Consider the following 52,444-nt stretch of genomic DNA (forward strand, 5'->3'; position numbering starts at 1 on the left):
TGGGTAGACGGTTCAACTCAACCCTGTATTGTCCGTTTTGGTTTTATTGTCAGGTTGCTACAGATGTCGCATCTCGGGGTCTGGATGTTACAGGAGTTGCTCATGTAGTTAATCTGGACCTTCCAAAGGTATATCTTACTATAAAGATATAGATCAAGTCTCTAACTTAATTGTTGGGTGTGTATTTGTGGAAGTGATTGATGGGATGATGAATAACCGAATAATCAGTTAATCAGCTGTTATGACATGAACTGCAAAAGATTTTGTTTCGATATGCTTTTTCTGCTTTAAGCTGTGATAATCATATTATCTTTTGTTTAGGTTTTAGACATTTGTGAGGAAGTAAAAGTTCAATTGTAAAAACTGATCATTACTACTCGAAGTCACATAAAGTAGCTTATTAGTTCCAAAACACAAATTCACGCATGACACTCTTTTAATGATGTTGAATTACAGAACACTGGCATATCTATGTGCTATAGATACCTCTTTTCAAGATATACAGTCAATAGTATTAAAACGATCCGTACTTGGTATCTGATTTTTTTTTAACTTAATCTCAGACAATGGAGGACTACGTTCACCGAATTGGAAGGACAGGTCGTGCAGGATCAACGGGCCGAGCTACTTCATTTTATACAGATCGTGATATGGTGCCCCTTTTCTTAACCTTTCCTCCCCTTAATTTTTACTTATTACTCCCTGACCCATGTAAACTGCAACATCTGACCAGCCAAAAATCTCTAAGTCAAATTGTTATTAACCAAAAAGAAATGCACAATTATGTTAAATCATATTGCTTTTTATTAAGAATAAGTGATGTCAAATTGTTCTGACTGATTTACATATGCATGGGTAGACGCGGGCCATAAAATCGTCTATTTGAGTTGATTTAAGCACATAATTTTCACAAATTGCCACTTTTAGTAAATGAATGAAATTAAAAGCTTGTAGTTTTCCTGTAGTCTTCTCTTATATGATAATATTTGCGCATACCATTGTACATAATTTCCTTTATAGTCAATTGCTTGATGCTAATTGTTTCATATTTTACTTCTCTTTCAGTTCCTAGTATCACAAATAAGAAAAGCAATAGCAGATGTTCAATCTGGGAACACCGTGGCTTTTGCCACCGGCAAGGTAATCTTTCTATCTGATCAGTCATTACAGATATTATTATTGTATAGAGTTAGTAGCTTCAACCCTTTACCTATAAATGGGTCAGGTTTAGCTAGGTCTTAAAAATATATTTGTATGATCATGATCTCCTCAATTTCCTTTTATGATCCATATATGGTTTTTTGTAATTATATATAGCGCATCAGTTATTTTGCAGAAGTAATAAATTGGATAAACAGTGTTTACAGCCCCAACCCAACCCACTTGTTTTGACCCATCACCAAACACGCCCATTTTATAAAACTCGCTATAGTGCATATCATAATCTTCTATGTTCTTCCAACTTTATTAGTTGCATAATCTTATGGTCATTATAAAGTATAGATTGTGAAATATAGAGTTGCCGATTTTGGCCTGTTTATATACAAATGACCAAAATGGATCAGATAGTGTTTATGCTTTATGTATAATGGGTTGTGTGGGTCACACATGTTGAAAGTCATTTTTAATACGTTTCCTTTTCAATGGTTTCAATCCAAAGAAGTTTATATTATTACTGGAATAGCATAGTTGTGATTGTTCTCTACATATTAATCATATTCAGAACTTAAAAAGAATAATAATCTGAAAATGTTTGTGTTGCCCCAATCCAACTTGTTTTGACTTGTTACTCACCCGCTCACTTTGCTACCCCTATGTGGATATCAATACGCTCATCAGCTCATGTAATATACAGGTTGCTAGGAGGAAAGAGCGGGAAGCAGCTATTGCTCAAAAAGAAGCAAGGATTTCCCAATCGAAGCTTTCACCCACATCCATTAATGTAGAAGACAAGTACAAGTACATGATTGCCCCTGCAATGATCAAGAAAGAGGGTTCTGCAGATGATGCTTGGGACGATTAATACTACAAAAATTGACTTTCCACGTTCCCGATCCTTCTCCTGTTAAAGTCCTACCACTAGTCTTTAAAAAGAAAAGGAAATCTTTTTGGCCTTACTATTCAAACGTGACAACAATAAGGTATAGAATCAGAGGTTGGTAGATAGTGTAGGCTGTGTATAATTTGCATTTTGAACTCGTATCTTAGGGTATAGACATGGTTGAGAAAAAACTTCATATTATTACGAAACCTTCTTTAGTCTTGTCACGTGTATCACTGTCCTTGATGCTTTGTCGCTTCCATTTAGGATTTTTGGAGTTTGACATTTATTATCCTTTATAAAGGGGGCCATATCACTATACGTGTAGGTGTTATAAAAAGGGACCTAACTGGAATATTGGAACCAAGAACCGGATTACCTGTTTGGTGCCAAACAGGTTTTAGACCCTTTTCAAACTTTGGGCTTGTGATTCAAACCTGAATTTTGGTGGGGAAAAACGCCTCTTCAATAAAGTAAAAGAGGTGAAAACTGTTTTTTTTGTCCAGACCGAGTTTTGTATTTGATATCGGCAACCCGACTAGTTATGCTTGTTCGGGTTTGGTGTTATGGTTATTGCCCTGAGTTTGCACACTCCTAGAGTCCTAGTAGCAAGCAAGGCGTACAGGCTTTATGGACCTTACCAGTATAGGCGATGGCTGTATGGTTAGGTTGACGCTCTGAAAGGCTAGGGCTACTTTTGTTCTGAAATGTTATTATCTGTCGTAAAGCCTTCATTTGTATGGATGAAGATTTCCGTTTCTCCTTTGGTATTCCCTAATCTTACCAGCAAAAGATGGAGGATTGCAGCATGCAAAATCTGGTTTATCATGAGTTGGATTAGCCAATAACCCAACAACTTATAGTGGGTGATATTTCACTTAATGACTTACAGGAAGTGGTAGTCCATGCCTAAAAAGTAATTTATCTTGTATTAATGTACTTATATGTACCCATAATCCCATACATACTGTAAAAGGTTTTTATACCCATGCTTTTGTATAGTGTGCCTGTACTTGATTGGTGGATGCATGGGCTTTTATCTTAGATGAATTACAATAGTTCATTTATCAAGTCCGTTCGACTAAAGTTAATTCTGTAATATGAAATTCCAAGTTTGTATTAATCTGCCGAGTACATTCAATCAATTAATTTCAGCAGTAGTGTAAACATTGATTAAATAGCTCGACAAGTGGTTTTTGCTAGATATTATCTACAAAACATAACAAAACAAAGCAGAAATGATTTAAACTTATGGTAAGTGATTTTTGATAGAATTTATATGGAAAATCGTCTGTCACATGAACTTTTCACAAAATTGAGTTTTGGTTGATGGATATTAGGATAATATATATGTATAAAGATATAACTCAGCTTACCAATTTATTATGCCGGAGTTTGTTTCTGGTTTCTTGTTCGGTATCTGGTCATGTGATCTAATAATATATCCTCTGAATCAGAAATAGCTTGTGTGACTTCATTAAACACAAAAATAGTACAAACGATTAAAGCTTTCATGACCATCTTGGTTTTATTTTCATGGGGAAATTTATACTTCAAACATAAAAATAGACATCAGGTTTCAAGATGAAATCTTATAAATTCGACATTCCCTTGTTTCTAGCTTCCCGTTTGTATTAAGACCTGATAAGATTTTACTGACGTACTTGAAAAGTGTTCAATTCTCACAGCACCAGTCGAGCACATAAAAGTATAAAACCAACAAAAATCATCAACACTCAACTGCCATATACATGCATACAAGAAGCACTAACGAAAATACTGCAATATAAGGCTCCAGGTCCTATTCCATCTTTTTATCATTCTTTGTTTCTTTCTTACACCAAAGATGAGCAGAACTGGAAAAACACATCAGTATAAATGCTTACAAAATAAAGGGATAAACTGAAGATGGTAGCATGACAAAACACAGGCTTTTATCAAGATACATCAACATTCAGACCTTTACTTACACACTCGAAAAGAAACCAAAAAAGAGCAAAAGAAAACAAGAACTCAAAAGAACGCCCCTAGATGATTAACTTATGACGATGTGTTCGATATCCATTTCCTACGGGTGTCCGTTAATATGACCCGGGAAACTCATTTGAACCATTTGATGTCCATTTCTTATGATGCCATGACAGTGTGTCGTTTATTATGACCCATGAAAGCTTGTTTCAGCATTTGATATCCATCTCTATAGTGGTCGAGTGAAAAACATAGTTGTCTTATTACCTCTCGTTTCTCCTCTGCTCCTTCGTCTATCATTTCCTGTTGCCTCTCGACTTGCCTTTTCAAGTCTTCACCTCTAGATGTCAACTCATCTATCGACTTATTTGACTTTTCAATTTTGTCTACCAACTCAACATGTTCTAAATGTAATTGATCTAAATGCTGACTCAATTGGTTAATCTCAGCATCTTTCAAAGACAACTCTCGGTTGAATTCATCGACTTTCACCTCAAGAAGATTGTTTTCAAACTTTAACTTCTCGATCTCACCTTCCATTTCTATTTTAACAACCTTCATTCTCCTAAGTTCCTCATCTGAACATTGACAACGAAGATCCCATTCTTTTATGGTATCATCCAAAAGTGCCCGCTCTTTCAATAACTTCGTGACTTGTTCTTGAAGTTGCAGATTCTCTTCAGACAAAGTTTTGTTTGCATTTGACAACGTTTCTCTCATAGCCCGGATTTCTCGATCACGTTCTGATAGATTCTCTTTGTACCTTGTAACTCGTCCCTGCACTTTCATTACTTCTCTTTTTTCTTTATCCAGTTTTGATTTCCAACTTGAAATTTCCTTCTGGGCTGAAACGAGCTTTTCCTGTAGGTGATTATTCGAGGATCCATTGTTCTCGAGTTCATGTCTTAATCTCTTCACTTCTTCCTCTGAATCATTAAGCTTTTCTCTCATTACTTTCAAATCAAATTCAAGGGCCCGGATTTTTCGTTCTTGCTCCATGAATTTCGCTTCCAAACCTTCATCTATGCTAAACGTTTTCATCTCATCAAGGTCAACATTTTGAGGCATCATTGATTCATACTTTTGGAGTTCAATCTTTAACTTTTCATTTTCAACACGCAAATCTTCTTCAACATTATCATTCTTCAAGAGATTTTCATCTTGCTGCTTATGAAACTTCTGAAGCTCACTTTCCAATTCAGCAATTCTCTTACGCAACCCTCTATGATCACTGTTTGCCGATGTACTTGAGTAATTATTCACAGAGGAATCATCAGATTCTGATTCAGAATCCAACGTCGATGTCTCATCTCCTTCTTTTGTCCCTAAATCTGAGCTACTCCCGCCACTTTTAAGAAAGAAATCAAAACCTGCAGCCCGAGCCCCAGGCCGAGCTCGTGGTTTAGATGACGTTATCACTGTCGGTGGTTCGGAGCCCGCATCAGATATCCCAGACCCTTGAGATTGGAGATCTGATGGGATGTTTTTTCTTAACTCACCAGTGACATTATCATATCGTTCAGCTAACGACCTATACATTCTATAGAACTCTTCAACGTGTGATACGAGTTCTGGCCGCTTTTGGTAATACATCTCGGCTTTCTTGGCGAATGAATCTCCGTCTTCTTCTATTAGCTTTAACATTCGTTTTACACTTTGGTCCATTTCTGCAATCAAGAACTCTTTTGTAACTCTATGCTTTGAAACTTTAGCCATTTTAATTCAAAATTATGTGCAAGTCACATTAATGTTATTTAAAATAAAGGCATATTTAGAGGGACCCAGATTGATTTATAAATCACTAGGAAGTGTGAAGATTTAAAAGAACTAACTATGACAGCCACTAAGGAACCAAAAGTAGGGACATGTATAATCAACTCCATAAGTTTGAAATAACTTTAACTTGCAAAAAGTACTAATTGCGAGTAGTATTTGACTATATATTATGTGGTAATACCTAGAATTTTATGGTACAAATCAAGCTTTTTTTTCTTAAAGAAAATTCAAATTGATATAAAGGCTTTTTAATAATTTATTTAGAGATTGCGTACAAGAATTGAAATATAGGAACATGAGCTCCTTTTCATGAGGGAGTTTTTGTTATTCTTTTATCCCAGAAAACATGGCTTGATTGACTTAAAACATCGTTTTAAAACTCAAATCGATATCATTAATTTACTTCAAAAGATGGTAATACTTAAACATCTACTTCAAACCAAAAATATATCCCAGAAATGAGATGACTCGATCTATATTGGACATGTGGTAAAAAAAAATAATATTTATTAGTCAAAAGATGCGGGAAATGTGACCACTAGTCGTCTTGAATAGCTAGGAATATTGACTTAAAATACAAATCCATGTACAACACTTATGCTGATTGGCATTTAAATTCGAAGTAACTTCAGAATGGAAGGGTTCAATTATATTCGTACCATACTACCATGTCGTGCGTAGGACTCTAATTTGATCGAGCATTACGACTCACAAAGGACAAGCCTAAATAAGGTATTTTACTAATAATCAGGGGTGGACCCAAAGTGTGCATACCCAAATTTTATAACTATAGTGAATTTCTTCTATAGAAAACTTTGGTCTGCCACTATATGCTATCATTAGATTTTCATGGCAGACATTAGGTTATGTAGAAACATCTGTTTTCATATTTGTGGATAAAAATATCTCTTTCAAGATTCATCTAGACACAAGTTTATGGGTTTCTGGGATCCTTAGTTATACAAAGAGAATGAAGATGACTCTGGATTCAATATACTTGATGTAAAAAGAAGCAATAAGACCTAAAGAACAGATAACTCAAGAAAGTGGTATGCATAATTGAATCTTAGTTGCTTAAATGCTTACCTTCGAGATTTTCTGCCAGCCATTTGGAGTTTTTGGGACTAATATGGCTATCCCACCACCAGGAATGTTTATTTCTAGATTCCATCCTCCTATAACCTTTATTCGACTTAGCCTACAAACATAACAAATTCATTCAAACATCATATACCTAACAAGCAAAAAGATTTTTTCATAATAACATTAAAACCAGCATGATTATATGGCAACAATCCTGTTTAAGCTATAAAAAAGAGGAAAATGATTAATGAACCTGACAAATCAACCAAATAATCAACCTAACAACATGATGATGACATTTGGCATAATAAAAGGAAGAGATTTGGAGAGAGAATGAGCGAATTACACTTGTCAAGTGATAGGTTGATTATTAGGTTGATTTGATAGGTTGATATATCATTAAAAAAAAAAAAAAATCTATTTAGACCATGAACTTAACAAGTGAGTCAGCTTACCAGAGATGATGCCATTTTGCTTACTCCGTGCTAATATGATGATCTGCAGTTCAAGAAAATAATCAACTCACGATCAAAATTCTTAATCCATAAGTATTGTGTTCACATGATATCTCAAGCCATGTTACTTACAATTATTAGCCATGTTTAATTTAGGGACAAAACAGAATTAGGTAATACTAATAACGTTAGTTTATGTGCATTACATAATACGAAAACAAAGAAACAAGAAAGTCTTACAAGCTTAACAAGTCAAAAGTTTTGCCCTTTCACTTAATTGATCATGTGAATATGAACCAGGTTAGCTTTTAAAAATTAGAAAAATACATGTCCAAGAAAAATATATAGGTAATATTGGTCAACTTCTATCACTTGTATTTTTTATTACAAAACAACAATTAGTCCATCAAAGAATATATATTTGACTCTTAAAAATTTTAAAAACAAAGAACTGACCTTTTCAACCCTAAATTAGCATGAAATATTTTGGAAAACATTGACAGATATACAAAACTACAACCGGAACAAATAGGTAATTAATTAATAAAAAATTCAACTTTATTTATTCATTTCTAAACCATTCAGGATTCCATTATGTATAGTTTCTTTAAAAAAAAAAAAAAACTCTTGTATACAAAATTAAATAATTAAATTCATAACTATCAGAGGTAAGTCTAATAGAATTAGTTTAAGTTCTCAAATGGAACAAAATCAAAAAAAATCCAAACAGAACAGGAATTTTAATACTTTAAAATTAGTCCAAGCTAGTGACGAATGACATGCAAGATGCAATATAAAAACGTAGGTCAGGAGTTCAAATCCCGTCCTCGTGTCCCTTTAATAGTATTGTTATCCATTTTATAGCCTTATGGGTATTAGCTAAAAGACTAATCTTTTATTAGCTGTCCATATATCCAAAATCTGGGATCATATATACAACAAAAATAAAGATAATTTACTACTCATAATTTTCTATATTTTTTATGAAAAAAAAAATGTAACTAGACAAGACATATCAAGTTTTGCAGTAGCAACAGGTCTCATAAAACGTGTCACCCGTACACGCAACACTAAATAACACCAACCCATTACTTATAAATGCGTGAACTTTACGCGTTCTGATCCGCGAGTGGCTTTTCAGAATTAATTAAATAAATTAAAATCCCCCAAAATATCAGGCGGGAGGGTCGTGCCTAAATTAATTTTGCCCAAATTAAAAAATTAGTAAGTGATTAAAACAACGCTGATTCCAGCTACGCGGTTCCCACATTCATAATACCAACGCATTATTTTATTAATTTCTTTATATTTAATTAATTTGTGATTAATAAGACAGCAAATAATATCTTACTTTTGAATAATATTAAATTTATTAAAAATGCTACTATTTTTTTTATTTTTTTGAAAGATATTAACTTTGGTGAGGCGGCAATGAAAATTTAAATAGATTTGAATTACATTTTGATGATTTGATTATAGAAGAACCAAAAAGACAATCTTAGAAAAAGCCAAAAAGGTAAAATAAAACTATTATATTATAATAATAAAACCAAAAAGAGACATAATCATGTGTAAATAATTCCAAATATATTTTTTGAACTAAATTATTAGTATTTAACATTTAAAAAAAATATACATATACATATATACTGTATATGAAAAGATAAAAGTAAAAAATATGTGATTCAGAAAGGAATCTGAAGATAGTAAAAACAAATTATTATTAACTCAAATAAGTAATTTCATAAAATTAAATTGTCAACACAAATCTGGAAATGATATAAACAATCAGAATTCTATAAAAATGCAAATTAAATACATAACATTCATCTACATTAGAACTATATATATATATGCAAACAAGCAAGCAGCCAATTATACATATACATATACATCTATGCAAGTAAGCAAGCACTAAAAGTAGGAAAATTACAGCTCAAAATATATATATATAGTAATAAATAAATTAATCTATATATTACCGGAAATTTAGTTGAATTGACGTTGAAATATCTTGTTGATGATGAAAAAATATATATACTAGCTAGCTCTTAACTTATCTATACGTATGCAATTATATATATATATGTGTATAGAATCTAGTTATTACCTGATTGATGAAGAAGAAGAAGAAGAAGAAGAAAATTAATTAATTAATTAAGAAGATACAGGCGGATAATATGAGATTCCGGCATGATGATGGAAAGAAAGAGGGGGAGAGAGAGAGAGAGAATTAATAAGACAAGTTGTTTTTATAGTATTCACTATTCAGTTTTGTTTTGTTTCTTGGGGGAAATAAAACAGAGACGCGTATATGTATATGTGTATAAACTGGTCACAAAATACCATCATATATGTCAGACAGTATATATCTATCATCATAAATGTATATTTACATTTTTCAACTATTCAGTCGATATTTTTTAAGGGACTAATCATATGCCCGTATGATGCGTCGGTGTGATGGTGGTGACGACGACAACGACGAGTGTGGTGGCGGCGACGGTGGAGATATAGCGGTGTAGTTATTAATGTAAAACTAATTGATGTAAAATGAGGTAGTGTAGTTTTTTTAAGGGTTGAAGCTAGGATGTATGTTATAAAAAATTTCATTAAAGGTATTATATGTATATTAGATGAAAATATTCAAATTAGTAAATAAAAAAGAGGTAGTTTAGGTAGATAAATTCTTTTTGTAAAAATAAAAGGGGTCAAATGCTTTATAAGGTAAAATATAAAGTTACAGATACACTACGTTTCAGAATTGTTCTTAAAAAAGAAATACGAGTAGTTACCAACACCCCATTAGTAAATTATCTACGAAAGACTAATCCTTTATGTCATGCCTAGTTATATATAGGGATAGCAATGGGCCGGGTATGGTCCGGGTTTACACGATCTCGGACCCGAACCTGATTAAAAAACCCCGTCTCAAATCCGGACCCAAACCCGACGGGTCCCCATTTACTTGGTAAACATCGGGTAAAGGGTTTCCCCACGGGTAATCGGGTATCCGTTATAAAAAAATCCTTTCATGTTTTTTTTAATGCAAAACTTTGTTTTATAATTAACTAAATTAACATTATTAAACTTCATGACTTTTCTCAGCATGTATGAAATTTATCTGTAACTAGTTGATTATGTACAAGTACAACCATATTGACTGAAACTATAAAACCCGTTAGTGTGGCTTACCAAATAATATTCATTACAGAAGCTTGAAATCCTTTCACTTATTATCATGTGTTAGTGTTAGGCAAGCTAGCATTTCATACGTTTTCAAATAACTAGAAATAAACATACTATTTTTATGATTATTATTATGTAGTTTAACATAAACGAGTCGGGTATACGGGTTTGGGGCGGGTTTCGGGTATACAGGTCGGGTAAATGGGTTTTAATCTAAAACCATCCCCGGACCCGAACCCGTAAAAAAATCAAAAATCATCCTCATACCCGGCCCTAGACCCATGTACCCGAACCCGGCCCAAAAATGTCGGGTTTTGGATTTTCCCGTCGGGTACAGGTTTATTTGTCATCCCTAGTTATATAATCCACCTTTTAAAATTTTTTTTAACATATCCACCTTTTAATTATTCTATGCTTTTAAATATATAAAATTAAAAAAACTTATAATTCACAAAATTAAGATGATTAAAAACCACACTTAATTAAAAATAATTCTAAAAAAAGGCAATACATTACTAAGAAACAATAGACATTTCTAAAAAAACAAGGTACAATCAAAATAGAATAAAAACGCAATACATTAACGACGGTATCGTATTGACATATTTCTAGGCCAAGGTGTTCATCATCGTTGACATACCAACGGTTAACTAGGGCCATATACCGAAGACTTCACTTCATAATCTTCACCGCAGTTTTGAAAGTATATGTCGACCCATGTTCATTGATCTCGTAACGTGTGTCTGAAAGCTCAAAGGTTTTCAATAGCGAGCTTCACCAAGTTGATCTTTTCCTGTAAATAGGTAAAATATTGGCTTTCAAGATTGGAAATCTTGCGTCTTGGTGCCTGTATTTCTTGTTGTGAGCACCATCGTTGTTTTTGTTGTAGTTGTTGCATCACCGTCAAGAATTTTGCTCGAAGGAAGGTGTCCTCTGCGATATCAAACATGATAAGTGTATTCTTCTCATCGGTGGTCCTACGGGGTTGGTGACATTATTTGATGACGAAGTCATTTGGACTAAAAATTTAGTTATATGGTAGTTAAACGGTTGTGAAATGGCTGTAAAATGGTATACATAATGAAGTTTATAGCCATTTAGGGACTAAAAATGTATTATTTTGAAATTTTTGATGAATTTTTGAATACTTGGGCGTTGTAGCCTTGCATAAACTGAAATGGTATAGTTTTTTAAAACTAATTAGTCGTTAGTAGTTTAAAAAAAATGACAAACAACAACTCGGAGAGGGGGGGGGGGGGACTTGGACGAACGAGGAACGAGTCCCACCTAATTGCGCAGGGACGGATGGAGACAGAGGCATAGTGAAGCTTCTAATGTTTGGCAATGAAAATTGGGTTTGCAAGACGTGCGATGTTGAAATTGTTTACAACTTTTTGCAAAGATATGTGGTTGGTAGCATGGTAGAGTAATAGGATGATGATGTTGGGTTCACAAACCGTCGACGTTGTATAAACTATAAAATAGATCATTTTTATATGATTGGTAGATATGTTTAAAAATAAAATAATTAATCTATTAATAGCTAAATAAATTATACGACTATATTTGAGTTTCATGTATATATTGCTAATTCAAAAGGAAAAAACACTTTGTATGAGTTATGTATAATTATATATTGTTTACGAGTAATAGATACATCGAAAATGATAAATAATATGGAGTATCTTATTTTGTTGATTTTATAACTATGTGTTGGAGTGTGATCATTTTATTATAAATCGCATGTCCAGGAATAATTTAAGCCTACGGGGTCACATGAAATGACACGGTAACTCGATAATATTAATTGATATATTAAAGTAATATATTAATTAGTTTGATCACGAAATAATTAATTAAACATAATTAAAAGGTTAATTATATTTAATTAGTTAAAAAGGAGGATTAAAAATGTGAAATATGGAAAATGGTTTTTGGGCCCTAATTCTATGGGGGCCGGTTTGGATTAAGGCTTGGAAAGCCTTAATTCTAACTTTTTTTCCAAGAATGTTTAACCTAATTATTCCCTATATATATAGGGCTTAATTCTAGGTTTTCATTGATTCTTTCACATTTTTTCACATAAGCTTTCCCTCCTTTTCTCTTTGAAGTGGCCGAAATTCCCTTTCATTAGGGTATTTCGACTTTGAAGTTTAAGGTTCAAGCAAAAGGTTTGTTTGGTTTGTGATTGGGTACTAGCATACGTTATTCGGGGTGTCTAGTGTGCGATCGTAGAGGGGTTTTGCTTTAACCCCTAAGCATTAATAATAATCTTATTATTATTATCTTTATTGGAGCTTGCATAAGGTACACGACTTAATTCTAGTCTTTGTTAATTAATTTGATTGCATATATGTTTCGATTTCTTCCGTTGCGCGTACTCGTGATTATGTATGTTTAGGTGTTCATATTCTAACAGTATGTTGATGAGTTTCTTGGTAAAGTCTCTACTCTATCGTATTTGTGAGGTTGGGTTATTAAAAGGTTTTTTTGAAAGTCCTAAGATTACATTATAGATATTTGTGTAATTTTGGAGTATGAGAATAATGGAATGATAAATTGTTAAAAGAAGAAAGGTATACCAACAGGTTAATAGCCCAACGGTAAGAAAGTCTTTGGGTGAGGGTTTGGATTTGGAGAGACCAGTTTCGACTATAAGGGGGCAAAGTTTTCTCCTAATATGTTGTCGTGCTTTTGGACGAGCTATCAAAGAGTTTTTCCTCAATACTTGGTATTGGTTGAGAAAGCTCTTTAACATGAACCCGATTAAAACAACATAATCTAGACTCTCTCTATTAAGATATTCGATTCGCACCTGTCAGGAAAATAAAAAATTATATATGTTGACAGATCGAGTAGTGTAAGTTAACTAGTGTAATTTTGTACATATTTATAAACAGGAAAGTGATATTAGCACCACTAATAATGATGTATTTACCACACTATACAACTTTTATAACATATTGTATAAGTCAGTAAAACTCATGTGTAGATATATCAATTGTTGTGGTACAAATATCACCTCTTTTATAAATATGTTGTTGTACCCTTATATTCTTTTCTTAAATTTTTTTGGGACGACATTAAAAATTTACTGTATTATTTAATAGTGCTAGTAAGAAACTAATTAATAAAAGGTACACAATCTAATCCCAAAAAACACAATGAAAGAAAATGAAAATTTTGGACGTGACTATAAGAGAAACAAACACACAAAATGACGATAACTATTAAATCTGGAAAAAAAAGTCCCAACGCAACACGAAATGAATGACCATTTATGGACGAGGTTGAACACCAGTTGCATGACACAAATGCAATATGGCCTATTAACATATGAATTCTTTAAACCTTTTGCTCGCTTCTTTTAAGACATTGTGTAAATAAATACTCTTTTTCCGTATTAGAGTTACTTCAAATCTTAAAAAAAACTTCTTTAAACCTTTTTGAGTTTGAAGATACTGGTGGTATCTTTTTATATATATACTAAAAGACAACTGATCTAATATCTTATTGATCAATAATAATACTTAATTTTATCAAATTAAATTTTGCTTATATTATCATTAATCTATTTACAATTAATTATCATTAAAACTTAGTTAAATTATCTCTTTACGTAGTACGAGATATATATGGACATAAGATTTATATTCAACAAATAATTAAATAAGTTAGAGTTATAAAATAATTAAAACTTAATTAAATTGTTTCTTTACGTAGTAAGAGATATTTATGGACAAAAGATTTATATTCAACATATTTAAATAAGGTAGAGTTTTAATCAATAATGAAATAAATTAATAATATCAATGTAATACGTAAGAAATATATATAAATAGTTAAATAGGTTAAGCTTATAATTAATTAATAACTATATAAACTAAGGAAAATGCTAAAGAATTACGGTTAACATGTAAAAATATTTTGACCTCTCGTTGTCGAATTACGATACGAAGTTTCCAGCGAAATTCACCTTTCAAAAAATTATATTTTTTCATATCGAAAGTCGGTCATTTAAATTTTATAATAAGTATACCACTATTTTATGCACCTTAATAATAACTAAATTAAGTATATTCAATTAAAAATAGTTAATGTATATCTTAATAGTACATTCTATCTTATAAATATAAAATTAACTAATTAAAAATAAATAAAATTTAATTAATGTAAATATATTAAGATTTGAGTTGTACTAATATTTATTATTTGAATTTTTTTATAATAATTTTCATGACACATATAAAAAAAATAAAGTATGTAAAATATAATCTCTATAGGATACACATATAACATTTTCATATTCTAATTAAATACTTAGGATATGTTAGTTTCATAAAAAATAAGATATATTTCTCAGAGTATAAATGTAATACACCACATGTAACAATAAAACAAATAAAATGATGGTGACCTATTATGATTTTTCAATATTTAAATATCGCTAAGTATATTACAAGCTACAACTTTGATGAACATGTCATGATTTTGTAATATTCAAATATCGCCAAGAATTTCACACTAAACAACTTTGACATTTTTTAAAAATTTTCAATTTTAATATATAAATCATATTTTTATTAATAAAAATAATACACAAAGTTTTAAACAATAATAAATTAATATCTAATATTGATAACTAACTAAAACTAGTGTATTGGGCACGAACCTAAAATCTAGTTAGCACTGTACCATATAGTCAATGTCAAAGCTAATAAGGACTCAATTATACATGGGGTGAAGTTTTGAGGTTTCGTTTGATATAAAAATATAGATTTGAATCATCATTGGTGTAAATTTGAATCATTGTAATTTATTGGGAGAATTTCATATTTATCCAAAAAATCACACTTTAATATCATGTTTATCCAACTTTTATTAAAAATTTCATATTTATCTAATTTTAATTCACATTTTATCAAATCTATCCAAATCATTTATAAAATAATTTATAACCAAATTTATATCAATAAATTCCCTATATGCCTTTAAAATTAAATAACTAAAATAATGCATCCGAATTTGACTTCTTATGCCAAGCAGAATGTTCACAACTGTGAATTATATAAGATTAAAAAAATATATCAATAAGCAATAAATAAATATGACTTTCAAATTTCATTTACTATAGAAGACCTTTATATATGTAACCTAAAATTTGATGATACAAGCCAATCATAAGACCCAACTAAAATGCATTATATCAAAGCAAATGTATTGATTTTTGTTTTAGAAAAACAACTACTTTAATCCATATTTTATTTAATTTAATATCATCAAAAGTCATGCAATATCATTGAGTAAGTAACATTACGTGAGTCGTGAGATAGAAAGTTCAGGTAAAAAACTATTATAAATGGTTTAGAAGCAAATACAAAGGCTATTCAGATACAAATTTTAATGGTCGTATGTCTATTGAGGGATCATTGAGATGAACAGTATTAATAATCTTTTCCACTGCCATGAAAGTATAAACGGTTCTGCTAATTAGCGATTTGGCGGGAGTGCTTTCTTTTTCCGATCATAGAAGGGTATATTAGTGATTATGTTATTAATGGATAGTATAAAATTATATATAGTTTTAAACATAAGATAATTTATGATTTGGGTGGATCTGATAGAATGTGAATTAAAATTAGGTAAATATGAAATTATTAATAAAAGTGGGGTAAATATGATATTAGGGTGTGATTTTTGGGTAAATATGGAATTATCCATTATCGGTAATTTATTTTGTTGATATACTTCTCATCGGGATTGGTGTAAATTTGAATCATTGTAATTTATTTTGTTGATATTTTGCCACCCGTTTAATTTTGGATGTGCAATACAAATTACCGTAAAAAACGAAAAATAATACCATCTAGTCAGCGACTAATTAAATTGTGAAGAGTGGCCGGAGAAGTTTGGCCGATTTAAATTAGTCTAATTTCATTAATGTATGTTTAATAACGTATTAGAAAAATGATGCGATTTGTCTATAAAGTATTTTTAAGTAGTGTTTGATAATGTTTTAATTAAAAAATCATAATTTAATCTTGATTGAAGTCAATCAAATATGTTTGTTATTGGCATCATATTTCTATTCAGTCACTTAATAAATAAATAAACAAACAAGCCCTTAAACTCAATGTAAGTTTCATTGTCCAAAAGGTAAGTATATTTAATTACTCGTAATAAATAATGTTTTGCAAGTAACACACGTTTTATGTTATAGTAGAGACTGGAAAGTACAAAAAAGCTTGTTAAAATAATTAAATAGATACTCCACTTAAACTTTTCGATTAAAAATCTTTAACTTTCAGATATTTGAAGTGAAAAACTCACCCAAACCTATAATAGTGGTATATCTAAATTGGACTCGAACCCGTTAAAGTATAACTATTGGAGTAATTTTCCTTATATAATTGCTTTTATCTATCACCTTCTAGTTGTACTATGCTTTATTCTTCTCTGTTTCTTGCTAGACTTATATTCTATATCTATATGTAAAAAGTTGATGCTGTATAAAAAATAAAAAGTTAAAAAAAAGAAAAATCAATCAAATAAGGATCGAATTCAAATCCCGTGGATTAGTCTATTGACTACGAACTACGTGCTTGCAAGGATGCCTTACCAATCTTCCATGGAGCGGGCTTGGCCATGTGTGAAATTAATTCTTACCTTTTTAGGCGTTAAATTTAATTAAGTAGGTGAGTTAATTGGCTTATTATCTTTTGGTGAGCAAGTCGGTGGTAATGTGTCTTTGGAGTAATAAATTACTGTTTGTATATACAACCTTGGTACTTCTAAACTTGTATCAAAATACCAAATCAATAAAATCTCTCATTTGGTTGTGCTACTTAGGCTGAACGAAGTGCGGCGTAAAGGTCGGTGAGACGGTGACCCATGCCCGGATCGATAATAAAATTACATCTACCACATTGCATAAACATCATGTTGATATATTCTAAACAACTTGATACAAATTTGTCAATTGTTTCAAAATATTTAATCATCACTTTTACTAATAAATAAAAATATATATAAGAAAAAGGTGAAATTTGAAATGAGATTATGAGAATTAAAAATGTGAGATTTGTTATTTCACCATTCCGTCTTTATCGAAGTATCGATTACAAATGAAGACGGCACTAACGCCAACATTGAATTTGTTTCCCTTACGCCTTTCGAAAATGGACCACAAGACCTTGTATCTCTCACCAGGTAGCTTTAAAATGTGTATAAAGTGTTATGCCTTTTCCAAACAACACAAATTTTTATGTACGTTTCCATTCCAGAGGTTATATCAACATATATAATTCTTTTAGGCAGTCCCATCCTGACCTCTCGATATCAAAATAAAAAACTTTGTGCTTTTTCAGAGAGTTGGACATTGATCCCTTTTCAATTTTGTCATAAAACTGAGCATGAGTCACTATTGTTTCCAACACATTTTTTGTGTAATAAGGCTTTAACTCAAACTCAAATATATTTAATTTCTTCTTTTGTGATCAATGGCAAATTTCAATTTGTATAAATCAAACTAAACTTCATCTCGAATTAGTTAGATACTAGCTAATTAGCCCGGGTTCAACCCGGGTATTCTAAATAAGTTTCGTAAATACATGTCTATTATCATAATGAAGCATGGAAAAACCTGTAAGGTAAAAATGTCTATATTTTTAATGGCAAGTTATCAATGTTGCTATAATAAAAAGAGAATATTCAACCTATATTACATCATAAAAAAATAGTTATTATACATTAGACTTATTTTACAATAGGCTTGATAGTTTGGAAAACTTTTAAATGATGGGACTAAAAAATAAAATTCATGTCATAATTAGTTAGACATAAAATAAATAATTAATACGAAAAATCATAATGATGTCAAATAAAATTTTCTTAAAAAATATTGATGTCATCACAATCTTATTTTATTTATATAAGAGATATTTTTTTTTTTGGGTTTGTCGCTCCATATTGAAGTGAAAAATCTCAATCTTATAGAATGTTTTTTTAATTTTTTTTTTTTTGTATTTTTGTTTTAAATCATCTTTAGACTTTAATAACTTATCATACAAGTTGAGATGCATGCACCAACCGTCTTTTGTTTTACTCAATTTACATTATGAAACACAAACACGTTCTAGAGGACCATAATTGACATAATCCATACTTCTATAGACACGACAAACTTTGGATCCATTTGTTTATTTTATCCTTTTTACTTTCTTGAATGATCATTAGAAGGACCTCTTCTTTTATCACATCTGTTTTAACTTTTAAGCGATTCTTATTGAAAGTGAACGGAAAAAAGAGTTAAAAACACTATACATAATTACATATGAATATATGATATATTGGTGTATGTGTATGTATTTTTTGTAGGTTGTTTATGTATTTGGTGTATCATGTTTGCTTTAAAAAATTATACGTATTGAAAGGGCTATAGCATTGTGTATATAAGTATAACAAAAAACTTAAAAAGTGCTATGTGTATATATAAACCAATTTGTTTACTGAATATACAAACTTACCAACTTCTTTTTTTGAAGTATTTCTAAAGGCAAAATCAAGTTTATACTAACTCGTGTAGATGTTTATGATCACCTGTCATGATATACTAACCAATTACAAAAGCAACTACTAAGATAATTGGGCCAAACTTTGACCTAGCTAGCTAGGTGAACCATGGATCAAGCTAACGAACCACGACGATCCTGAATCAACAATCACGACAAAATATACACGAGCCATACGAGTTGACGTCGTGACCTACGAACTTGAACCAAAAGACATAAATTGAGAATATAATTATGCAAAAGCAAACCCCGCATTATACACCTATATTATTAGAGAACGCATCATGAACAGTACCTTTGATGAACAGTGAACCTGGTTGGCAGGTAGCTGCATAGCTGCCTGTTCTTCTTTTTTTTTTTTTAAATTCGTCTTTTTACTTTTTGTCACATAATTTTAATTCTATTACTTTTGACATGAAAATTTTGTTTTATTTAGTTTTTAAAGTTTCATCGTTCTAACTTTTGTCACGAAAGTTTTATTCTCTTTACTTTTTATCACATAAATTTACTAAAGTTTCAACCTTTTTACTTTTTTGCCGCATTGCTTTCGTTTATTTTACTTTTCGCAAGAAAATTTTGTTTTATTTACTTTTTATACTTTTATTTTTCTAACTTTTATCACGAAAATTTGTTTTATTTAGTTTTTAAAATTTCATTTTTCTAACTTTTGACACGAAAGTTTCATTCTTTTTATTTTTTATCACATAAATTTACTAAAGTTTCCGCCTTTTACTTTTGCCACATCACTTTCGCTTTTACTTTTCGCACGGAAGTTTTGTTTTATTTACTTTTTATACTTTTATTTCTCTAATTTTTACCACGAAAATTTCATTATCTTACTTTTCACCATATAACTTTTGTTTTTTTAATTTTTGACAAGCTTTTTCCATTCCTGACACGAAACTTTTAACTTTTTGTCGTGTTACTTTATTTCTTTTACTTTTCGCTCGAAAGTTTTATTTTATTTAGTTTTAAAATTTTCATTTTCTTAACTTTTGCCAGGAAAGTTTTAGTCTTTTTACTATTTATCACATAAATTTCTTAATTACCATGAGTTAGTAAATTTCACGTGTCGTTATTTTTTTCAGGGCACGTCCAAAGACTGTGGGATGACCCGTTCTTTCGTTGTCTTCTTCTGTTTTTATCGCGTATCTATAATTATTGCAGCCCGCAACGCGGACGTTGAATTATACTAGTTAAACATATAATGTGCTCAAAAGCAAGAAATCTATATATGCCTAGATGGCTAGATAGTATACTTGAAATCATATTTTAAATTTTTTCTTGCATCCAGACAAAAGGGAATGTACTCTTTTGGATGACCAAATATAATAATTTCTCTTCAAACTTACAATATAATAACATGTTAATAAAATGATTTGAAGTTTTAAATAAACAGATGAGTTCATATGTGACACATCAACAACAATAAACGTTTTTTGGTAGGATGATAAGAAACAAACACATGTCGAGTCTCAATAAATAAACACATCAAATACCATCGTTGGTCATCAGAGTCTGACCGTCCAAAAATATAGTTGTGTGGGTTATGATGTCCATGTCAAATAACCGATTTTCTTGTAAATCTTACTATTAAACATTAAATATACTTACTATTATTACTCTTTATTTACTTTTATACTATTAAAACTAATACATAATGCAAAACAACTTAAATTTGTGTGAAAATATTTTTATAGCATATACAGCAGAATTAATAATCGTAAAAAAAAAAAAAAATAAAATAAAATTAGTATTCGGTACCACTGTCAATCGAAAAATCATAGGTTACAGTCTCGGACAGCCAGATGAACAAAGCTTTTGCCCTTTCGGCTCTATACAATCTCTATTTCTTTGATTTGATGCACAACACGCTCGGCTGCCCGTGTACGTTTGTAGGTATTAGCTTGATTAACAATCAATAAATATTCAAAATTTCTGTTTCTACACATTTGGAAAGTACAAACATGTTCTCCTACGACTATAGCCTACAGTTTTGTTTTAAAAAGATGAATAAATAAATCTCACAGGTTTTACCAAAAGAATCAGCAACCTATATAGCCTACAGGTTGAAAGGTCATCACATATACCACATGAATCGAAGCTCAAGGGTATATATGTGCACTAATAATTTAAGAGTATGATTTTTGACACTTGTGACTTTATATCAGAGGCAGTACCAGAATTTTTTTTCAAAGGGGGCAAAATGAAAAAATCCATAAAATTTAAATATAAAGGGGTCAAAATGTTAAAAACCTATAAGAAATTTTTAAAAATTGATGAAAAATTTAAAATTATATAACAAAATCTGAACTTGGAAGGGGGCATTTGCCCCCCATTTGGTACCGCCCTTGCTTTATATGTTGTAATGGCCATTTGCCAAAAGATATGAAGAGTGCACATCTTAGAGCACTAAAATCAAGAGATGAGAAAATCATTGGTAGACAAACAGAATTTTACACCAAAACTGCAGATGCGAACACAACCCAACATCATTTAGAGCCATGATAACTAACCTAGTTATAGAAAAGACATGCGACGGGTATTTGGCTATATCATGTTCTATATTCCAGCCTTTCTACGGCCAATGCGAGCCATGAAACCAGCCTTGATTTGAGCAGCAGACCTTCCAAAACCACACTACAAAATCAAAACACGAGTAATTATCATTGCTTTTATTTGAAGAATATAAGAAACATGGAAAAAAATATATATAACCCAAAAGTCACCAAATCTTCAGATGTAACTATCATTAAGCTTGAATAGAACTTGCTCGATAAGAGGCGACGGGTGGATTGGTCAGCTTGCATCATATCATTTCTCTAGCTGGTCAGAAAGGCAAAACATACAAAAAATATCTATAACGGGAACGGGTCAAAGGAATTTGAAATCGCCTCATCTAAAGTGTATTCGGAATGATTAAAAGTAGCCACATGGCTTGCCCATTCTATTACCTTAAATTTTATTCTACAGATGAAATGTTGCTGGAGCAAAAAGAGAAAGCAAATTTTCATCAATGACCTCTTGAAGATAGTAAAGAAGGTAATTTTGACAGAGTAACATAATATCAATATTTGCACATTCAAGATTCAACTATATAAATTAATAACGGCCTCAGAAATCTTAATTAAGTTCTCTTCATAGTAATCAATCAGACAATGTAGGCAAAACTTTTATTCATCATAGGCCACTACGAACATAAAGAACAGTAAAACAGTATATAGTGCAATGTGTATTCAAATAAAAATTAAAAAAAAATAAAAACTCAGTTCTCGCTTCATAATACATAACCATACAATATTATCAAAGCTTACTTACTATTTAACCAATATTTCATGAAAGGCCTCAGAAATCTTCATTATACTCTTCATAAGAATCAGACAATGTAGGCAAAACTTTTATTCATCATAGGCCATTACAAACAGATTATACAGCACAGTAAAATACATATAACAGATTACAGAAGAACTAAAGAACCAGGCGTCGGAACTCGGAAGAACACTTTTGTTATACCAAAAAGATATCTCAGAAAGAGCCTCAGAAACCTTGAGTTTTTTCTTCATGTCAAAGAATCAGACAATGTAGGCAAAACTTTGTTCATCATAGGCCACTATGAACTGACTGTACAGTATGCAAGTATGGCATATATATTCAAAGGACTCAAAATCAATACTTTATGGAATCATAGTTCACAATTAACAATGTAAGTAGATTTGAATTAATGCAAAAAGCGTTTAGTATTGGTTTATATCTAGTAAATGTAAATGATCAAAAAAGCCTCAGAAATCTCTAGGTTTCTCTTAATTGTAAACAATCAGACAATGTAGGCAAAACGTTTATCCATCACGGACCTTCTTTCCTTGTTACTTATATTCTTAAGCAATAAATATGGACTGAAAATCAATGTTTCCCTCTTCATGGTACACAATCAGACTATGTAAGTAGATTTCAGACTGACAAAAACGGTTTTGGTAGATAGTTGATACCTATTATGTGTAAATTTTTAAAAAGGCCTCAGAAATCTATACGTGTCTCTTCACTGTAAAGAATCAGACAATGTAGGCAAAACGTTTATCCATCACAGGCCTTCTTTACTTTTATATATTTATAACTTAAACTTATAATATAAAATGTGTATGAGCGTGCCAATATCTAGTATCTAGTATGCATATATGTTCAAAAAGACCTCAGAAATCTCTAGGTTTCTCTTCATTGTACACAATCAGACAATGTAGGCAATATGTTTATCCATCACAGGCCGTCTTTGCTTATAAGAAATTATTTAGTATATGCATATATGTGCCTATATGCATGTATGTATTTGATCATGTCCCAAGAGTTTATAGTTTTCCCTTTATAGTAATACATCAGACAATGTCTGCAAAACTTTTGCGAATGATACATAGGCATGAAAGGTTAAAATTCATAAGCCTAAACATGTCTAATCAACTCAATAATGACACATGGTCACATGGATTTCACTATCTCTTTCGTTGTCTTTGCCACATGTGTCTCGATTTTTGTTTTAGACACAATTAGGCGTCATAGCCTCTAGTCATATATTTGTGCAACCGAATGGGAAATAGAAACTACCAAAAGTGCCAAATGGCTCTTAAAAACCGCTAAAAATGGCCAAACAATTATTAAAACCAGCTAAAAAAAATGTAACGTTCTAGTCGTCATCGTTAATTTGCTTGGACACAATATTAATGCTAAAAAGTTTGGGCTACGTACGGACCAGTTCCGCCGCTAAAACAATAAACTTTAGAATATTAGGATTTGAGCTAAAAGATAAATTTGCAAAACATTATCATTTTGATGTAAATGCTTTATATAGATATCAAATAAACATATCTAAAATTAAAAGTATGTAAACAACTACTAAAATGTAATTATATGTAAAACTTGCTAAGAATTTTTTTATATATATAAAATAAACAAGTTTAAATTAATAACAATATCAAATGTGATATAAAAACAATTCCATTAAACTAGATAAATACAAAGAAAAACACATTAGAAGATAAAAATAAATTTATACTTACATCATTCAGCTCATTCTTCCTTTGTCTAAATTTGATTTTCTTCCTCAGCCATTTTGGTCAAATCTGGTCAGCTCAAAAACAAATATATATAATGAATATAAAACATAATATCCTACCTTTGAAATCTAAAAGCAAGGTTGTTTTGTTTGTCGTGATGATGAATGAAAGTGAAGTGGTTTAGATGTTTTTCTTAATTGCGGCTGTATGTGTCGGCGACTCGCGACTATATATAAAGAGTATGGATGCATATGGGTTTACTTTAGGGTTATTATTATAACCATGTTTGTTAACCTAGTTCGTTAACCCAAAATATAGCGGAGTACTTTATACTAAAAAAAAATGGGATGACATGTTGATGCTTTGGATTATACTTTATCTTATGTAATTACGGAGTATATATTTGAGTGTTTGTGGATTTTCCATTTTTGCTCTTACTAAGTATTGAGGGTGAAACTTTCTAGCGCGGACCTAGTTAGTAGCGGAACCAGAAATTCTCAAGATTGCCGAACAATATTCATGATAATAACAAATGTAAAATTAAACTACAAAATTAAATTATACCAGTTTGGGTTACCAATTACCTTTAAACTAAAAAAATCCATAAAAATAGTACTAGAAAAACAAAATTTTATAAAAATTGTGGGGTTGTCATGACCACACTTGATAACCATATATAGTTATGTCACACTGGACCCGATTAAGATAACGTAAGCTAGATCTACTGTTACGAGTAATGATCCACACCTTTAAAACAAAAAAACTTCTAAATCCTAAAAAATGTAAGCTGTCGGTTAACTCCTAAAAAATGCCTTATCTGATGACACGACACGTAAGATGTCATGTACGTTACATATAATAGACATTATGTTATAGTTAATTACATTTTATAGTACGTTACATATAATAGACATTATGTTATAGTTAATTACATTTTATAGACTTCTGATAGGATTCTAACTTTCAATCATCTTCTCGTGCGAATTTCCAATTAACTTCTGGCTACTCATTTATTCCGACAATAAAAAACTAATCCACGTTAAAGTCATCATCTCCATTATACTCATGTTCTTTAATCTTATTTTAAAACACAATCAACAACACATTCAAAATCCAAACTTCAGTACTTTTTATACAAACAATACAAATATGTGAGTGAAGAATACATGTTATATCTGTCGTATATTAAGAACAGGATGTAAGGAGATCTAAATACATATATGAAACCATGGGTTTTATATCAACATTTATAATATACAATACGATTAGATCTGCAAATGAACAATGAGCACATGATGACGAAATTCATAAGCCATAGACGATCAACTACTATTGCCGTGATATATAGTTCGGGTTTTATGTGTTAGCAATAATATAAAATCTTCCGGTTCTGGTTTCTCATATTTGCAATAGTAAATAGAACTAACAAATAGCTAAACTACAACTCAAACTTAACCCGAAGAAAAACTAAAATCAGGACAAATACCCGAGGCATCACATGCTTATGAACCAGGAAGCATGTAGTTCGCGTTTTACTTATGAACCAAAGAATAATTTCAGATAAAGTTGGTAAAATTGAATAAAGAAGAAGCTTAGTGGGCCTTTGGTTCGCAGAATGTTTTTGATGAAATTGAAATTTGTTAAATGAATTGGAATATGATGGATTTGGAATCTGAATGGATTGGAATTTGAATGGATTGAAATCCTTGGAATTCAATGGAATTGAAATTTGAATGAATTATAATCTATTTGTGTTTGGTTGATCAGAATGAAATGTAATTCATAATATTAATTATATAGTAATAGTAAATAAACATATATAATTTAAATAATGATAATATAAATGTTTTTACAAAATAAAAACATATATCATCCATATGCCGGGTGGTTCAAATCTGTATACATAATCACAAAATAAACCAAAAAACAATAGACCAGGTTAACGTCTTAACGACCAAACCAAGCTCTAGGGTTTCGACTCTCCGCCCCCATCGGTCATTAATAAGTCCAACACTACATTCAAGTCAACTGTCTCACAATTCTCGGTCAACTTTCTCACTGTACTTTAGAAAATTCGCCAAGGTTTTTGTTTATACTCTCCAAAAACAGTGTTACCAGGCTGAAACTGGAGGGGAGTGCTTCCGCTTAACACTTGTAAACAGTTTGAAGAATGTTCAATCCTTGCTCCCGAAAGATATCAATTTTCTATTGTAGTTCCTCATTCTCTGTTGGAGATATGTTAGAAATACGTACCTATTTGATCCCGCAAATGCCGTATACAAACTTGTTCAAATGACTCCCGTAATCCAATCATCAAAATAGATAAATAACTTGGATTGGAATCAGAATCGTGTAATCACTTTAGGACAAACTATTTGGAAATGTTTGAACGGATAAGACTGGTTTCCCATTCAAGAACTAGATTTTGATTCATTGATAAATCTTGTACCATGATACTATATTCGATGGTTTTATCTTGCGTATGGATTATAGAAAACGGATGATAAACGCCTAATTCGTACAACTTTAAGATATGAAAACCGACATGTTTTGTGAATGTTAATAGACGATTAGGGCATTTTTATGTTTATTTAAGTGTATCAGGTTTTAAGTTGTGATTTGGAGCTAAATGGATTATTAACAAGTCAAGCAAAGTCAAGAATAAAGTCAAGAAGCAAATCTGGAAAATTGCCATTTCTGAGCCACAGTGCAGGACGCCTAAAGTGACAGTGCGGGACGGCCTCACCTGAAGGGAATTCCGAAAATTTGGGATTTTATTATTGTTGAGTTTATATATTATTCAAACTCGAATATGGCAGTTATCTTTCACACTTTTCACATCCCTGGAGCAGTTTCTAACACACACAACACCCCAATTTCATCATCAATTCATATTTCCATGGAGATTCAAGCCTTAATTGAAGAATCAATGATGAAGATTATAGGCTAGGGTTTCTATTGATCATTCTCATGTGAACAATTATGTAAGACTTTTATGTTCAACCTTTCTTATATTCATGTTGGATTAGATGTTTAATTCTTAATTGTGTTTTGCATCTAATGTTGTTTGGATTTGAATGAATGATTACATGTTTATGACTTTGAATGAATTTCATCCATCTTTTGATTTCAAATTATTGTTTATCATGGATTATTGAAAGAATCTCTCATGAACTTGTAATTCTATGTTAATGAATTGAAAATCTAGTTGTGTCAATTCCCCGGTTTTTCGTTATCGTGAATCATCACAACCGATTATTTTAGTTCTTAAGTTCATTCAATCCAAACGTTATAACGAATCATGTCTATGTGATTTCCAACGAATATAGGTTAGGTTACATATAAGAAAGCATAATTTGAAGCATGAGAATGATCCCTTTGTTTAATTGAATTACCTTGTTAAGTTTATTATCAAGTTTAGCTTTTAATCAAACCAATCAATCAATCGATTTTGAGTTCATGTCTAGTTTAAGTAACTTTGTAAAATTGTTTAACACTTTCCTTTGATTCCATGTGGATATGATACTCGACTTACCCATACTAGTTATAGGTATTTAGTTTATATTTTTGATCGGTCCAACGACAACGATCAACGGACAAATTACCATACAAACTATTTGTTTTTATTTTTGTGTCTTGAAACAAAAGACCACACAAAATGACTTTTTTTGTATTCATCGTCCAAAACAAGAACGCCTCCATATATATATATATATAGGTTTTAGGTAAAATAAAACAAGTATTAAAGTAAAACAAATAAAACAATATGTTTCTCTTCATTGAAAATCATCGTGCATCATTAAAATCATTGTGTATCATTTATTTCGTGAATCTTCGTGCATCAATTTAGCCATGATCCAAGGGTCAAGATCTTGTCTTTTTTGTTTTATATTAATACTTGTTTTACAATACCCAACCCATATATATATATATATATATTTACTTTTTTTTTCAAAGATAGTAACTAACTTCTAACATATATATACTTACTAGTTCTCAGGACCGTACAATAGACGGGTAGTCTTAAAATATATTAATTAAAACTAAAAAATAGGAATTCAAGTATACTAAATAGATATCGAATAAAATTAAAATCCCTAAAAATTAAACATAAAACGATTCAAAATATATCAAATCTAGTTTGCTTTTTTTTTTTTAACTTTAGTTAAATAAAAAAATTTAATTTGTTATATTTAAACTTACAAACACAAAAAACAATTTTAGACTATAATTACGAAAACTAAAGAAGGAAACATATGAAAATTAACTCCATATAAATGTTGAATCTAGTTAACCCTATTTTTCCAAACTTAGTTAAATAAAAAATTTGTAGTTTGTTATATCTAAAATTAAGACATACACAAACAACAATTTTAGACTACATTTACAAAACTAAAAAATATATATAATTTGAAAAGTAAATACCAATTCATCAACAAAGACCATCTCGAATGTTTTGATTTTTTTTTAGTTGTTCCACTCTAAAACAATTCATACATCCACAAGACGAAGTCGTAGATGATGTTTAACATGTGTTGGCTTAAGATCTTCAAGGTGAACTAATGTGTTCTTATTTTTTGTTGTTGAAGTTGAAGTCATGATAAACCTATAATGGGCAACAAACTAAATTAATAGAGTATTGAATGTTAAATAATAATAATAATGATTAAATATGAACAAAGTTAATTGAAAAAACACCTCTTGGTACATAATTGTTATCAAGAACATTTACACGAGTATGCAACGGAAAGAATCATATGCAATATCATTAATTAACAAAGTAAAAGTGAATGTGTACCTTTTAGTTTAACTTCCAATAAACAAATATAATGATTATTATTATTATTTAGGATTTAAAGTAAATCCCTTCTACAATCACACACACGACACATCGAACAATACCTAAAAATTGCTAGATCTTGAATCACCAAAAGCCAACACTCCATAGTTTGCTTTTATTATTGATCGAATAGAACACACAAAAAAAACTAATTCTGTTCGTTGACTTCCAAAACCAAAGGAGGAGATATTAAAATCCTTTAATTGGTTTCTTAATGTAAACGAAAGATTTGGTTCCCCATGTTTTCATGAATAGTGGTGGAGATGTATATAATTAAAAGTTAAGGTTGATTTATAGATTTAATAATTAAAAATATTAAAAAAAATAAAGGATTAATGAGGAGGGAGTTTTAGGCAAGGAGGGGGTGTACTCAACCCACTCTTTTAGTTATATTATAGATAGATAATTATAATATTAAAGAAAACATTAATAGTGGCAAATAAACTTCTCCTAAAAGCACAAAATAAGGTCGATTTATAGATTTAATAATTAAAAATATTTAAAAAAAATAAAGGATTAATGAGGAGGGAGTTTTAGGCAAGGAGGGGGTGTACCCCCAACCCCGTCTTTTATTATATTATAGATAATTATAATTATAATATTAATGACTTAATATTAAAGTAAACCCATAATATTAATTTAATAACATTAAATCTTCAATACGCAACCATGTTAAGATACATAATCGAGTTCGTACTCTCGCATCACCTAACTCGATTAACTGAATATTAAGATCAAGCATTCGATAAGTTAATCCAATACCACTAGAAAGCATTGATATCTCTAAAATATCCAACATTCTCTATATCCAACTCCAAAAATAATCTAATCCTTTAGTGACTTTCTACCTCTCATACTTCTCCTCGGGAGCTGAAGGACCATTTATCATGTAGTAGGTGGCTCATGGCTCGAATATATTAAGGAAAATGATTAATCAACTTAAGTCATATGCCTAAAAATCAACCTAAAATCTTAAGAATCTGACATAGTGGATTCCACTAATTCTCTTTCCTAATCATGTCTCCTGATTTTTCCACATGGCATCATCTTCTTATTAGGCATATCTTTAGGCACACCAATTAGGTTGATTTATCATTATCCATATATTAATTCTGACAGACCTAGAGGACCACATCTGGGAGAAACAGGTGCTTGTATTGGAGGTATGAGATCAACGCAGTTCCTTTCTGTAACAACGAAAGCATGTGATTGGTTGCATGACTATCAACTACTCTAGCATCGACATTTTATTGGCCTTACATTCCACGAATTTATTTCACTATATTTGAACAATATAGTATGTTCAAGGTCTTCTCAGAGACTGTATCAACTAAACTGTAGGCTCTTCCCTAAAATTGTTGTACAAAAGAATGGAATAGTTTTGACAATTCCAAATCCAATGTAGAATACTTCTGGTTCAATGAAATCGGTAGATATAATACCTTTGTCGCCGCCACCAATCAATGATCAATTAAAGTAAGTCATCGGCTTGTTAGATGAGGTAACTATCATTCGTTCTCTTCTTTTCTGCAAAAAAGGGAATCAAGAAAACGTAATGAGTTAATTAGAGCCAAACAGATACTAGGTCGAAACAGGGCAGGTTCAAATTAAGAAGGTCATTTAAACTAACAAAACCTACTATAAATGGAAGACCATGTCTAGTTGACACTTGCTGAACAACATTTACTAGAATATATTTATTTAGCATACCTCCATGGATGCTCCGTTTTGTGATGGTGGGATAAATTCAACAATGTAGCCACATACCGATAATAAGCAAGTCATTTCCCTTTTCCACATCACTTTGTTATCACGATACAACGGTTGGTGTTGCCCATAGAAACTATAGTGTACAAAGGTTAAAAAACCTCATTGTTTACACGCAGTAGAAGTATGTACTAGTGTCATAAACAAATTAATTCTCAACTGTTTGGGATGAATGAATCTAAGTAAAATTCGTGTTTACATAGATACGTACTAGTGTCAAGTTCACTGGCTACATAAAAAAGCTCTCTTTCTTGATGTTTCGGTCGCTTGGGCATCGACATCTCTTATAGTGCAATCTGCTCATGGTATTAATCTAGCTGCTTTTGCTTTTACCCACGATCCAAACAATGCACCGGCAAGCCGTTGAACATCATGTGTGTATACCACCCATAAGTAACCGACTACCACAAACGAGCTTGCAAGAAGGTAATCTAAAGGGGCACTTTTTGGGATGCATTATTTACTTAAGGATATGTATCCACTACCACATCCCATTAGAAGTTGAGGATATGTATCCACTACTACATCCCATTAGAAGGGCATATGCACACCTCTTTGATTTTACAAATCTCTTCACCGGAAACATACATGTTCCCAAAATTGTCACACATAACAAAATAAGTATCGCAAACCTCATGAACATATGCATCCATAGGACAACAAAATTGATAGAGAGAAGATTTAAGGCCACATGATAAGAATGACCCATATATACATATAGCTCACACTCCGTCAAGACAGTTTTAAGCTTATCCAATGGAGGCACAGTGTTAGCATCACCCTGCATACAAGTTAAAGTCAAAGGTTTGATGATTTATGACAATATTGACTTATGAAAATTATCTAGCTACATATACTTGAGTCAAACTAACCGTAAATCCTAAAATACTTGACCATCTTTCAAAATTTGCTTGGATAATTCTACAAGACAGGTCACGTGATAGGTTTATCAAATAATAACGGTTAAACGAATTCATGGTTGGAAGCTAATTCGTTGAATCCCCATTGGAATTAATCTTTTAAACAATGAATGCAATTGACGTCTTCCTCTGGACCTCTTGTTTTTGTAGCACTGGTAAGCTTTCAAATGGAAGCATCTGCAAACCCATTTGCAAGTTGCAACACCCAGTTGCAACACGTTCATATAAAAGATATGTGAATTAAAAAATGTCATACCTAATTCACGTTCATGTTACAAAAAATATGTGAATTAAAAAAAGCCGAGCGGGAAACAAATTTGATCTAAAATGGAACTTATAACAGATTTCACACACTAAAGATAAAGATCCTACCTAAACGTTCAGATGCGGAACTATTATGACAGGCTCTCTGCATTGCTCTCTGCATTGATCATTCTTCGATTGCATTTTTCCAAGTGTATTTTTTAATATCTTGGAAATAAAATCTAGGCGATCTCTATCATGGGTTCTTCTTGATAGTCATGCACGACACCTGAAGGTTTAGATCCGGAATTATTATGACAGGCTCTCTCCATTGATCATTCTTGAGTTGCATTTTTCTAAGTGTATTTTTTTAAATCTTGGAAATAAAATCCAAGCGATCTCTATCATTTTTAGTGTGACAACCTAACTTGCCTATGAAGCATCCTTTAGTAATAAGATGTGTCATGGGTTCTTCTTGATAGCCATGCCTCACACCTTCAATCACAAGTTTAAGATACTTTTCATCTACATCCGTCATATGCCCATCTTGTTCCAAATCATCTTTTAGTCTATTTGTAATGTCATCAAGGTCCAAACAGTCAGGACATTGACCTAAGGGCCAAGGTATGACTCTTCCACTTCCCTGGGAAAAGAAAAAGACTAAATCTCGTTATATCAAATTAAGAAGATCGTATTTTCATATAGAGACTAGCAACACAAATAATGTATCAGACTTTGATTAAAAAAAATGCATTAGGACGTTTATGTCAAGCATAACTACCCTACATATGAGTTCACTACCTAATAAAAATGCAAGTTTTTATTCAAATACAAAGGGATGTTATAGACAGAACTCGATGCAACAAACAGATTGTAAGAATGAATACAAATTGGTAATTTAGCTTGAACGCTCTATACAATATCAACTCTTTGTACTACTGGTCCTATACTCAAACCACACTAGCACGAGACATCATTGCAATGAGTAACCATAGTGTGAAACAAACTGGAGTGCAAAGAATGCATTAGAACCACCAATGTGCAATTACCGAACATTAAAACGGAAAATATGAACCACAAACACAATCATCCGAACCACACAGCACTACTAATAAAAAGAATATGAACTACCGAATTGTAGGAAAACTAAGCTACAATCTACTGAATTGTTAACATTTACACTAAATTAAACCAATTTCAAATTATTGATTTGAAGATTGTGTGAAAGCAATCCTTTTTCACTCAGACAATTCATCAAATAGTTTTTGTGCAATTATTATATCAACTAAAATTATGAAGAATTAAGCCAAAATCCCAAAAGCAATCCTTTGAAGAATCACTTTACATGCTAAAACAAAGAAAAATAGCTCTCGGGTTTTGAAATAGGTTGGATCCTTGAATCATCTCATATATTTAGACTTGGGAGAATGGTTCTACCAACATTAATCCCATCAATTGAAACTCGAATTTACTTAATGAGAAAAACCAATACGCTGAAGCATGAAAGAAGCATAAACAAAACACTAATTCTTGTTCTCTTTTTAAATAAATGACAATATAAGCAACAAAATGTAACCAAATATTAAATAAATGAAATGATAAATGGATGAATATTCATTTAAGTGAAAAACAAACTGACACAAGGATTAAAATTGTAACTTACTTCATTAAACAGTGAAAGCATGGTCGAAAATTTGATAGATGGATCGATGATAAAGAAATCAGATGCCATCGATTATGTTCTGCTACTACTGATAATTTAGATTACCTTGGAGAAAAACCTATATTCTGTAACCAAAAAAAAAAAGATAGTGAGTTAGATTACAATGATATAAGAGCGGTGCTGGCAAACGTATTAAAAAGATCGAGATAGTTACCCATACATATTCTTAATATATTGTAAAGAAAAGTGATTGAGCCTAACACATAAATTAGAATACAATTTTTTTTCAAAAGCTTTTAGATCGAAAGGTAGAAACAACATGTATGTTATATATAGAAATATATTAAATAGGTCTTGAGATCAACCTTTGAATGGTCTGAAAGAAGATGTTTGAGGGGCAAAAACCTAGTGTGCAGATCACAGATAGCTAGATGATGGATTTTTAGGTGTTTTTGAGGCTGCTGGTTCTTCAAGAGGGAGAAAAAGTGAGCAATAATTTTTTTTTTTTTTTTTAGGTGTCTTGGAAGATGGGGTGTTATGATTTGTTGTGTGAACTTCATTTGGGTCGTGGGGAATATATGGGCGACAAATTTTAGTCTTCAAAAGTTTAGAACGAATTGCATTTTTGGTCCCTGTGTTATCACACATTTTGCAAATTTGATACAAACATTTGCAAAGTTGCGAAACGCATCCCTGTCATAGCACACCCGTTGCAATCTTGGTTCAAAGTTACCTTTCCGTCTAATTTTACCGTTAAAGACATCATGAACCCCTCACATGAGGGGTAATATTGTCTTTTCATATAAACGAAGACTATTTCTGCAACTAACCAAAAAATCTTATTCATCATCAATATGTTTGGTTCCAGTTTCATTCTTGTTTAAAGACCTCTCAATCTAAGATTTCCAAGATATCTCTTTTTATATGTATGGATTTCTTTCACATCTTTTACAATAATTAATTTACCCCACATATATATACAAGCACATACATCAACAAACATTCAGATCTGATAATATATATATATATGTGTGTGTGTGGTATATGTATGTATATATATATATACTTTCTTATTTCCTCCAAATCTGATGAGCATAAGACGCAGGGGTGGTGAGCGGTGGTGGAAGAGGAGCAGCCGCGGCGATGGTGAGGTCGCCAGCGGTGATGGTACCACCTCTGTCAACAACCAACGTCATCCACCGCCGACACTGGAATCTTGTCAGAATCCTTTGCCACCACCACTGATCTTCACGGATCTTGTTTTGCTGACCACCACCACCAATGATATTGACGGATTTATTGACAGTGGTGGTGGAAAAGGTGTTTGTGTCGATCGATCTGGCATGTTTTCTTGTCTACCGCCGTCGGAGCTTAATTAACCACGATTACCGCAAGCTGTTGATATTGGCTAAATGGGTTTGGCAGTGAAGTCATTTTATTAGATGGTGAGTTTTGCTAAATGGGTTTGGCAGTAAACCACCTATACCACCATAGCTTCGTTTTTGATTGAATCTTGGTGGGAACTAAGTGGGTTTTGACAATGAAATCATTGAATTAGATATGTATTATATATTTAAGTAGTAATGATAATAATATCTTTTAGGTGGATTGAGATAAAGGTTGTGATATACTGATATACGTAGTAATTTTCTGGTTGAGATAAAGGTTGTGATAACAAATTAGATTTTTTTGTTAGTTGCAGAGTCCTTGTTTATATAAAAAGATTGAATTACCCCTCACGTGAGGGGCACTTGATGTCTTTAACGGTTAAATTAGACAGAAAGTTAACTTTGGACCAAGATTGCAACGGGTGTGATATGACGGGGATACGTTTCGCGACGTTGCACATATTTGTATCAAACCTGCAAAAGGTGTGATAACAAAGGGACCAAAAATGCAATTCATTCAAAAGTTTAAAATTCAAAATCCATATGTTTTGTTATTTGTAAAATTTAAAACTTATATTTTGTTATGAAATACCTATTTTATATTATTTTTGAATGGATTGTACTTGTATTTTGACTATTTTCGTTAAATTGTAACAAGTTTTGTAGAATGTTTATAAAAATAAAAATACAAAAATTAAATTACTGTGTCGGTACGTACCAGCTGGTATACCGGTAATACCAGTACCGGGTATCTGACCGGTACGACCAAAATACCGGTATTTAAAACATTGTTTTTTCTAAACTTGTCCGCATGCATGCTAACTTATATATTTATGTTTATCGTTAGTTTTCATCCTTATTTATTAAGTAAATAATATATTATTAGAATTGGAATTTATAAGTTTTATATTATAATTGTAAAAGAATAGATGTATTTTGTTAAATATGTTTAACAAGTATAAAATCTTTTTTTATCTGATTAATTTATTTTTATTTATAATGATAATTTACTTTTTTGAAATATACAAATATTTTTAATTTTTAAAATAATTTCTAAATAAACAAACATTAGTTATATAACATTATTAATTATTTAAAAAATAGTTTTGTTAGGTTGCTGATGGGAGTGTAAAAGTTTGATTTAGTTGGGTTGGGTAAATGTAATAGAGAGAAATTAATTTTTTTAATGAATAATATTGTTGGGTTGGCTTGGGTTGTGAATGAGGATGGTCTAAGTTTGGGGCAGTTGCCTCGAATTTTTCATTTTAAACTATTTTTTTTAAAGGCATAAGTGTATATATATCTATACTACTATATAAAAATTATACCACTATGTTGAAAAGTTTATAATTTTTGAGACATGCGAAATTACCATTTTACCCTTAATTAATTAACTTACACAATCATTCCATAATCGTTTAAAAGATATTCACTATTCCTAAAAATCAAATATCTTTGAATCAATTACCTAGACCACTTGACGCCGACACCATCACCATCCGTCCACGCCACCACATCACAATTAATGTAATCACCTCCGCATTAATTGTGCGGGTACCATGCTCGTGTATATATATATATATATATATATATATATTTATATATTTATATAGGGGTTGAGTATTGTAAAACAAGTATTAAAGTAAAACGAATAGGATAAGATTATGACCCTTAGATTATTACGGCAGTTTATTACAAATCATTAAAATATCACTACAAACTAAATGACATTTTGTGACTGAAGGTTTATGTGACTGTTATTAACTTCAGTCATTAAAAGTCAGGAATTACATTACATGTCTTATATTTCTCCCAAAACAACTCTTATTATATCAAAAATAGAAAAACCAAAAACGACTCTCCCATCTTTTCTCTCACACACCATTACCCACCCCGCCCCCTTTTCTCTCTCTCTCACACACACACACGGCTGCTCAGTCGCCTCACCGGACATACTAAAACCTCTCGCCGTTGCTGTCGCCGGTCAGATTTTTGATCCCTCCGTCTCCGCTGATTCCTCCTCCGGTAATACAATAATTTTGTTTTAATTTTAGATTAACATTGAATTAATTTAATTAGGTTTTTGTTTCTGATTCTAGTTCCGCATAGTTGTTTGAGAATATAATTTTTTTTAAGATTATTTACTGAAATGGTACCTGGACTATCCACCATATTATTGGTTTCATACCTATAACTTTAAAATTACTCTCATCATACCCCAACTTATTAATTTTTCACTCGGATGATACCTGACTTGACGGGCGTCAGTTTGGCTGTTAAGTTGGGGTATGACTACCGTAAATTTTAAAGTTTTAGGTATGAAACCAGTAATATGGTGGATAGTCCAGATATCATTTATGTTATTATTATTATTATTATTATTATTATTATTATTATTATTATGGTTGTTGTTCTTGTTGTTTTTTTAATTACACAAAGTACATTGATATTTTTTTTTTTGTAAATATTTATATTTATTTTATAAAAGAATACTTTATTTTTATAAAAAAAATTATTGTAAATATTTAATTTTTTATTAAAAACTATTAATATTTCAAAAACTATTATTTATAAAATTTATTTTTTAATAAAATAATATTTTCTTTTATAAAAGATCATTTTTAATAAAAAGTTTTTATTTTTATAAAAAATACTTTTCAATCTTCTTTTTTAAAGGGTGAACCGGAAAGAATATTATAATTTCTTGTATTGCATTAGTACCTGTACAACTACCATGTAAGGTTTGAATCAGCTCAAAACAGATTTAATCAACTCCATGTGGTGGTATCCATTCAATACTTCACGTTCATTTATCAATGTTTTACATGAAATTAATGTACTGCTTCCGATTTACTTATTTTTTTAAAATAAAAAATAAATAAACATGAAATAAATAAAATCATCATGGATCTATAATTTGATTGATTAATAGTTTTTAATAAAAAAAACTAAATATTTACAATATTTTTTATAAAAATAAAGTATTCTTTTATAAAATAAAGTAAATATTTACAAAAAATATCAATGTACTTTTTAAAATTATCTATTCCTAAATAATACATTGTGTAATTAAAACAACAACAACAACAACATCATCATCATCATCATCATCATCATAATAATAATAATAATAATAATAATAATAATAATAATAATAATAATAATAATAATAATAATAATAATAATAATAATAATAATAATAATAATAGTAAAAACATCACTTCCATTAGAAATTAATAGGATTTACAAGAAATTATAGTAATAATAATAATAATGGTTAATTACATAAATAACACTTGGACTATCCACTATATTACTGGTTTCATACCTAAAACTTTAAAATTTACCATAGTCATACCCCAACTTAACGGCTAAACTGAAGCCCGTCAGGTCAGATATCGTCCGTGTGGAGAATTGATAAGTTGGGGTATGATGAGAGTAATTTTAAAGTTATAGTTATGAAATCAGTAATATGATGGATAGTCCAGGTACCATTACAGTAAATAACACTTTTTTTTATAATTTCTGTTCATATGCTTTTCGATTGATACATTATTAGGTTTTGATTTCGTTTTCTGTATATATATATATAATTATAAATACACACACACACAATACAGTCTAGAGAGTGTATTCCCTAAATTTAGCATAAGTTAGGTTTTGATTTCGTTTTCAATCTGTATATGTGTGTGTAACTGTGTGTATTTATATGATGTAGAGTGTATGCATTAGATCTAGCATAAGTTAGGTTTTGATATAAGTATAATTTAGGATTTTTGATTTTATTCTTCAACGGCAGAATTCATGAAATCGTCTTAATTATGTTTACTTCTGTAACCTTTACGTTTCGAAAAAGATGGAGTATATAGTGTAGTGAGCAATCTTTATTAGCTTATAAGAAGTTACGGCTTCATGTTTTGGTCATTTGTAATATTTCAGCCTTCATGTTTTGGTTATTTGATATTCGATTAACTATGTAGGTCAAAGGTGTATTTTTGACATGGTACAGCGCGTATAGATTTCTTGTTCAAAATGTAAAACGACTTGAGCTGGAAGGTCTTGCGACATTCGTTCGCTTGATCAGTGGATTAACCCAGCCACTCAGAGTCTGGTTCATTTTGTTCGACAGGAAATGGATGCTTTGAAACTCTATAGGGTAAGTTAGTAAATGCATTAACGTTTCTATGAATATGGTCTTATGCATAACATATCTACATGTGTGATTACATTTACATGCATAGTACCCTTATGCAATTAAGATTCAACAGTTTAACTAATATATACGTAAGATTCAAAAGTTTAGCATTTACATATCTCTTGAATTTCATAGACATTTGAATTAATATCTACGTAAGATTCTACAGGAAACGATTGAAATTTTGTAGAATATATCCAAAGGTTCAGAGGAAAGTGTTCCTTTTTTGCAGTTTCCCCGCAGTTAAAGGAAAGGTACTGATAGTTACTCTGACACAAATCTTTCTTATTCTTCATGTTTTGTAAGTTTCTTTAATGATTAAATTTGTGGCTTCACATGGGAACTGGATGGAACAAAGTGTTAATAGAATGATGACAATTATTGATCTTGCATGTAATACACGGTAGCGCCATAATAAACCTCTGAAAACCGTACCCGAGGAGTCGAAGTTGTACATTGAGATGTTCAGTTTCTTGATGATATTGCTGGGAAACTGAAAGAGGTCAGTGTTGGTTTATAATTAATGGGTTCCTGAAGTCGTATGTTATGTACACAAAACAGATACATTTTGGGGTGCAATACATATAGTCAGTCTGCTCTTTATCACATTGGTTGTAAATGACTGAGAAAATCAATGAGATTAGTTGCAGAGGCAGTGAAGGCAACGTCTGAAAAAGAGATTTTAGCATTTGAAGAATCAGGAGAAGTTACGATCGCTGATCACTACTTAAAGCTCACTAGTATTAAAGTAAGTGGAAGTATGTCATATTTGACGATATGCATGAAATTTTGATTTAGTTAAACTATTCATCACAATTTTTATGTTGGCATCGTAGATTGGGTGTGGATTTAAACGTCCTGATGGTTTGACAGAAGAGCAGATGGATACATTTACTCATGGTGAGGAAACTGGAGGCCTTTATATGATATCTGTGTTTATACAATGACTCATATTCTGGTGTAATAACTAATAAACGTTCTATTCGATTTTTAGGTAACTTATTGGTTATACAGGACTTGCGCGTGACAACGCCTTTATCGAAGGTGGTTTTGCACGTGAGGTATTAACATGCTAATGTCACTTTCTTGGTCTATTAACATTTCAAAGTTCAAACTGCCATTTTAAGATAACTTTTTCAAGAGTAGCATTAATGTTAATGAGAAGGTAATCGTTGAATTATATGCAGATCAACACTAATAGATTTTTCATTATATTTACGTACTTATCTGCTAGAGTTGAAAGTTGACATAATGTTTTAATTTCCTAATTACCAGTTTTATATTACCTTGACTAGGTTGGTTTGGACACCATTTGAGTTAGTTAAGTTGGACTGTCAATGATTCTTTATAAAACTGCTGGTCTAAATCATTAAGTCTGTTGGTTTTGGTTTCTTTCAGAAGTGTTCTCCACTAGTCCACTCTCCACTAGTTTTGCGCATGTATGTTATATATTAATGGGAGTATCTGCAAGTTTATTCAATCAGCGAAGCTGCTGCTAACAACCTAAAGTGGGTCGCAGAGACATCTGGTCCAGATTGGGCAATGCAACACGTTTTTTCACAGGTACAAACTAGTTGATATCAGATTAGATTTGTACGAAATGTGGAATTTTTATGTAAATTATGTACAGGTTTTCTACAGGTGCTAGAAATGGTGAACCACCCACGTTACTTGTATCACATGACCATGGCAGTGCATAATGAAGTCATGCAGGTGGTTGTTATAATGTTTCTGTCCAGAAACCGTGCGTGGTGTTTGTTGTCATCTTCGTTCTTTTGTAATTTTCACATATGTTGATAGGAATCAATCGGGAATGGTGATAAAACTTTATGGGCCGAGTTTTCATGTTGTAAGTGTCACCCTTTGGATTAATTGTTGTTTTATGTCATCATATTGGGTTAATATTGTATTGCAATTCAAATTCGACTACATATAAAGTTAATGGCTTTTGTAATGTGTGGCTTGCATATTTGTACATTTAAGCAATTTTTATGTATAATTCTGTAAATTGGAATTGCAAGTTCTATTTTTTTTTTTGGCATTTTAGTGACTTTTAGTGACTGTAGATATCAGTCATTAAAGGTTGCATACCTTTGGTGACTGAAAAATTGGGTCAAAATAGACCTATAGTGATGGTTCCAATACTGACTCTTTCAGAAGGAGAAAGTCTTATGGGTTTTAGTGACTGTTATTATACTTTTTGTGACTGTTTTTTTCAGTCACTAAAAGTCATTTATGTTGTAGTGTATTCAAAGTCCATAAAATCAAACTTAACCACGCCATTAAAACACATTAAAATATATACATAGTACAATTTAGATTAGTTTTAAAACCGCAACAAATGAAATTTAAATAGTCATAACTTGTATCACAAACTTTAAACCTAATCATTTGTACATGTTCCCCCTAATTAACGAATCTACATCAATCAAATCTACAATTTCATATTTTCATAAAAACCATATCATAAACTTTTAAGTTATAACTTCATCAGATTTATATCAATAACAAAATCACACACACACATACATATATATATATACACATCAAGATGATATATACAGACACTTATAAGAAACGTACTTATAGGAAACGTATTTGGCTTTCTTACATTACTGAATGTCCAATCATCCATCATATCCACCTTCATCAGATATAGGGATATTTATATTAAACTTATTCACAGGTACTACAAAATTGAATTTAATCAGCTAAAAATGAAAAAGAGCATTGAAAAAACCTTACCTCATTTTTGTAGTTTGTCCTCATCAGCATACTCTTTTGTATTCTCTTCAAATTGTCTCCCATTTTTAGCAAGTAGTAGAATACTTGAGTTACCTGTATACACACATTAACATCGATAATAAAGTAATTTACATTATAAACATATGTCAAAGTAATTTACTGCATTAACCTTTCTATACTCGGTTTCACATTGGCATAAATCCATTCTCTTTCGTAAAACTTGTTTTTGAAGGTGCCCTGTGAAGTGCTGCTTGCTCCTTCCTTAAGTATCAATCTACAAAACATGTATCATAAGCTTGTAATGACAATTCATACTCTGAAGGTTACCTTCTCACTGACTATATTCAAAAGCATACATTCATTCACAACTTCATACCATTCAAAAGCGTTGTCCTTTTATATCATTACTTCAAATATTGAAAACATGTTTCATGAGAAAAAATTAGTGTACCTCCTTTTAAAGTCATGCGCTTCCTGTATATCTTCATTGATAAATCTATTGGAAAGATGTCACATACACAGCCTAAATGCCATGCCAAGATGTATAGATATATTAATATCGATATAGATATATAGCTAACTATATCTAGAGCTCACCGCCGGCGACAATTTCGGCTATTAAGGACCGGACAATCTGAATGGGTAGAGAAAAAAATTTCCGGTTCCAGGCTCTCCTTTTTTTTTTCTTTCTTTCTAAACTCTAATTTGAAATGAAATAAAAGGAAGGTGGAATAGATGAGTGGTACAGGGCGCCAGGCTTTTTTTAAGTGAAAAGGTTTTGAAGTGGTAAAGCTTATTTGAGAGGCTTCATCCTCCTTTCACATACTAAAACACCTTAAAAAACACACTAATATCATCACCAAAACATCACAAAAATGACGTGTCTACTCTCAATGGCTGACAAGTCAGCTTTGTGACATAAGCATGATATCCTTCTTTAGTAATACATAGATAGATTAAACCCATGCATTGCATGGTGAATAATTGTAGTCGTAAAAGTCCGGTTAAAATAGATAATGCTTCTTTCAAATTTGAAGTATAAGACTATAATATTTTAACAACAATATATTCCATATAAACCACTACTATGAAGAGATTAGTAGACAATTAATTCAAGAAAAATAATTAAGAATCCAATATAATAAATAACATTCGGCATAAAAGTAATTAATACAATATAACATGATTTTTTTATATTTCTTTTATGATTAACTAATGCAAATTACACCAAGTTCATAAAAATGTTACGATGAGTATACTTTTACTTACTCTTCTATTAACAAATAATACTATAACTGTCAATTATTTTTTATTTACGTTCTTAATCAGCCTTATATAATATACGGGTTAAATCTAATTTATACTAACTAATGATACCGATAATAGTAGTTTTTAATATTAAAAAAGTTAAATGAATAAAACTATATATGATCAACTCTTTATAAAAAAAATTAATGTATGCCTAGTCTATGTATCCATCTAAACAATGAGTACACATTAAAAAAAATTATGAATGGATTAAAAATATATGATCAATCTTTATAAAAAGATAATGTATCTATCTAAATCATGAGTACACATTATAAAAAGTTACGTATATTTATGTACATTTATATTTTATATTTATTTAAGTTTGCCAGCTAAGAGTTCCTAATTTTTTTTTATTATTAGTTAATGATGATTATGTTAAAGTGTAATTTTTTAATGTATGCTAAAAATAAGGAATTTAATTTCAGTATGACACCTAGGAAAAAATCCTACATGACATGATTTCATAATTGTCACACAATCAAAAATCTATCCTCTCTTAGTTATATAGAGAGATATGCCAAATATGTTAAAGCGTGATTAATTAAACGTAATATTAAGTTATAACAAATTTATATGCGAGAGTAATAATAGTAATAGAAATACTAATAATAATAATAATAAAGAACTAAAATAATAATACTCTGTGATAAAATAATAAAAATAATAAAACTTTGTAATAAAAACATTTATAAAATAAAAATAATTTAATATAAATACTTAAAAAAACAAAAAAAGAAAGTAACAACTAAGCAAAATATAAAATGACAATTATATTATTTGAACATTTATTTATTACTAATTTATAAGTGACCAGGATTAAGATTGCATAAGTTGAAATATATTAATATTAAAATTAAATTAAAACACATAAGATTTAACACATGATTAGCCGAATCTTCTGAATATACATATACATATATATACTATACTATAAAATAATATAATAATAATTATAAAGATAAGAATTCCATCCATTAATTAAGTTGTTAAGAAAATTACAGACTTGTTAACCGACATTTGTGAATATATACATGACTTACATAAGCCATATCTTCAGAATATACATATATATATATATATATATATATATACTAATGCACAGAACTTCATAGTTGAGGTGGCAGAAATGCACAATGGTGGCTCGGTCAAAATCTGGGTTAGGATCAGAACAGTTGACATTTGGACCATTTGCTGTGGATTTATTTGGGCTGACCTGAAACACTTTTTCTGGAATCCTTTTAATTTGTATGTCAATAACTAGTGTGTCACTAATTAGCGATTTTTTTTCTTCATTTCTATTTTTTCAATGATCTTTAAGCGTTTTATTAATTGATTACTGATGCTAACATTGCTTGCAGCTTGCTGCTGAATTATGTATTCCGGTGCAAAATACTCATGTATACACGTTTGCCGAGCTTGGAAACGACTTGGGAAGTTCAAAGGATGCAAAGGGAAACCCAACTGAAGTCTACCGACGAATGGGCCAAGGCTCGTCCTATGGAGTTGGTGCAAAACTTGCAGAGTATGCAAAGGTGCAAAACTTGCAGAGTATGCAATTGATCACAACTTGGGGACTGGAGGTTTGGAGAGAGTTTTTGACTTTTGAAGGTCATTTACATTTGCCTTATCCATATACTATCCCAAATTTCAGTTTAGTTTTAAAGAGATTGTGAGGTTTTTGTTGGAAACTAAAGTAACTTGTGTAGAAAATTCGTATTCTTGCTTTCACCTTATTTGAGATTCAACTCTTTTGACAAACACTTCGCGTGTGTTAGTGTTCCGTTAAGCATGAAAGGATAGTATATCTTAATGGGTGATGTCATGTATTCAGAAACCTTGAATTTTGTCACTACTTGACACTCTCGTGATCCTGCAAACTTTTGGTATGTTTTGAGGGATTTATTGTCAACGAAAAGGTAAAGATATTAATGTGTTGGATATATATTAACTATCATTCTTTATTTATTATATTGATATTATTAATAACTAGTTTAGGCCCCGTGCGTTGCACGTTTAAATTTTATTATTCCTCGTAAACTATGTACAATAATAATAGTCATAGAAATTGAGGTAAATGATTATATATTGTAATGTAGATGTTGATATAGATTCAACTGCAAAAAGTAGTTAAGCTCGTCATACTGTCATGAGTGTGTCCACATTAATCGATGTTTTTCCATTACAGCGTCATGCGTGTTATATAATAAGTTAATTATTTGATCATAAATTAAGACTAAGGTCTATATTTTTTTTTTCAAAATGTGGTGAATCTGTAATATAATACTGGCAAATACCTAAAATTTATGTGGGCTTAAGCTTTGTCAGGTGGTGGTTAGCCGTTTGAGCTAACTCTAATGGTTTAATGTAACTATTGAAATATATTTAAAGATAATCATTTACATCATAATAATCATATTTATATTCTATAAAAAATATTTTTCGTCTGTTGCAAATCCTTTCTATACGATATCATTGATCTAATCTCGCACTTGGTCCTATCGCTACATAGACAAAACACAATGTCTCACTTTGAGAGGTGCTCCTTGAAGAATAAGCAGCTAACAGTTAAGTAGGCTGCCAAATTCATTCATAGATCTCGTTGCTTCTTTCTCAAAGTAAAGCAAGCAAACTTTCGCCTTTGTTTTTTTTAGTAGATATTTACCGAAGGGAGAAGGACGAAGTTACTTTATTCTGTCTGAGTTGCTTCTTAAGGCCACTATCTAACCTTTAAAGATGAACTCCTAGCATGAGAAGTGGGTCCTTTGTTTTTGACGCTTTGGTTAGGAAAAGGTTATGGTTGTCTAGGTTTTATGGATGGATTCAGTAATCGAAAGTCCCTTCAACTCAATCAATATATTCAAACTCATCATTAAAAAATTTAATTAAACTTATTTTAATATTCATGAAATTTTTATGGACATTTCTTATTAATACACTGGTTTAAATCTAGTTATAAAATTATACATAAATTCATATGATATATAACTAAATAACATATACGAGTATATTTTTTAATTTAAAAATTTCTCACATATTATAAAGTATAAAATAATAATTATTATTGTAGTGAATTCTTATTAACACTACAATTTATATTATAAAAAAACATTTAAAACTAACAAAACAATAATTATATATTGAACCTTTTATGTTCCAAGTTAAATTTTATCCTTTTGCAAACCTGTCTTAACAACTTCCGTTATTGTTGCTGCCGCCACATTATGCGAGATAAATTTAGTCTCTAAAAATATAGCCCAATTTAAAAACAAAAATTCGGTCACTCAAGACCCCAAATACCCAATTTATATTATTATATAATTGAAAAACTTATATAGAATAAGAAGTGTATATTTGGAATTATCTAAGTATGGCTGCCGAAATCAATACCATTTAAATTGTGGGATATGAAAAAATAAACAAAAAGCTATTTAGATTAATTGGCTTTATTCTTATACATGTAAAAAAAAGGTCGCAGGTTCGAGTCTCATATTATAAGTTTTTTTTAACTAATAAAGATGATATAAATGTAACACGTGGCGGCTTATGTGTCAACATTTGAGAGACAAACAACGTGATAATGCCACGTAGGAAAAAGATGATGTGGCGATACCAGAGACATGCCACATCATCGCTTTGAGATAGAGAATTATATATATATATATGTATATGATATATATATATATATATAAAGATTAGAGAAATTATCACAAATCGTCCCTGTGGTTTGCTCGATTTACATTTTCGTTCTTGAACTTTTTTTTATCACTAAGTGTCTCTGTACTTTTCATTTTCATTGTCAACCGTCCCTAGCACTAACAACCGTTAGTTTTGCTCCGTTAAACCCCTCATGTGCAATGCACATGAGGGTAAAATCGTCAAGTTCATAACCACATAGACTATTTGTAATAAAAACATTGGATTAAAAAAAAATCTTTGGATTCATGCTCCGACAACCACTCCTGACCGGCCGTCCACCACCTGCCACTGCCGGAAAAGTTCGCCGGAAACTGAGAACCACCACCACACTATGGTTACCAAAACATTGACAAAAGTCAACCATTTCAGTCCTGAAAACATTGACAAAACAGTGATGGTTCACGATGGTGATAAAAGGTGGTGAAAAGTGGTGGTCTATGGTGGTTTCGATCCGAAACCGAAGAGAAAAACATAATAATCGAGCATGGTCAGATTTATAACGACATGTGTTGAAGCTTGAACGTCTCTTCTTCTTTCTAGACCGTCGTGAGGTGGTGGTAGTCCGGTAGTGCGTGGCTGCGAGAGAGAGAAATAGAATAAAAAAAAAATATTAAGGTTTTTAGAAAGAGGGGTGAAATGGGTTTGTTGGGGATGATGGACGAATTTTCGTTGCAAAAAAGTTAGCGGGAAAACAGAAATTGTAGAGGGAAATTGTGAAAACTCAAAATTTTCGTCTGCAACGAAAATTCGTTGCGAAAAAGATGACGGAAAATTTTCCCACTTTGGCGGGGAAAAAAACGCAAAAAAAAATTTTGGGGAAAAATTTGCGACGAAAACTTTTTGTTGCAAAAAAAATATATATAATAAAAGAAAATGAAAATTAAATTTTATTTAATTTTTTGCAATGAACATTCGTTGCAAAAAAGAAATTTGACTAAAAAAGGTCAAAAAGCAAAAGTTTTTTGTCGTTTAGTGTGTTTTTTGCAACGAAAAAATTTCGTTGCAAAAAAAATCGTCGCAAAAAAGCAATTTTCTTGTAGTGAATGTATGTTCTAATAATAATCTTGGAGTTTCATTCAAATCATTTTTTAAACTACTCGTATTTCTTAATTTGTTGGGTGGAACTCTCACATGCGTAATGAAAAGCTAGTGAAGAAAGATTTTACTTAATGACCGTGAACCTACAAATATAGTAGCTAGAACGATTTGGAAACTTTGCTTGTTGTCTTTTCATTTTGTGTTACTTAATCAATGATCTTGACTCATCTAAAATTTGAATAATTTATTAACAATTTATGGTGGTCACTCGTCACTTTAATGTCTTATTTGCATATGTTTACAATATTGCGGCACAACGAAATCAATTAAAGTACTAAACTAAAATGTTTTTTACTTTGCTATATAACTTGGTAAAAGTATATCGCCACAAATAGTTTGTTTTACACTAACATGATTTTCAAGCATATTTAGGGGAAAAGAAACTAAACTGAATCCACTTAAAACCGATTTATTAAAATTGTCCCGCTGATATACCAATCGTTCGGTGTGTTAGTTTACGATTAATTGATTGGATGAGTTAAGTTTCGGTTAGGTTGGCTATAAATAGATTCACTAGAATCTGATCGGCTCCAGCCGCTTTGTATATATGGTTCTTAAAATGGTTTACTACTTAATATATGTTGTATGCTTTAAGGTTTAATATGTTGTGTTGGTTATATTAAATTTATATGCTCATTTGCAGATATAATTCTATTTTTTTTTGTTAGTATTCTGGCACATGGACACACAAACACTTGCATGTTATTTTTATATATAATACACACTTTAATCTGAAGTCTCTATAGAAATAGATTTTCGGTCTTTGGCTAAAAACAAGATTGTCTATATTTTACTTTCTCATATATTATTTGTGACCGAATTAGACGTTATTGTTGTTGTGGTGGTATGATTTAAATTGTTGAAAACATTAATACCTTTTTGAAATGAAAATATAGACATGTTTTTTAGTAGGTGGATAATACAAAATAATATGAGCAATTGAGCATGCTTAGCTAGGTTCAATGAATATTAAATTGATCAAAGAGCCCCAATCATGTATCAGTTGTATGTGTGTTGCGGTTCATTGTATTGATTCGGATTCTATTTGAATTGATGGCAAGTTTAAATGTTAAATCACATTTTATTTGTTTCAGAATTCAATGATAATGATATTATCGAGGCTAATTACAAATTATTCGTTTACATCATAAAGCAACTGGTTATGAGTTATGACTATCTTGATATTTCTTCACGAATTAACAATATAAATTTCCATCACATTCTAGACTCTAGAGTATGTTTATATATTTTTTTTCCCCTTCCGTTTGAAAATAAACTAAAGAACTAATTGCATTTTTGGTTAGTGTGGTATCATACTTTTTGCAAGAATGGTCCAAACTTTTCAAAAGTTGCAATTTTGGTGCCAAAAGTGTGATTTCTTTGCAAAAATGGTCCAAAAGCAAACTTCCGTTTAATTCTTGCCGTTAGTGTGGTCATGTGAGTGTCATGTGAGGGGTAAAAGTGTCCTTTTACATTAGAGCCGGCAATTTTCGACACGGACCTGTTAGCACGACACAACACGACCTGGTTTTTTCGTGTTTCGTGTTTGGCCTTAACGTGTTTCGTGTCTGAACAGGTCCGGACCTATTAAGACACGAATAGTTATCGTGTCTTAATAGGTCCGGACCTGTTAAAACACGATAAGACACGATAAGATAAGTAGTATATATACGGACATGTTAAGACACGTTAAAGACCCGTTAAAGACATGTTAGCGACACGTTAAGGACACGTTAAGACACGATAAGACACGTTAAAACACAATAAGATACGTTATCAGGTCCCTTATCGTGTAACTTTTAACAAGTCCCTTAACAGGTCTCTTAACAGGTCCCTTATCGTGTAACCTGTTAAAAATCGTGTCGTGTTCGTGTTTGGAAAAACTGACACGATTAGCTATCGTGTCATGTTCGTGTTTAGCCCTATCGTGTTCATGCCTTATCGTGTCGTGTCGGACACGATATGTCAGCTCTATTTTACATAAACAAGACCATTCTTGCAAATATAATTAAATATAATAATATATAAAGAAACAAATTGCCCAAATGGCTTCTCTCTCTCTCTTCTCTCGATCTCTCTCTGCATTTTTGTTCACTTTCTAGTGACCATGTTTACTTTTGTGACCAAGTTTTTCCGGCCACCTTCATTGGGGAAAGCCACTCGCCGGCCATCAAACACACAACCAAATCAGAAGTATCACCCCACCAACTCCACCGCTCCACACCTCTAAAAAAATGGTGCTTATTTCCCATCTGAAAACCACCCATTGGACTTTAACCAACACCATCGTACAAGTTCATAGCAAGACCACTGTTGGTGGTGATGAGTGCTCACTGCGGTAATCTGGTACACACACACACACAAGAAAGCCGCCCACTGCCACCGTATCTAAATCATTCTAATGTCTGAAATCTCGCCGTCAATACCCTACGCTGCCATCACGAGCGCCGACCACCACTAATGCAATAAAACAATCACTTAACCCTATAGATCTAATCGATTGGATGTTGCCGTCGTTCGTCACCTTCACAGCGTCATCACTTAACCACCACTGTTTCCTTCTTTTCTTTGATAGGAGAACCAAGATTAGATCTATATATATTGCAGATCTGGAAAGGGATTTTCACAACCTTTTTTTTTTTTTTTTATCTTTTTAATATTCTTTTTAGTATATACAGATATATCTATATATTTGTTACATAGATCTATGAAAATTTTGTGTGTAAAAATGGATTTGATTGACTTTGAAGTTAGATTTTAAGTGAGTTGTGATTGAAGATAAATGGGAATAAGTTGGTGTGTGTGTTTGGATAAGAAGGCAAATAAGAAAAGAGATAAAGAAATAAAGATTCGGTTAATAGCAAGATTGGTCCCTGTTTGAGTAGGAAGACGATATTGCCCATTACGTGAGGGGCACATTATGCATTTAACGGTGGAAGTTTAATGGAATCGTCAGTTTGGACCATTTTTGCGAAGAAATCACACTTTTGGCACCAAAATTGCGACTTTTGAAAAGTTTGGACTATTCTTGCAAAAAGTATGATACCACAGGGACCAAAAGTGCAATTAGTTCTAAAGTAAAATAGACTAGGTTGATCAAATGATTTATCACAAAATTTTTTTCTAAAAACATTAATAACTTTACAACAATTTTAGTCATCCACAATAAATGTATTTATATTACTACACATTGTATAAGTGTATAAAACATGTATTATTGTGAATAATCACTTTTTTTTTTTAAATGTGATATAAAACATTCTGACCCATTATTTCATGGGGTTTATACAAAATGTCTCATTCTCAAACTAAGTTACGAACATTCAAGATGGAAAACATTGATATGGGTTATAGTTAGTTTTCTCAACAATTTAATAATTAAATGTGAACGTTTTGATTTCTTTAACAAAAAAATTGGTCTCAGCTCCAATTTCATAAAAAAAATCCATTAAAAAAAACCCGAAATCTTAAAAAAAAACCGAAGTCTTTGGCCTTCTCATTTAACCCTCGGACAAAAAGCTTATTGGTATTTATATCGGTATGGCAATTACTATTCTAACTAATAAAGTTACCAACACTAAAACGTGATAGTATGATAAACTATTGTATTGATTGTGATAGAAAACATTCTTTTATGGTTTAAGATTAGATCACAAAGGAAAGCAATTAGTTGGGAGCACTGGTACAAATTTAATGTCTGTTAATATTTTGTATTGTAAACTTTCAGGTCGCTTATGATTTGTAAGGACCTTGTGAATATATAAATACCATATATTGCATTTTCAAAGAAAAACATTCTTTTCACGGACCCACCAAGGTGGTTAAAATACTCCCTAAGTTAGCGATAGATTGTTACATACTAACTAAGCCTCTTTTACAATGAGCAGGGAGAATTCAAACATCCACTATAACAAATAGTGTCATTTCCTCATTTTCATACCTTTAAAAAGTATGAAACTTTCTGTTAATTTAATCATATTTAAAAGTGTGAGTAAATTTAAAATATCACAATATTTACACAATTATACATATGGAAAAGACAAGTTTACACTTTCAAGTGTATAAAAATATATTAATTACTATTGACTTTCACACTTTTAAGTGTGAAAATATTTGAAAATTGTTCACACTTTAAGTGTGAACATTTTGTTTACATATTTATAAGCGTGAAAAAATTATAATTTTTGAAATTTACGAGGGCTTAAATGTGCGTGCTATGCACGTCGTGTTTTAAAGATATTGTTTGCATGTACTTTGTTTTCGATTTTTAAAAGGGATTTGCTAACTAATGGCCCTAGTGCACTAGTTAAGAAACATTTAATGAAATCCAACTTTCTTAAAATATGAAAATATGTATTAATTATATGACTTAAAAATAGAAATTGCTAAGTTGAATTAATACATATTAAATACAATTTTTGATTAATAAGGAAATAACAGGTTCATTAAATGCT

General features: G+C 31.0%; 2 protein-coding genes, 2 long non-coding RNA genes and 6 other non-coding genes across 15 annotated transcripts in view; 1 reads left to right on the forward strand and 9 right to left on the reverse strand.

The window, feature by feature from the left end:
• The window catches only part of LOC122582683 (ATP-dependent RNA helicase DBP2-like), a 10,003-nt gene extending 7,753 nt beyond the window's left edge, over nt 1–2,250 (forward strand). Inside the window, exons 11-14 of the mRNA XM_043755110.1 lie at nt 54–128; nt 564–653; nt 1,066–1,140; nt 1,856–2,250. Of these exons, the coding sequence (XP_043611045.1) occupies nt 54–128; nt 564–653; nt 1,066–1,140; nt 1,856–2,023 (408 nt within the window). The 3' untranslated portion in view covers nt 2,024–2,250. The remainder of the gene's footprint in view (nt 1–53; nt 129–563; nt 654–1,065; nt 1,141–1,855) is intronic.
• A 1,568-nt stretch (nt 2,251–3,818) lies between these two features.
• Nucleotides 3,819–9,575, reverse strand: LOC122581160 (protein NETWORKED 4A-like). The gene is made up of 4 exons (XM_043753327.1): nt 9,434–9,575; nt 7,324–7,366; nt 6,872–6,983; nt 3,819–5,676 (listed from the first exon to the last, which is right to left on the reverse strand). The coding sequence occupies exons 2-4, from the start codon at nt 7,336–7,338 to the stop codon at nt 4,169–4,171; spliced, it is 1,635 nt and encodes a 544-aa protein (XP_043609262.1). The 5' UTR covers nt 7,339–7,366; nt 9,434–9,575; the 3' UTR covers nt 3,819–4,168.
• A 10,984-nt stretch (nt 9,576–20,559) lies between these two features.
• LOC122582719 lies at nt 20,560–24,372 on the reverse strand. 3 transcript variants are annotated; one of them, XR_006321229.1, is made up of 5 exons: nt 24,128–24,372; nt 22,037–22,066; nt 21,812–21,908; nt 21,599–21,722; nt 20,560–20,988 (listed from the first exon to the last, which is right to left on the reverse strand). It is a non-coding gene; the product is annotated as an uncharacterized LOC122582719 (long non-coding RNA). The 3 variants fall into 3 exon arrangements; XR_006321228.1 differs by lacking the exon at nt 24,128–24,372 and having other exon boundaries at nt 21,812–22,269; XR_006321230.1 differs by lacking the exon at nt 24,128–24,372 and having other exon boundaries at nt 20,560–20,961; nt 21,812–22,259.
• Nucleotides 22,190–22,274, reverse strand: LOC122584063. The gene has a single exon (XR_006321415.1). It is a non-coding gene; the product is annotated as a small nucleolar RNA SNORD34 (small nucleolar RNA).
• On the reverse strand, nt 22,421–22,499 carry LOC122584062. The gene has a single exon (XR_006321414.1). It is a non-coding gene; the product is annotated as a small nucleolar RNA SNORD34 (small nucleolar RNA).
• LOC122584064 lies at nt 22,613–22,694 on the reverse strand. The gene has a single exon (XR_006321416.1). It is a non-coding gene; the product is annotated as a small nucleolar RNA SNORD34 (small nucleolar RNA).
• Nucleotides 22,855–22,937, reverse strand: LOC122584067. The gene has a single exon (XR_006321419.1). It is a non-coding gene; the product is annotated as a small nucleolar RNA SNORD34 (small nucleolar RNA).
• LOC122584065 lies at nt 23,090–23,172 on the reverse strand. Its single transcript, XR_006321417.1, has one exon. It is a non-coding gene; the product is annotated as a small nucleolar RNA SNORD34 (small nucleolar RNA).
• Nucleotides 23,263–23,345, reverse strand: LOC122584066. The gene has a single exon (XR_006321418.1). It is a non-coding gene; the product is annotated as a small nucleolar RNA SNORD34 (small nucleolar RNA).
• Nucleotides 24,373–28,591: 4,219 nt separating the features above from the next.
• LOC122582593 lies at nt 28,592–34,098 on the reverse strand. Of its 4 annotated transcripts, none has more exons than XR_006321203.1 (5): nt 33,923–34,098; nt 33,558–33,682; nt 30,675–32,537; nt 30,407–30,491; nt 28,592–28,730 (listed from the first exon to the last, which is right to left on the reverse strand). It is a non-coding gene; the product is annotated as an uncharacterized LOC122582593 (long non-coding RNA). The 4 variants fall into 4 exon arrangements; XR_006321204.1 differs by lacking the exon at nt 28,592–28,730 and adding an exon at nt 29,992–30,151; XR_006321202.1 differs by lacking the exon at nt 28,592–28,730 and having other exon boundaries at nt 30,210–30,491; nt 30,675–31,512; nt 31,604–32,537.
• Nucleotides 34,099–52,444: the final 18,346 nt, after the last annotated feature.

Source organism: Erigeron canadensis, chromosome 9 (assembly GCF_010389155.1).
Source record: "Erigeron canadensis isolate Cc75 chromosome 9, C_canadensis_v1, whole genome shotgun sequence".
NCBI lineage: Eukaryota > Viridiplantae > Streptophyta > Magnoliopsida > Asterales > Asteraceae > Erigeron > Erigeron canadensis.

Excerpts from the sequence above, each read along its gene's own strand:
- LOC122581160 (XM_043753327.1), bottom strand. Across the intron at positions 5,677-6,871 it reads GCTGGCAGAAAATCTCGAAG|AAATGGACCAAAGTGTAAAA; the intron begins GTAAGCATTTAA and ends TCTTGATTGCAG.